The 52603-nt window shown below is 55.6% G+C and overlaps 1 protein-coding gene across 1 annotated transcript; it reads right to left on the reverse strand.

Moving 5' to 3' along the window:
- Positions 1-15736: 15736 nt before the first annotated feature.
- Positions 15737-51654, reverse strand: NOTCH3 (notch receptor 3). The gene is given in 34 exon segments (XM_053896634.1): positions 15737-17855; positions 18910-19007; positions 22488-22635; positions 22911-23215; positions 24819-24981; positions 27376-27460; positions 28495-28717; positions 28814-28968; positions 30978-31310; positions 32930-33003; positions 33005-33496; positions 33840-33958; positions 34039-34296; positions 34386-34518; positions 35088-35272; positions 35704-35857; positions 36004-36205; positions 36632-36857; positions 38277-38432; positions 38910-39023; positions 39245-39396; positions 39473-39665; positions 40414-40524; positions 40637-40870; positions 41462-41575; positions 42076-42189; positions 42863-43048; positions 43139-43294; positions 43901-44134; positions 44223-44345; positions 44439-44777; positions 44860-45002; positions 48825-48903; positions 51447-51654. Coding segments are annotated over 34 exon segments (6972 nt in total). The 5' UTR covers positions 51565-51654; the 3' UTR covers positions 15737-16802.
- Positions 51655-52603: the final 949 nt, after the last annotated feature.

Raw genomic sequence — 52603 nt, forward strand, 5'->3', positions numbered from 1 at the left:
TTTTAGAGAAACTGTAAGATAAAAGACTGTTGACTGATTGGCTTATAAAACAATGCCCCAAGGTTGTACCCTAAGGACCCCCAAACCATAGCCGCAGGGAATGAAATGAGAAAGCTCGAGAAGTGGTGATGAGGGCCAGAGGTCAGTGAGGAGCCTCACACAGGGCGGAGCCCAGGACCAGGAAAGACAAGGGACCGAGAACTGGCAAGCCGAGGAGTCTCACAAGCCCCGCCTAACAAGAATGCTAAGTTGCTAATTTCAGAGACGTCTGTGTGTCTCCCGTGCTTCTGCTGAAGCTTTGTCGTCGTCATTGTCTTCGTCATCGTTGTTCACCGCGGTTGCAACATTTATCCCACATCTAAATTGGGTTTTTCTTAAGTTCCTAGGTGGCCGGAACGCGAGAAGCCACTACAGGGCTTGAAAGACCCCTCCTATTTCAGACACTGTGCAGTGAACAGATGAGTCGTGTGGGGCTGGCTGCATCCCCGGACAGGGGTGCTGCGTGTATGAGAAGGAGGGGTGCGTGGGTATCATACTGTGCTGAATACAGTGGTACCAGTCTTTCTGGTTCTGCCTGTCTAGGGAGGTGCCTTCAGATGGTTCAGTACCAGGATATTTGCGAGGCAAACCAACCCTCCTCTCGCTGATGCTGACTGCGTAACTTTGCGCTTCGTTCGTCAGTTTCAGCCGTGGTAAAATACACATAACACAAAATTGGCCATCTTCACATGGAACCCACTTACACGTTTGCGGGTCCGGTTCAGTGGTGCGAAGTACGTTCGCGTGGTCGTGCGACCATCCCCGCCGTCCCTCAGTCCTTGTGTGGCCGGCTGGTTTCATTTAGCATCATGTCCGCGTGTCCTCAAGCTCCGTCCTTGTTGCAGCCTGTGTGAGAACGTCCTTCCCTTTCAAGGCTGAATGATGATAATATTCTATGGAGACACCACACGTTGCTTATCCACGTATCTATCGGTGGACAGTTGCTTCCAACTTTCGGCCATTGTGGAAAACGCCGCAGTGAACGTGGGTGTACACATGTGTCTCTGAAACCCTGCTTTGATATGTACCCAGAAGTAGAATCACTAGAAAATCCTACTTTCAATTTTCTGAGGAACCGCCACACTGTTTTCCACGGTGGCTGCACCATCTCACGTTTGCACCAACAGGGCATAAGGATTCCAATCTCTCCACATCCTGGCCAACGCTTGCCATTTTCGGGGGGATGCGGGGGGGGGGGGTTGTCCTAACCATCCTAATAGATGCGATCACATAACTTTTAACTCATCATTTTGTCTAGACTCATTCTTTCTTGGACTTTTGCAGTTTTTCCCTCGGCAAAGAGAGAGGATGAAAGTCCTATCCTGCCACAAACACACACATCAAATTCCATTTTCCCAAAAAGGGGGACTAAGGCAGCCCAGCAACACTAAAGGAAATCTACAATCCATGATTCCCAACACGGTGTTCATGTATTATGGCAACTTATTGGTTTCTAGAACAATCCCCGAGGGTCCCCCAAAATTCTACTAGCAGGAAGTGAGCTGAGAAGAGCTTCAGGAGTGGCCATGGGAGACACAAATCAGCAAGGAGACTCTCATAGGTAAAAACTAGATTTGGAAAGAAACTGGGCCATCTTTAGTCCCTTTAACTTTCCAAATCCTGACCCTCAGTCCTATGCCCCTTGGTAGTGGCAGTGGGTGTGGTGGGAGGTATCACAATTCTTCAAACAACTGTTTATACAAAAGACTTATCTGATACTATGGAAGTCGCCCAAGTGCCCATCAATAGATGAATGGGTAAAGAAGTGATGTATACATATACACTGGAATATTACTCAGCCATCAAAAGGAATGAAATATTGCCATTTGCAACCATGTGGAAGGAACTGGAGGGTATTATGCTAAGCGAAATGAGTCAGTCAGAGGAAGACACATATCCCGTGATCTCACTCATATGTGGAATTTAAGAAAGAAAACGAGGCAAAAGGAGAAAAATGAGAGAGAGAGACAAATCGAGAAACAGACTCTTAACCACAGAGAGCACACTGATGGTTACCACAGGGGAGGTGGGGGGTGTGGGTGAAACAGGTGATGGGATTAGGGAACGCACCTGTCACGATGAGCACTGGGCGATGTATGGAAGTGTCCAATCACTATATTGTACACCTGAAACTAATATTGCATTGTATACTAACTGGAATTTAAGTAAGAACTTTTTTAAACAACATGTTAACGTTTATTTACGTATTTTGAGAGAGACAGAGACAGCACAAGTCGGGGGGGAGGGCAGAGAGAGAGAGAGAATCCCAAGCAGTCCCCACACTGCCAGCCTAGAACCCGATGTGGGACTTGAATTCACCAACCATGATCATGACCTGAACCAAAACCAACAGGTGGATGCTGAATCGGCCGAGCCACCCCTAAAAGAAACATTTTAAGAAATCTTCTCGGATAAAGGACCGTCATCCAAAACATACAAAGAAAGCAGAAAACTCAATAAGAAAAAAAATTAATGGTTAAAATGACAAAATTTTGGTTACTTCCATTTTACCACCATAATTTTTTTTTTTTTTTTTAATTCTCCCTACTTTCCCCCCCATCATACAACACGGACAGAACAGGTCCAATGGGAAGAGAGCTAGACAATCGTGGACACAACTGCATTTCAGGCTTCGATCCTGACAGGAAAAACAACCAAGGGCAGGCAGCCTGGGGCTGGTTCAAGGCCCAGAACCAGGAGCAGAAAACCGGGGCCCCCGCGTGGGTCCCGCGATCACCGAGGACCGCAGGAGGTGGCAGATGGCCACACAGCGGTCCTAACCCAGCAGGGCGAGGAGGAAGCAGCCCTCGCCCCTAAAAGATGGAAGAAGGCTCTGAGCGAGAGAGACCAAAGGAAGCGATGCCTGAGCCCCTGCCCAACCCGCCTCGCAGCCAACACTCGCTGGGCAGGATTCGCGGCGCCACCTGCTGGTGACCTTGCTGCACTGCAGACGGCGCTGCAGGCCCGCCAAGTCCAGAACAAAAGGAAGGACCAGGCGGCCTTTCCCTGGACTCCACGGTGGGTCTCAGCCCCTGTCAACTGCCTCACTGGATAGGCGATTTCATTCAAGGTTGCGGGAGGGCCCCCGGCTTCCAGGTGGGGACACTGCGCGTCAGGAGGGGTACACGTCCATGAAAAAGCTACAGAGGGCGATGTGGATGGGCTGTCTGCTTAAAAACCCCGCGGCTGCGCGCCAGGCTCATCCGCAGAGCCACCCGCACCTCCTTGTTGCGCAGGGTGTCCACCACGGGGTTCAGCAGCGGCGTCACCACCGTGTAGAGCACAGCCACCAGGCGGTCCTGGTCGGGCTTTCCTCCGGACTCGGGCCGCGGGTAGATGATGGAGGCGCGGCCAAAATGCACAATGACCACGGTGAGGTGAGGGTGGAGAAGGCCTTGCGCCGGCCGGCTGCCGAGGGGAGGCTCACGACGGCGGCGGCGATGAAGGCGTAGGACAGCAGGATGAGGAGGAAGGAGACCAGCACCACGAGGATGCTCAGGAAGATGGCCGGTCCCCTGCCGCCGCTGTCGGAGAAGCTGAGCTTCAGGACCGGGGCGATGTCACAGAAGTGCTCCACGCGGCCGCTGCGGCAGAAGGACAAGGAGAAGATCATGCTGGTCTCAAAGCCACGGAGGACCCGGAGCAGAAAACCAGGCCTCCCGGGCAGAGGCAAACCGTGGGTCTCATGGTCACCGAGGGCCGCAGCAGTTGGCAGATGGCTACCTAGCGGTCATAACCCATCAGGGGGAGGAGGGAGCAGTGGCTGCATCCCAGGCCCAGGAAGAAGCACATCTGGGCCCAACAGCCAGGGATGGAGATGGCCTGGCTCTCCAGGAGCTGATGAGCCAGCATGTCGGGGATGGTGATGAGCGCGTAGCAGGAGACGGGGACAGCACTGCCAGGAAGCGGCACATGGGAGTGTGAAGGGCCCGATCCGCGGGGATGATGGTGATGATGGTGACGTTGCCCGGGGTCACCAGGTATGTGACAAAGAACAGCGCAAAGAGGGTAGTTCTCAGGTCGGGGAGGTGGGACAAACCCACCAGCACAAACTGGGTCACCAGCTGAAAGGGTGGGCCTACGCCGGCCGACTCCATCTTGTTCTGTGTCCTTCACCTTGACCACGCCTCCTGCTCTTGAGTAACCTCCCGCTCACCTGCCTAACAGGACTCCAACCCTTCCCCAGCCAAGCGGCTGAGGCCACAGCCATTACCTCACCAACTGCCCCTAGGCCCCAATAAAACCTTTGTGCTTTTGAAACACTCTCTCCCCGGTATCTCACCGCTGTGTCGGTGCAGGTAGGGGATTGAGCTCGAGCTAGCTCGAATAAAGGCTCTTTTGCGTTTACATCGGACTCGGCTCCCTGGCGGTCTTTGGGGATCACGAATTCTGGGCATAACACAGCCAGGTGGCATTTTCCTCCTGCTTCTCGGGAGCCTGAGAGGAGAGGACAAGAGAAAATAGAATGGGACGATTTGGTAAGGACCTGCCATGCATCCAGGGCTGTGGGGTAGGAAATTATCCCTGTTTCACACAAAAGGAAAGAGGCTCAGATATTACGAAATATCACCCAGCTAGCAAATGTCGCTTCAGTAGACAAGAAAACCACACACGTGGAGACAACCCAACTGTCAGCCAATGGATGAATGCGTAAAGATGTCGTATATGGGTGCCCGGCAGGCTCAGTGGGTAGGTCATGAGACTCTTGATCTTGGGGGCAGGTGGTGAGTTCCAGCCCCACGTTTGGTGTAGAGATTACCCTAGAAGAAGAAAAAGAAGGAGGAGGAGGAGGAGGAGAAGGAGAAGAAGAAGGAGGAGGAGGGGGAGAGAGAGAAGGAGAAGAAGAAGAAGGGAGAGGGGAGGGGGAGGAGGAGAAGGAGAAAAAGAAGGAGGAGGAGGAGGAAGGAGGGGGGAGATGGGAGGAGGAAGAAGAAAAAGAAGAAGAGAAGGCTGAGGGGGAGGGGGAGGAGGAGGGGAGAAGGGGCAGGAGGGGAGAGGAGGGGGAGGAGAAGTGGTATATACACACAATGGAGTATTAGCCATGGAAAGAAGGCAATCCTGCCATTGGGACAACATGCATGGACCTTGAGGACGTTATGCTGAGATGAGTCAGATAGAGAAAGACAAATACAGTGTGATGTCACTCATAGCGCGATTCTGTAACAGCCTAGCTCTTAAAAAAAGAGAGTAAAATGGTCACTGCTTAAGAGTCTCTACCAAGAGGCGGACGCCTGGCTGGCTCAGTCAATGCAGCATGTGACTCTTGATCTCAGGGCCACGAGTTCAAGGCCCATGTTGGGCATGGAGCCCACTTAAAATAAAAACATGGGACATCTGGGTGGCTCAGATGGTCAAGCGTCCGACTTCGGCTCAGGTCATGATCTCACGGTTTGTGAGTTCGAGCCCCGCATGGGGCTCTGTGCTGACGGCTCAGAGCCTGGAGCCTGTTTCAGATTCTGTGTCTCCCTTTCTCTCTGCCCCTCCCTGGCTCTCTCTCTCTCTCTCTCTCACTTTCTCTGTGTGTGTGTCTCTCTCTCAAATACAAGTAAACATTTTCAAAAAATTAAAAAAAAAAAAATACCATCATGCTGAGTGATAGAAGCCAGACACGAAAGCCACATATTTTCTGAGCCCGTTGACATGAAATGTCCAACATCGCTGACTCCACATAGACTGGCAGCAGGGAAGTGGCTGCCAAGGGCACGGGGAGGAGGGGACACGCAGGAACCACTCGAGGGGACAGGATCTCCTCTCTGGGTGATAAAAATGCCCTGGAAAGAGACAGCGGTGATGGCTGCACAGCTCTGTGACTATGCTAAGTGTCACTGAGTTGTACACTTTAAAATGGCTCATTTTACGTTATGTGGATTTGACCCCAACTTTGAGAGAGACAGGATTTCCTTTAAAACGTCAGATCGGCAAAGATTGGAGAGGACAGCGAACGGTGTGTGGCAGCCAGCGTCAGCAGTGCCCGGTCCCCACCCCACCTCCACCTGGCCGCTTGGAGGGACACAGCCCATCTGTAGACACCACAAGTCCTACCTGGGCTCTACAATTCCACCTATACGCTCTCCTGGTGAAGAAATGGTCCGACTCACATGTACAAACATGTTCGTGGCAGCATGATTGAAATTTAAAAAGAAAGAAAGAAAGAAAGAAAGAAAGAAGAAAGAAAGGAAACAAAGAAAGAGAAAGAAAGGAAAGAAAGAAAGAGAAGAAAGAAAGAAAGAAAGAAAGAAAGAAAGAAGAAAGAAAGAAAGAAAGAAAGAAAGAAAGAAAGAAAGAAAGAAAGAAAGGAAGGAAAGGGCTTCTGGAACACCCAGTCCCTCCAGAATGGAATATTCCCCTTCCTTTATTTTCAGATCTTGCCTCTAGGGCTGGGGATGGGCCAGGGTGGCTTCACCATGGTGGCAAAGGTCCCACATTGTCACTTGAAAGAAATTTAAATTTTTTTTTAATGTTTATTTACTTTTGAGGGAGAGAAAAGAGACTGAGCGTGAGCAGGGGAAGGGCAGAGAGGGGGAGGGCACACAGAATCTGAAACAGGTTCCAGGCTCCAAGCTGTCAGCACAGAGCCCGACGCGGGGCTCCAACCCACGAACCGCGAGATCCGAGACTATGACCTGAGCTGAAGTTGGACCCTCAACCGACTGAGCCACCCAAGTGCCACTCACTTGAAAGAATTTTAAAAATCAGCCCAGAAGATAGACGAGGGTAAACCAGGTAAAGGCAACTGCCTGTGCAAAGGCCCTGGGGCTGGACTGTGCCTGGAACAGGAAGATCCAGGAGGAACAGAGAGAGAGAGAGAGAGGGAGCAAGAGGGAAAAAGGAGGTGAGGCCACAGTGGGGACAGGGGCATGTTGCTACATGTCTGTTGGGTCACAGGGAGGACTTGAGCTTTTATGCCCATGGCTGTGGGACCGATGGAGGATTAGGTGCAGGTGGGGGGACGTGACCTGACTCAGCCACTGAGGGAGAACAGGGTGTAGGGGACACAGGTGAACGTTGGGGACCAAGGAGGAGGTAGCCGAGCCGGTCCAGGTGAGGGATGATGGGGGCCGGACCAGGGCAAAGGCCAAGGAGGTGGTGAGAGTAGCCACGTGGAGGCCACTTCTGGACACGTGGAGCCCACTGGATTTCCTGACGGGTTGGCCGCGGGTGTGAACGAAAGAGCAGACTATGGGAGCCGACAGAGCGGCATCAGAAGGGCAGGGTGACACGGGTCCAGCCAGGGGGTCTGAGGGGACTCTGTCATCTCCGGAAATGCTGGGGACACACGCGCTGAGCATGGACAACTCAGACAGGCAGAGGGCCCCTCTCCTTCTGCCCCAGCCCCCGCCCCGGAGAGAGGGAAGAAGAAAGAGGGAAACCTGGAATGTGGCCAAAACTTAACCCTGCAGCCACTGAGGAGCCCTGACTTTTTGCCTCAACGTGTCCAAATGCCACTGTCCAGCTGTGACAGGCGAGAGCGCTTAACCAAACCATGTCAGGTTACAGGACAAGAGAGTGCCCTGTCTGCACCCCGGGGACCTGTGAACATCGCAGCCACGGGGAGATCCCTGGGCCAGCTGCTTCTCGGGGACAGAGTGAGCAGGAGCCAGCGGTCTGTAGCTCCGCCCAGGGCCACGTCACGGGAAGGTTCTAGAGTCGTACCCTTTCCTCTCCCTGCTCTCTGGGAACCCTCCGGCACAGGAGCGCCTTCCCCGCCACCTCCCAGCCCCCACTGCCATATGAGTGCGTGTGCGTTTGTGCCCCTGAAACTCCAGGGCACACGTGTGTGCACGTGTGAGGGACGCGTGTAGGTGCTCAGAGTGCACCTGAGCACGTCCAGCTCCCACGGTCTGCGGGCACCCCTGCGCGGACCAGGTGCTGTGTGCAGGTGAGCGTCTGTGGGTTTGCAGGGTTCTCCTGGAGGCTCCCCCAAACGTCCCTCCCTCCCCCCCCCCCGGGGCAGATGTCTTATTCTCCTCCGCTCTACATTCTGTCATCCACAGAAAACAGAACTGGACGCCTGTCGGGCGAATGCCACCCCCATCCTTCACCGTTGGCTGTTTTCAGGTTCACAGTCGCTCTGGCATTTCTCTCCCCCCGCCCCCACCACCACCCGCCCCGCATCATTTTCAGGCTTCACCCCCAGGGCCAGGGATGGGCCACAGCGGCTTCTCCAGCTTTGCAAAGGCTCTGAACCCACACTCACCATGGCCGAAGGAGCGTCCCATGCAGGGTGCCCGCATCATCATCGCTCCCTGCTCACAGCCTAAGAAGGGAGGGGCTGAGGACCCGGGTTCTGTTTGCAGGAGGGGTCTCTGGAGCTCCTGTCCCAGGGGCTCCCCAGCCACTAACAAGCGCCCCCGCCCCCAGGGCTCAAGCTAGTGACTCCCTGCGGATTTTCTCCCTCCTGGCAACTAGAGACCCCAGGGCCTGCTTCCCCAGCCCCCCACTCCAGGCTCTGATGGCAAAAAGTGGGGGAAGAACTAGTTATGATTGATTTGTATGGGTGGAGATCACACATGCACTTGTCCCTCGAGCAGCGCTCCCCGGAGCCCATCAGCGCCCCCCGTGGGCTGGGCAAGGCTGCTGCCCTGAGGAAGCCGCACGCGCACGCGCACACACGTGCCCTGCCCCCAGGGCAAGCCGGGGGGAGTGGATACCTTGATGTTCTACAAATGTTGCCCAGGCTGAACTCAGAGTGACCCCAGCCCTCTCGACCCCTCTCCCTGCTCTCCCCAGAATTAAGAAGTTGTCAAATGTCCTCTACTCTTTCTCCTTCCCTCCCCCCCGCCCCGCCCCGCCAGGGCATCCTTCTCACCCGGCAGAAGCCTACAGCACCACCTCCCTCCCGTCCATCCTTTGTACTGAACACCAGGACAGAAGGCTCTGGCCGTGGCCCCTCTCTACTCAGAGACCTCCCTGGCTCCCCCTTGCCCCCAGAGTGAAGTTTCAAATTCCCCATGTTCACATTCAAGACCCTTGTGATCTGACGCCGCCTCTCTTGCTTTCCATGGCGTCTGCTTTTTCTCTACCTCTGTGAGCCACCCTTTCTCAGACTCTTCCTCTCCCACACAGCTCCTAAAATTAGAACACCCTGAGTTCAGTCCTAGACCCTCTTCTGTCTCCCTAGCTGAGAAATTTGTCTTTTTCATTTTCCCCCAGCTTTACTGAGATCTGACATATAACGTTGTGTATGTTTACGGTGTACAACTTGCTGATTTGATACACTTATATATCGCAAAATGATTACCACCAAAGTGTTAGCCAACACCTCCATCCCATCATGTAATTACCACTTTTTTATGTTCATTTATTTTTGAGGGAGGGAGAGGGAGCACAGGCCGGTAGCAGGGGAGGGGCAGAGAGAGGGAGACAGGGGGTCCGAAGCAGGCTCTGCACTGAGTGGAGAGCCCGATGCCGGGCTGGAACCACGAACCACAAGATCATGACCTGGGCCAAAGTCGCCGCTTACCTGACGGGGCCACCCAGGCGCCCCACCATTTCTTTTTTTTTTTTTTTTTGTGGTGAGACCATGCTGACTACTCTCGTAGTGTCTGTCCAAGTATATGATACAGTATATTGTTAGCTATAATCACCATGCTGTGCATTAGCTCCCCAGAACCTGTTAATCTTATCACTGGAAGTATGCACCCTCTGGCCAACATCTCCCCATTTCCCTCACCCTCCTACCCCTGGTGGCCCCTACTCTATTCTCTGTGTCTCTTTGGAGTCCACATATGAGTGATATCGTTCAGTATCTGTCTTTCTCTGTCTGAGTAGGTCACTTGGCATAATGGTTCATCCAAGTTGTCACAGGGGGCTTTCTTTCTTGTGGCTGAAGAGCATCCCATTGTGTGTGTGTGTATGTGGATACATATACATTATAAATAATGTATATTATATATACAATGTATATATACATACACACACATCTTTAGCCATTCATCTATTGACTGACATTTAGGCTGTTTCCATATTTTGTTGTTTTCTTAAAAAACATTTTTTAACATTTATTCACCTTTGAGACAGCGAGAGACAGAGCATGAATGGAGGAGGGGCAGACAGAGAGGGAGACACAGAATCCCAAGCAGGTTCCAGGGTCTGAGCTGTCAGTCCAGAGCCCGACGCGGGGCTCACACCCACGAACTGTGAGATCATGACCCGAGCTGAAGTTGGTCGCTTAACCAACTGAGCCACCCAGGTGTCCCTGTTTTATTAATTTTTTTAATGTCTATTTATTTTTGAGGGAGAAAGCACGCAAGCTGGGGAGGCGCAGAGAGAGAGAGAGAGAGAGGGACAGAGAGTCTCAGAAGCAGGCTCGGTGCAGACGACAAAGAGACCGACGCGGGGCTCAAACTCGTCAACCATGAAATCATGACCTGAGCCGAAGTCGGATGCTGAACCAACTGAGCCACCCAGGTGTCCCTACAGTATGTTATTTAAAAAAAAAAAAAAAAAAAAAATTTAAGTGGGAAAAGACTTGAACACACACTTCACTGAAGATGATGAATCTTGGGGCGCCTGGGTGGCTCTGTTGGTTAAGCATCTGACTTCGGCTTGGGTCATGATCTCACAGTTCATGAGTTCAAGCCCCACATCGGGCTCTGTGCTGACAGCTCGGAGCCTAGAACCTGCTTCGGATTCTGTCTCCCTCTCTCTCTGCCCCTCCCCCACTCGCTCTCTGTCGCTCTCAAAAATAAATAAACATTGGGGGTGGGAGGGAGGGGAAAGTGGGTGACGGGCATGGAGGAGGGCACCTGTTGGGATGAGCACTGGGTGTTGTATGGAAACCAACTTGACAATGCATTTCATATTTTAAAAAAAAATTGTTTTAATTAAGAAAAAAATTAAAAAAATTTTAAAAATAAAATTCAAATAAATGAATAAACATTGAACACATTTTAAAAACATGATGAATCTACAATGAGCACATGAAGAAATGCACTCATTTTCACATTACACGCCATGAAAAGCACAATGAAATACCACCGTATCACCGGAATAGCTGACACCAAAGAGGGTGACAATTCCAAGCGTTAACAAAGACGCGGACATCTGCATAGGTCAAGCTTTGCCGGTGGGAACACAACACGTACAGCCGCTTGCGAAAACAGCTTGACAGGGTCTTAAAAAGTTGACAAACACCGTGAAACCTAGCCATCTCACTCCTGAGAAAAATACCGCAGAGAAATGCACACACATCCATATAATGAACGTTCATGGCAAGTGTATTCATAACACCTAAAACCGAAAATTACCGAAATGTCCCTAAGCTGAAAAATTGTCATATATCGGTCACACGCGTCACGCATACTGTTGTCAGCAATAAAAAGGAATACACATAATGATCGACACATCTAATGATATGGATGAATCTCAAAAGCGGCATGTTGAGTTTTGAAAGCCAGATTCAAAACGCCACGCGCTGCATGACCCCATTTGTAGGAAACTCCAGAAAGGCAAAACTGTAGTGGGGCGCCTGGGTGGCGCAGTCGGTTAAGCGTCCGACTTCAGCCAGGTCACGATCTCGCGGCCCGTGAGTTCGAGCCCCGCGTCAGGCTCTGGGCTGATGGCTCGGAGCCTGGAGCCTGTTTCCGATTCTGTGTCTCCCTCTCTCTCTGCCCCTCCCCCGTTCATGCTCTGTCTCTCTCTGTCCCAAAAATAAATAAAAAACGTTGAAAAAAAAAAATTTAAAAAAAAAAAAAAAAAAAAAAAACTGTAGTGACAGCAGGTCCGTGACTGCTAGGGCCAGAGGTGTGGGAGGGGATTAGCACACAGGAGTGTGAGGAAACATGATTACAGCAGCGGTTTTATGACTGTATGCACTTGTCCAAACTCGTCACGCTTTACACTTAAAATCGATTAGCCTTATTATATGTTATGCCTCATAAAGCTGAACAAAAATGAATGAATGGACACATGATAGATAGATGATAGCTACATAGATAGATAGGGGCGCCTGGGTGGTTCAGTCAGTTAAGTATCCAACTTCGGCTCAGGTCATCTCACGGTTCATGAGATCAAGCCCCACATTGGGCTCTGTGCTGTCAGCACAGACAGCTTGGGATTCTCTCTCTGCCCCTCCCCTGCTCTCTCTCTCTCTCAAGATAGATAGATAGATAGATAGATAGATAGATGTAGATAGATAGATAGATAGATGATAGAAAATAGATGATAGGTAGATAGATGATAGATAGATAGATAAATAGATAATAGATGATAGATAGATAGATAGATAGATGATAGATAGATGATAGGTAGGTAGATAGATGATAGATAGATGATAGGTAGGTAGGTAGGTAGATAGATAGATGATAGATATAGAGACATGATATAGATGATAGATGATAGATAATGATAGATAGATGGCAGATTATTGATAGATGACAGATAGATAGATAGATAAATAGATAATAGATAGATGACAGATAGATAGATAGATGATAGATAGATGATAGATAAATGATAATAGAGTGAGCAGGATGTAGGAAAGGCATGCTGCTGTACCTTGGGCTTGCAATGGTAGAGAGACTTTACCACCCTTAGGCCAGAAGGGCCAAGGGGAAGGAGAGGGAATAATTACCCAAACTCACAGAGGGCAGCTAGATGGAGAGCACCACAGCTATCCTGCAGGTGTGGAACCAAGGAAATAAATACATTCTATTCCCTAATCTTCCACCCCATTGGCCAAATCCAAGTGGAAGCCAGAGGATAAAGGAGCCCTATGGTTCCATCTACCTGAGTCATCCTCCCAAGCACAGAACAGAATGGAGAGAAGGGTGAGGGTAGCACAGAGGGGCAAAGAGAGACACAGAGCTATTCTATCATTGTCCTTTCAGTCAAGAAGTCAACTAGGACAATGAATCCAAGTGTCTCCGAATCTTGTGGGTACCAGTAAAGTCACATGCACATGGATCTTCGAACCCCACTAGCTCATTTTCCTTAGCCACTGCTGCAGACTTCCTGTTCTCCCACCTGACACCCCTAGAGAAGACTCCCATGTACTTACAAAAAGTTGGGTCCACCAGATATGAAAGTAGCTCCCCTTTGTGAGACAAGCGTCTCCAATGCCCTGTTTACATAAAGTCAGGGTTGCATGATAAAGTAGGCAGTGGGGGTTGGGAGAATGACTTTTTCCTCCCTCGAGTAGCACTCAGAAAAAAGGATCCCCCAAATGGCTTCCACCCCAACAGACATTTTGGTTTCTCCGCTCCAAGAGTCAACTCATGTACACAGCTAAGATGGACTTCTCTTGGGCCAAGGATTCAAGTGCAAAGGATTTATTTGAAAAATTATGCCAGAAACATCCAGTCGGGACATTTCAAAAAGGAACACCCCAGAGAGTCTCAGTGAGGAAGAGTTAGTTGCTGCCATGGGCAATGGGGATCAATCCCAAAGGGCATCCTCTGAGGCTGCGCAAACACACCTCTGAATTTCTCCCACAGAATAGAAAGGAGGCGAGGGTGTTTATCCATTAGCTCCCGACCACCCCTCGTTCTTGAGGGCTATTCCTGCCCCATACAAAAGAAAGCCACAGATAGAGAGTTTTAGGGGTTCCCAGACTCTGTCAACCTCTGTCAAGATCCACAGGGACATAGTGGACACCCACTATACATCCTCTAACTAGCTCAAAATTCCAGAAGAGCAGAGAGCGGGCCATATAAGTCATCATTCGACCCCCAACAACTAGTCCAGGCTTTGGCATACAGTAAGCGCCCAGCAAGCATGCAGAGGCTAGAGGAACGTGCATAAAATAAACTTGAGACAACAATGAAAGAGATTGTTCCATCTCCAAAGATTTAGCCCAAGGAAGAGAGGTGGCGTGAACACGGTTGCTTCCACAGAATGCCTGCATCTGCAAACCTGATCGTCCCTAAACATACGCCACGTCCAGTTCCAGAGCAGAGAGTGACTGCTTTAAGGAATCTGCACATTCCATGCCCCATTGCCCTAGTGACTCGTTCATGCAGTGGTGCTCAAAGGCAATCCCCCCCCCACTCCCAGGGAACAACCGGCATGTCTGGAAGCATTTCCGGTTGTCACAATGGAGGAGAGGCTGCTGCTGGCATCTAGTGGGTGGAGGCCCGAGGTGCTGTTAAACATTTGACACTGCCCAGGGCGGCCCCCAGAGCAAAGAACGATCGGGTCCCAAATGCCAATACTGCCGATGTTGAGAAACCCTAAGTTAGAAGATGGATGCCTGACCCGGTTGAGGTCACTACAAAATCCACCTCGAAACTAGAAGCTTCTCAATTCTCTGGAAAGTGCAATATGGTCTGTGATCTTTGCACCTACTTTGCTAACACAGAAGGAGGGCGATGTTACATAGTAAGGGTACTATGTGGAGCCCGAGGGTGAAACTGATACCCAGAGAAAAAGCTGTAGAGATAAAGAGAAACTCAGAACTTGTTCGCCTACCTCATTTGAGTTGCTAGATCCAATCTTCCCGAAGCTGGTCCTTCTTAGTTATATGAGCTAATAAATTCTCTTTCTGTTTAAGCCTATTGAGTAGGTTTTTTGTGTCACTGGCAACCAAGAACACTCCAAATTGGTAGAGTAGGCAGTTAGCTAGATATGAGCAGGGAACAGATCCTTTCTGACTGATAAAAAGAGAGGAAATCAAATTCCAAACGGCGGAGAGAGTCAAGGGGAGGGACTGGGGGGGGGGGGAGGGGTTCTTCCCTATAACTGCTGCCCTCCATAGCTTCATAACTATACATTTACATCGCGGTTTTGACACCCCTGCTGCGGGAAGGCTGCCATGAGGGTTCCACAAGGACCATATAGGGCCCCCAATGCCCTCCTCCCAACCGGCAGGAGGAGTCCCTTAGATGATTGGAGGCAATTAGAGACTCCCCTAGCTATGACCTATAACCCATGCAAGTATAAAAAACAAGACACCCCTGACCCCTGGTGTAGTTGCCATCTGTAGGTCTCTTTAACTGCCATTCAACTCTCACTTACTTGAGAGTTTAGCTCTGAATTCTTTCTTGGCAAAACTCAGGAACCGAGGTCAGCGTGGAGGCAAGGGAAGGGACCTGCCGATGACAAAATGACAGGAGGAATCAGTGAACATTCTCCCATCCTCCTTTCCCGGAGGGTCCCAGTGCAAACACAACCTTGTTTGGGGGCACAACTGGTTGCAAGACAGAGAAATCCATCTACGCTGGTACGTGCAAAGGAGTACTTATTACACACGTGCAGCATTGTCTCCAGAACCCAAGGGAGCACGAGGTAGAGGTGAGATTCATGTAGAAGCAGCATCGGGCACTTAGGAGGCAATTATTAAATACCTGTTGGTGCCAACGGAATGCACGCTCAATTAACTAGAATGGACGCTCCAACTGGAACTCAGATACTGCCTCCAAGTCTCTGGAGCCACCCAAGCACTCCCCCCACCCCCCGCCAATAAAACTAGCCACCCATAGTTCTCCATCTGCCCATGGCCTTAGAAGCCCCAACTGACCTCTTTCTCAGCATCTGCATTAAGGAACTTCTGGGGAAAGGGAATCTGATTGGCTCACCTGAAGTCAGGTGACCACCTCTGAACTAATCAGCAGAATCATCTGCCAAGAGAGGAAGCAGGAGTGAGCTGGCAAGCTGCATGGGTTCAACCCATGATGGGAACTCAAGTCGCCCCCAGAGGTATAGAAGGCCCACCACTACCCCCCACCCCCCACCTTCTCGAGACACAGACCAAGGACACTGAGTGTTAACTATTCCTTTATTAGGTGGTGAGGGGACTGGGGGCTGTACAATGCAAGGGAATTTAGCTACACAGGGATAGTGACCAGAAGCCACATTACAAAAATAGCCTAAAAATACTTCTATTTTGCCCCCGGGGCTGGGCGGGGGGGGGGGGGTGGGGGTGGGGGAGTACCAGGGGAGGGGTGCCACCAGGCAGCTCATTCCCTTCCTGCAGTCCCGTATTTAGAGGGAGGCAAAATGACATGCACACATCTCCCCTGGTCCTCACGTTCTCACCAGCCACCCCCACCCAGCTCCCCAAGAGAGATGGCCCCGGCTCTAGGGTTGGGGGGACCTGGGGCGGGCTCTCTGGGCCAGAAGAGCCCTCCCCCCAGCAAAGCTATAGAACAAGTTCCATCTGGAATGCAGTGAAGTGAGGGACATGGGGGAGGAAACAGGCTCCCAAGTCTCACCCGCCCCCCGCCCCGGAGGGTGCGCCCAAGGGTGCCTACTTGGTACACACCAGGGTTGTGTACTCGGTACACAGGATCCCGGTCATGCCCGTGTACTCGGTACACAGGATCCAGCTTGGCCGAATGGGCCCACAGACTCAGCCCCACGGGGGCACTGGGGGGTTTGCAGGGGCAGGGAGCGTCTCCATATATATATTTTGTAAAAAATAATAATAATAATAAGTTTGTTTAAATGAATTTGTTTCTATACAAAATGTAAAAAAAAATAATAATAATTCACTCGTGTCAGAGTGTAAGGAGAGAGACCAGAGGAGGCAGGAGAGGGAGGAGGGACGGAAGCATGGGGATGGGGGGGTGCAGGAGGAGGCCCCAGGCTCATCTCAAGACCCAGGGGGTGGGGGGGAGTCAGCCCGCACCCCCTATAAATAAAGCAGGACTGAAAGCCGAGGCTGCGGACCTATCTCAGCCACACTTCGAGGGGGAGTCGGACCGGTGCGAGGAGGCTGGTGGAGAGAAAAGAGAAGGGAAAGGTCTACAAAGGAAGCGGGGGGAGAGAGAGAATCAGGACAGGATGTCTGTTCAGCCCCCCAAGACCCAGGAACTGGAGAGCTCTCAGGCCAACACCTGCCTCTTGGGGGTGACTTCGGGCTGGGGCCCCAGCTGGGTCTGGGCCTGAGCTAGTGGGCCTGGAACGGAAAGGGGGAGCGGCTGGGCAGGCAGCGCCCCAGCGGCTGTGGCCGCGGGCCCGGTGGCAGTGGCTGGGCTGGGCGTGGAGTCTGACCAGTCCGAGAGGGAGGGAGGCGAGGGGCTGGCCCAGTGCTCGGGGGACTCGGGGGAGGGGGTCAGGTAAGGGTGCTCGCTGGGGACCCTCAGGAAGCGGGCCTTGGGGGGGCTGCCGTGGGCGCCGGCTGCCGGGTACTCCTCGCCGTGTCCCGGGGCCGCCAGGTACGGTGGGGGCCGCTCCTGGGGCGACACGGGGGTCCCGGGGTTCAGCAGCTGGGGTCCCGGCGCCAGCGGCAGCAGGAACGAGGGGCCCGGCGGGGCAGGTGGCGGCAGCCGGGCCCAGTCGAGGGGAACGGCCACGGGGTTCAGCAGACCCAAGCTGAGCACGCAGCCCCCGGGGGGCTGGCGCCCTAGACCGGCCCGGCTCGCGCCACCGAGCTGCGCCAGGGACACAGCCGTGGCGGTGGCAGCCGCGTAGGGCCCCTCGAGGGAGAAGCCGCCAGGGGACGCGGGGGGCCCACCGAAGGGCCGCGGGGAGTCCAGCGAGTCCACGGGCGACAGCGTGACCGAGCTCTCGGCCAGGGGACCGGGGCAGGCCAGCGTCAGCTTCTTGCCCCGCCCCCGGGCGCCCTGCGGCCCCAGCCCCGCCTTCCCGGGTGGCCTCCGGCTCTTCTTGCCCCCAGACTGTGCCACCTTGAGGCCCGGGAGGAAGGCCCCCGGTGGGCAGAGGAGGGGCCCCAGGCCGTGCGGGCCGGGAGGGCTCCGGGGCCCACTGGGCTGGTCCAGCAGGCGCACGATGTCCTGGTGCAGCCGCTCCTGGGCCACGTCCCGCGGCAGCCTGTCCAGGTGGTCTGTGATCTCGCGGTTGGCGAAGTGGTCCAGCAGCAGCTTGGCAGCCTCATAGCTGCCCTCCCGGGCAGCCAGAAAGAGTGGAGTTTCCTCCTGAGCGGGAGTGAGGCACAGAACCCACGACAGATCAGCATCCCAAGAACCCGGATTAACTCCTGGCCAAGGTCTGGCGGCCTTCTAGCCTCTGGTGGAAACCAGCTAAGAAGCCACACTCTCCAGCCCAGCAGAGCTTGGATGGGATCCCGGCTCTGCTGAGGGGAAACTAGGCAAGTTCTTTCCTTTAAAGCGCATCCGTCCAGTGCCTACTAAGCGTCATGCCCCAGGGCCAGGACTAGGGTGAGGAAAGTGAGGCACTCCCCTTAGGCACAAAACTTAAGGGGGCGTCAAAAACCAATCATCGGGGGCGCCAGGGTGGCTCAGTCGGTTGAGCGTCCGACTTCAGCTCAGGTCATGATCTCGCGGTTTGTTGAGTTCAAGCACCACGTCGGGCTCTGTGCCGACAGCTCAGAGCCTGGAGCCTGCTTCGGATTCTGTGTCTCCCTCTCCCTCTGCCCCTCCCCTGCTCACGCTCTGACTCTGTCTTTCAATAATAAATGAATGTTAAAAAAAAAAATTTTTTTTTAAAGCCAATCATCAAACTAAATGATATTTTAATGCAACCCTTTCTTAAATTACGCTTGTTGGCCAAAAAATCTGTAATGGATAAAATATCCAAATGTCAGATAAGGACAGAATCCATCCCTGTGCCCCTCTGAGCCTCACTCTTCCCATTTATAAAATGAGGAGAGTAATTTCACCCTGCAAGGCTTTTAAAACAATGATCGTTAACAGTTACCTTTTATTGAGGATCTACTAAGCATTTTGCAAATGCGTTATTTCAGTGAATCCTCAGGAGACAACAACGAGGTGGGTACTGTTGCCTCCCCACTTCACAGATGAGGACACTGAGGTTCAGAGATGTTCAGCGATTTGCCCAAGGTCACACAGCAACTGCCACACGCTTCCTCCTCTAATCCACTGTTAGAGGCTGTTAGGTCCAAATCCTAACTTGGCTGCAGGCAAGATGAATGCCCCCACTAACCCACCCCACCCTGCTCTTTGCCATATTTAGGGCTGACTGCCTGGTGGGTCAAGGGCTGGGGCTCACCTTGCTATCCTGCATGTCCTTGTTGGCTCCATTTTTGAGCAGGGCCAACGTGGCCTCCACATTGTTGACGGCTGCTGCCCAGTGTAAGGCTGATTTCCCTGTAGGGGGTGGGGGGAGAAGTTAGGGTTAGGACTAAGCTCATTTGCTAGGGTCCCACGGCCGGGGGGGGCAGAAAGTGTCTAGAATATGGCCTGGCAGGCAGGTGGGTGGGGGGACCTCCCACGAGTACCTGATCATGTGTTTGGGTCCCTATATGTGCAGACCTGTGGGAGGACGCTCTCTGTCCAAGAGACACACTGTGCGTGTATGTGCACACCTACAGTGCGTGACTCTCCATACACAGGCAGGGGTACTATGTGGACCTCACTCGGTTGTAGCTAGCGCTGTGCCTGTCCATGCAGTAGCCACCAAGCACACACTGCTCTTTAGATGTACACTGATTAAAATTAAACAACACAGCTGCCAAGACCATTCAATAGGGAAAGGCTAGCCTTCTCAACAAATGGTGCTGGGACAACTGGATCTCCACGTGCAAAAGAACGGGGCTGGATCCCTACCTCACACCAAATACAAAAGTCAACTCAAATGAATCAAATATCTACATGTAAGGGCTCAAACTATAAAACATTTAGAGGAAAACAGAGGAGTAAAACTTCATGACCTTGATTTAGGCAAAGGATTCTTAGCTAGGACACCAAAAAAAAAACAAACCAAAACAAAACAAAACAGTAACAACAGAAATAGATAAATTGGATCTCATCTAAATTAAAATGTCTGTGCTTTTTTTTTTTTTTAATTTTTTTTTTTTAACGTTTATTTATTTTTGAGACAGAGAGAGATAGAGCATGAACAGGGGAGGGGCAGAGAGAGAGGGAGACACAAAATCGGAAGCAGGCTCCAGGCTCTGAGCCATCAGCCCAGAGCCCGACGCGGGGCTCGAACTCACGGACTCACAGACCGTGAGATCGTGACCTGAGCTGAAGTCGGACGCTTAACCGACTGAGCCACCCAGGCGCCCCTAAAATGTCTGTGCTTCTAAGGACACCACCAAGAAAGCAAAAAGAAAACCTACAAAATGGGACAAATCTTTATAAACCACATATCTGATAAGAGACTTATACCAAAAATATATAAAGAAGTCTTCTAACTCAATAATAAAAAAACAAAAACCCAATTTAAAAACAGGCAGGGACGCCCAGGTGGCTTAGTCATTTGGGCGTCTGACTCTTGATTTTGGCTCAGGTCAAAATCTCACCATTGTGGAATCAAGCCCTGGGGTAACCTCCATGCTGAGAATGAAGCCTGTTTGGGATTCTCTCTCTCTCCCCCTCTTTCTCTGCCCCTCCCCCACTCGTGCACATGCTCTCTCTCTCTCTCTCTTTCAAATAATAAGTTAACTTTTTAAAAAACGGGCAAAGCATCAAAATAGACATTTTTCCAAAGCAGATATACACATGGCCAATAAGCACATGGAAATATGCTCAACATCATTAGCCACCAGGGAAATAAAAACCAAGACCACAACGAGATACCAATTCACACCCACTAGAAAGGCTGTAACAAAAGACAGTTAATAACAACTATCTGCGAGCACGTGAAGAAACTGGAACCCTCATGCACGGCCGGCAGGAATGTGACACAGGGCAGGCACTGTGGAAAAGTCTGGCCGCTCCTCACAAGATTCAACATAGAGTTACCATATGACTCAGCAATTTCGCTCCTAGTTGTGTACCCAAGAGAAATGAAAACATATGTCTACACAAAAACCGGTACATGAATGTTCATAGGAGCAGCAGCCAATGAATGTTAGGAAACATTCAGAGTAGGAAAATCCATACAGAAAGTATGTGTTTAAGTGGTTGTCTACGGCTGGGAAGGTAAGAAGATTGGAGGGTGTCAGCTAATGGTGAGGGCTTCTCTTCCAGGTGGTGAAAATGTTCTAAAATTTACTATGATGAGGGGCGCCTGGGTGGCTCAGTCGGTTAAGCGTCCGACTTCGGCTCAGGTCATGATCTGACAGTTCGTGAGTTCGAGCCCCACGTCGGGCTCTGTGCCGACAGCTCAGAGCCTGGAGCCTGCTTCAGATTCTGTGTCTCCCTCTCTCTCTGCCCCTTCCCCGCTCATGCTGTGTCTCTCTCTGTCTCAAAAATAAATGAACATTAAAAATAAATAAATAAAATAAAATTTACTATGATGATAGTTGCACAACTATGTGATTATACTAAAAGCCACTGGATTTCATACTTTAAATGGCTGAATTGTATTGTATGTGAATTACATCTAAATAAAGCTTTTTAGGGGCGCCTGGGTGGCTCAGTCGGTTAAGCATCCGACTTCAGCTCAGGTCATGATCTCACAGTCCGTGAGTTCGAGCCCCGCGTCAGGCTCTGTGCTGACAGCTCGGAGCCTGGAGCCTGCTTCGGATTCTGTGTCTCCCCCTCTCTCTGCCCCTCCCCTGCTTGCACTCTGTCTCTCTCTGTCTCAAAATAAATAAAAACATTTTTAAAAATAAATAAATAAAGCTTGTTAAAGAAAGCAGGCAAAACAAAGGTTAAAAAATTAAATGAAAGAAAACATTTAGCTCTTCATTTGCCCTAGCCACATTTCAAGTGCTCAAAAGCCACCACATTGCTCATCACAGAGGTGGCCAGGGGCCACCACATTGCTCATCACAGACCAAGAATGACTTCCATCAACACAGAAAGTCCTACTGGACGGTGGTTCTCCAGAGCCATAGTTCTCAAACAGAGGTGATCCCCCCACCCAGGGGCATTTGCCAATGTCTGGAGACATTTTTGGTTGTCGCAGCTGGGGAGTGGGGTGCTGCTGGCATCTAGTGGGTCAAGGCCAGGGACGCTGTTTAATATCCTACATTGCAAGGACAGCCCCCAGCACAAAGAATCATCCAACCCCAAGTGTAAATGGTGCAGAGGTTGAGAACACCTGCTCCAGAAAGGTCGGGATCTGTGCAAGCAAGCCACCTCCACAGAGGTATTTGCCATCACATATGGATTTGGCCAATTTGCAAATGTACTATACCAGCTGTCCAGCAGAGGGCAGCACAGTAAGTTCTGCTAAAGCAAACGGAAATGAAGTGTCTTCGGGAAGGCCACCTTTTTCTAAGTCACGGAGGTGTCACATGGGCTAGCAAATGCCACACACACACACACACACACACACACACAAAACATGTGAGTGTAAGTCCACATCAAAACTCTGTTACACGTGGGACGCCTAGGTGGCTCAGTCGGTTAAGCATCCGACTTCGGCTCACGTCGTGATCTCACGGTTCGTGAGTTCCAGCCCCGCATCGGGTTCTGTGCGGACAGCTTGGAGCCCGGAGCCTGCTTCGGGTTCTGTCTCCCTCTCTCTGCCCCTCCCCCCACTCACACTCTGTCTCTCTCTCAAAAATAAACAAAAAATAAACATTAAAAAAAAAAAACCAAAAAACAAAACACTCTGTTGCACGTGCGTGAGTTTCAGTGATTAGGTCTCAGTGTGGGTGTGAGTTAACACCTACAGTCAGGGCCCAGGTGCCCCCTCTCAGCCTCCACCCACGGCTACTCCCCACAGCGTACCAAGCTCATCCACAGCATTGACATCAGCATGGCTGGCAATGAGTTCTTCCACCATGCCCTCCACTGCCAGACGGGCTGCGAGGATTAGCGCCGTTGAACCATCCGCCATGCGGGCATCCAGGTCTGTGGAGCGGTTCCGGATGAGAATCTAGAAGGGAAGGTGTGCAGAAGGGAGGGTCACGGCAGGAACAGAAGGACCAGGTACATCTCCAAGTCCCCTGAGCTCCCCAACCCCCACGTCCCCTATAGACTCCATGAAGTCCAGGAAGCAGGTATCTGCCAGGCCCCATACTCCCACAGACCCCCATTTAACAAAGGAGAAAAGCAAGCTCCGTCTCGTAGGACCGGGGCTCAAACCCAGGCCCGGCTGATGCCTCATGTCGGCTGCCAGCTCCGAAGTCCAAAGGGGCAGGTCCACCTCACCTGGAAGACGCCTTGGGCATCAGCGGTGACAGCAGTGTGCAAAGGAGTGCGGCCTGAATGGTCCTGGGCATTGGTGTCTGCCCCGGCATCCAGCAGCCGCTTGGCCGCATCGGCCCGGGCATAGCGGGCAGCGAGGTGCAGGGCTGTCTCGCCCGTGCGGTCAGTCCGTGCCCCAAGCTGGGCTCCCTGGCAGATCAGGTCTGAGATGATGCTCGCTGACGCGTCTTCTGCCTCATCCTCCTCGGTGGGCATTGGCTCCAGAGCCCCGCCACAGAAAGAGGCCAGCATCAGTGGGGTGAAGCCGTCTGCAAAGGCCGGGAATGTGTCACGGGGAGGTGGGCACAGGGGGCCTTGCCAGCGAATGCGACTGAGGGCATTGCATTAGCAGGAAGCGGGACACAAGGGTCACAAGAGGGAGCGACGAGTCCTCCCATCTGCACCCCCGTGTGCACGTGTGTACACATGCACATGCGTGTGCATGCACGCACACACAGACACGCATGGCATCTGTGCCAGGTACCCGAGAAGCCAGGGCAGGATAAGGATGCACGGGCAGGTGACTTGTCACAGAAGGGCTCCCAAGGCAGATACAGGACAAGGGAGGGAGGAAGAAGCAAGCGTTCAACGTCAGGCAAATTCCCAGGGGGTTATTTCAGCCCGATCCTGAAGGGGGACTCAGGTACCGCAGAGGTGTAATCCCGCTTGAGGCAAAGGAGCTGTGTCTTTCACGCTCCCCCACCCGCTAGTGAAGAACCACCCCAGGGGGCGCCTGGTGGGTCAGTTGGTTAAGCGCCCAACTCTTGATTTCGGCTCAGGTCATGATCTCACGGTTCATGAGTTCGAGCCCCGCATCAGGCTCTGCGCTGACAGAGCGCGGAGCCTGCTTGGGATTCTCTGTCTCTCTCTTTCTCTGTCTCTCAAAAATAAATAAATAAACTTAAAAAAAAAAAAAAAGAACCACCCCAGAGACATAAAATCCCAGGCACTTCAGGCCCTGGTGGCCTGAGGAATTTCAGAAAAGAGCCATCAGTGCAGGTCATTTGGGATGAAAGCAAAACGAGCTGGGGGAGGAATACCCTGAAATGCAGGAAAGACAGATCCGAGAGAATCCAAATAATGTGATCTGCTACACTCTGCATGAGCATTTGCTCGTCTCCCTTAGGGAGCCATAAGCACCCCATTTTCCATCCTCAAGCCCCGAGTAGAGCTAAACCCAATCCTTGGCTCAAGGAGAGGCATTAGGCCCAGACCTGCAGTCAATCTGCATATTCCAGCCCCCCGGTCACACTGATTAGTTGAGGGATGGGCAGGTGACTCTAGTCCATCCAATCAGAACTCATCCTGGGACTTTTGCTAGGGTAACTGGTAATGAAGGTTTTATTTTTTTCTTTTTAATGTTTATTTATTTATTTTGAGAGAGACTGAGCGTGGGTGAGTGGTCAGAAAAGGCAGAAAGAGAGGAGAGAGGAAAGAGAGGGAGATTCCCAAGCAGGCTCCATGCTGTCACCACAGAGTCTGGTGTGGGCCTTGAACCCACGAACTGTGAGATCAGGACCTGAGCTGAAACCAAGAGTCAGATGCTTAATTGACTGAGCTACCCAGGCGCCCTGGTAATAAAGGTTTTACAAGGTTGGTCAGGCCTGTGGCTATCGTGCCCCCCGGAGAAAGCCTCCTCGGGCTGGAGTCCTGGACCCAAATATCCATGATGCTTTCGGTTACAAGAGCCAGTAAATCTTTCGTTTTACTTAAACTAGTTTGAGTTGGGCTATTATGACTTACAACCAAGAGTCCTGATTAACACACACCCCCAGACAGACCCAACTCTCCCCAGGACACAGACCCAGATGCAACTTTTCCCAGGTAGGACTGGTAAGGGGATCCTTGGAGGGGGAAGGCATCACCACTGACCTGGGCCACGCACGTTGACATCCACGCCATCAGCATCCACATCGCCCTGTGGGGGCGTCAAGGCCATGGCTGGTGCCACACGGATGTCAGCTGCAACCAGGTGGTGTTGAGTCCACTGGCGACAATCCACAGCATCCTCGGCCCCCACGCCAGGGTCCTCTACCTGGAGGCACAAGGACCCAGGCTCTCACAAAGAGTCGAGAGATAGTTAGAGGGACAGTCTGGGCATCCTCACAGCTTTCTCTCGTGGAGATGCACACATGGCCCCAAGAAACCACGAATATCCTGCTTCTTTTCTACATATGGAAACAGGAAATTGACATACCGCAGCTCAGAGAACCCATAAAAGGAAGACGTGGGATTTTAATCTGGGTAGGAAGTGGGGAGGGCTGGGAATCCAAGGTGGGTGATCAAGGAAAAGACACGGAGCACAGCCCCTGTCAGTAGACACCTGTCTATACCCTAGACGCGAACACGCTGAAAACGAAATTGAGAGAACAATCCCACGACAACAGCATCAGGAAGAGTAAAGCATTTAGAATTAAATTTAACAGAAGAAATGCAAAATTTGCATTCTGGAAACTACAAATCACTAGTAAAAGAAATGCGGGGGTGGGGGGCTGGTCCTTCAAGGATCAATTTTAGTCTGAAAAAAGGCTGAATGGGTGGGAGAGAAAGAGAGAAGCAAAGAGCGGCCCTGGATACCACGTGGGACTCCTACCCAGTACTGTGAACATGAACATGAGGTATCAGGACAAAATAGACACAAATGTATCAGTTTACCTTCACAAGCATAGCACCTGGGCCCCTAGCAGGAGCTTGATAAATTTCAGACTCAGGGTCCAAGAGGCATAGTGATGTTATGGAAATAGGACAGAATGTTCTTTTTTTTTTTTTTTTGGTATTTTTTAATTTTTTTTTCTTCTTCAGTATATTTATTTTGAAAGAGAGAGAGAGGGAGAGAGCATAAGTGGGGGAGGGAGAATCCAAGCAGTTTCCACACTCTGGACTGAGCCCAATGTGGGGCTCGATCTCAGGACCTCAAGATCATGACCTGGATGAAATCAAGACTGGACCCTTAACCGGCTGAGCCACCCAGGTGCCCTTCAGGACAGAATATTCTTAACTAGCCTGCCAGGACATTTAGGAGCCCTCAGGCACCAAACACAGCCTGATCAAGCCAGACCTGAGCTTAAGGACCCAGGTGGAGAGTTGAATTTCACGAAAGGGGAGAGCCAGGTGATGGACAGCTGTCCCAGCCTCCCTGATCCTTTCTGATTAGCTGTTCATCACCTGACAGATCACGTTAGAGCTCTGAGCTTCTCATTAGCAAAATCAGGATAATGCTGTCATTCTGCAATGCCAAAATGCCATCAAAACTTATTGCATGGGACACTTGGGTGGCTCAGTCGGTTAAGCATCCGACTTTGGCTCAGGTCATGATCTCATGGCTTGTGAGCTCGAGTTCTGCATCGGGCTCTGTGCTGACAGCTCAGAGACTGGAGCCTGCTTTAGATTCTGTGTCTCCCTCTGCCTCTCCCCACACTTGCACTGTGTCTCTCTCTCTCAAAAATAAATAAATAAATAAATAAACCCTATTCTGCTATCTACTTAATACGCACTTTGGGATAAGAAAGAAAAAGAAAAGCCTGAGGTGAACAGATTTCTTCCAGCTGTCAATTGTAACAGATGTCTCCATTTCACAAACATTAAAATCTAGCCAGGGAGAGGCGGCTGAGAATTGAGATGTATATCAACAGCTGCTTTACAGGGTCCTTCGAAAGACAAAATAGGATGCTTGCGTGTGTTCAAGACATCTAGCAAGTATAAGGGAATGTTGGCAGGAACGTGTTACAGACTGAACTGTTGTCCCCCCAAAATCATATGTTTAAGCCCTCACCTCCAACAAACAAGAGTATTTGGACATAAGACCTTTAAGGAGATAATCAAGGCTAAATAAGGTCATAAGGGTGGGGCCCTAAACCAACAGGACTGAGATCCTTGTAAGAAGAGGAAGAAACCCCAGAGCTCTCTCCCTCCATGCACACAGAAGAGCACCACGTGAGGACACACAGAGAAGGCGGCTGTCTACAAGCCCGGAAGAAAGCCCTCACCACGACCCAACCCTGCCAGCACCTTGTTCCCTGACTTCCAGCTTGCAGAACTGTGAGAAAAGAAGTATCTGTCATTTAAGACCCCCAGTCTGTGGTATTTTGTAACGGCTGTGTAAGCTGACCAAGACAGAGCCCACGAGTGTGGCCCCAGTACAGGAAAGGGTGTTTAAAACCAGCTCGGAGCACTTTCAGGCTGGGCACCCTGGACAAAGTGGGACCCCACAGTGAGAAAGCAGAGTTGCTGTCTAGGTCAGGGGCTCCGCTCCAGAAGACCCCACACGGACCTGGGAGCAGGGCCCTGGTTAGAGAGGGGCAGGATGGGGCGGCCACCATGACTGTTCCCCAGAGCCAGGGAAAACGGAGACTTCCCACGACTCTCCCACTGACCATCAGGGGCCCTCCACCCAGAACTCCGAGGGCAGGGGTCAGAGAAAGGACACCACCTTCAGTCGCTTCGCTTCTGGGCACTCGGTGTCCATCCAGTCTGTGGCCACCTGCCCCATCAGACTCTCACTCTTGGCCATGTTCCTGTGGGCACAATGGGAAGAAGGGGAGGGGAGAAGAGACAATTGAGACATGCAACCTGGAAGGAGGATTTGGGGTGGGGTCAGAGACAAGCCCCCAGAGGCCAGCAGGGGTTGGGTTCTGGGGTCCAAGATACAGAGTCCAAAGAGAGGCTGCAGGACGAAGTTAAGGTCACTGGGGCGGGGGGGGGGGGGGGGATAGTCAGGGGTTATGATTGGTAGCAGCCAGGGTCTTAAGGTGGAATCGGGGAAGGGCCAAGAACGGGGTCAGGGGTCAGAACAGTGGGCTGTGGGATAGGTGAGGGTCACAGGCATATAGCAGAGAATACACAGGATGACATCAGGAGTCATGAGGATGTAGTTATCCTCCCCACAAGTAAGGATGCAGCCAGGATTAAGTAGGTTGTACTGAAGAGTCAGGAAGTCATGGGGCCGCAGGAGAGGGGTACATTCTGGGGTTAGGGCAGGGCAGGGTTGGGGGGTCTTGAGGGACAGATAAGGGAGTTGGAGGCGAGGCCCAGGGCCAAGGCCAGGATTGAGGATCATGGAGAATGAACACTGAGTTGGGGGTGGAAAGAGGGTCAGAGGTGGGGTCAAAGGTCAGGGTGGGTTAGAGCCAGAGGTGGTATTTGGGGGGGGGGGGGGCGGTCATAGATGATAGGGTCAGGGCTCCGTGAGGGGTCGGGGTGCAGATAAGGATCATGAGGCCAGCAGTCACGTGGGAACAAATCTTGAATATCTTGGTGAAATTGGAAAGGCCAGGATCAAGGCAGGGTCAGGGGGCGGTCAGAGCAGGATTCGAGTCAGGGGAGCGGAGATACAGGACATGGGGGTCAGGGGGGGTCACAAGTCAGGGGTGGGGTGCCCCCCCCCCGGAATCATGGAGTCGGTCAGTGGTCAAGGGGACGCGTACTGGGGTCTGGGCTGGAGTCTGAAGCTAGGGTCTGGTGGGGACGAGAGGTCAGTCGGGTCAAAGTGGGCTCAAGGGCTCCCAAGCCCCGCCCCCAGTCAGCCACCGGGAGTGGGCGGGGTCCTTACTTCATGCCCAGCGCGTCTTGGCCCACGGGCTCCCGGCGGCCCTTGTGGCCGGCAGCCACGTCCTTGTGGAGCGCGAAGCCCTCGGGGAACCAGAGGGTGCTGTGCTCACGCTTGCGCCGGGCCACCATGACGCCCAGCACGAGGATGGCCAGCAGGAAGACGGCGCTGGCGGCCAGCAGCGGAAGCAGCGGCATGCTCGGCTCCGGCAGCTCCAGCGGCTCCCCTGCGGGGTGGGAAGCAGAGGGCTTCAGCCCCGGGCCGGCCGCCCCACCCCCACCCCCACCCCCACCCCCCACCCTGCCACCAGGCCAGGCCTCACCTCGCACGGCCCGCAGCGGGTACGGGAAGTCAAGGCGTTCCACCGCCGACAAGGCTCCCAGGTAGTCGGCCGCACTCTGGGCGTCGGGGAAGCAGTGGTCGTTCTCCGGTGACTGCAGGCACAGCCGGTTGTCAATCTCCAGCATCACCACAGAGCTTCGGGGACCCAAGGGAAGGACGGGGGAGGGGAGCTCAACCTGCTGCCGGCCAGGCACGGAGCCCCATGCCCTGGACTCAGAAGAGCGGTCTCCACGCACCACGTTGGCAAGGCCCCCCTCACCACGCCCCCACCCCAAACCAGTCTTGCTGTGGCCACCAGTGTCCCCCCAGCCACGAATCCAGTGGGCACTGGGCACTGTTTTCACATCAAGATCTCCAGTGGGTGCCAGTCTCCTTTGCCAGGCCGGTGCGTCCGTCCCCCAACCACTGTGAGCGCTGACTTCTAACAGATGACCCTCAGCAAAGTGGGGACCTCTTCACGTGGGAGGGGACACCCCTTAGGGCAGCCCTCAGCCCGGTGACTGGCTGATTTGGGGGGTACAAAGGTGCCCTCCTGTCACAAGGACTCTGAAGTGCCGGTCATGCTCTAGAGCTCCCTGAGGCCAGACTGAGACTCCTTCTGCCTCGTTTGCTCCCTGCCACATCCTGCTTCTCTCTTTCCCTCTCTCCTGAGAGTGCCCCTTCCGAATGGCACATATATCTGAATCCCTGCCTCAGGCTCTGCTTCCAGGAACCCAGCCCTCCAAACTCCATCTTGCCGTGAGATCCTTAGTGCCACATGGCCTGGTTCTCCTCCTATCTCCCTGGCTGCTCCTTCTCCTTTGTTTTTTTAAACATTTTCCATGTATTTTCTCTAATGTTTTTTGTTTTTTGTTTTTTGTTTTTTTTTGAGAGAGAGAGAGAGAGAGAGAGAAAGCGCAAGTGGGAGAGGGGCAGAGAAAGGGGGAGACACAGAATCTGAAGCAGGATCCAGGCTCTGAGCTGTCAGCACAGGGACTCGGGGCTCGAACTCAGAGCTGTGAGATCGTGACCCGAGCCAAAGTCGGAAGCTCAACTGACTGAGCCACCCAGGTGCCCCAACTCCCCTTCTTCCTGAGCTGATTTCCCTCAACCAATCTTTATCTCACTGTTCCCAGATCATTCTTCTGTCCCCACTCCTCTGAGTCCCTCCCAGGGCTTCAACACCCTTTTGTCTTTCTTGTCCATGTCTTCAGCCTCTGGCTGTCTCCTGGGGGGCCTCCACGACACCCCCCGACTCCTCAGATTCTGCAAGCCTGAAAGTGACCCCTGTTTATCACCCTGTGTCCTTTTTCTTGATGAGACCCCTCCAGTAACCCCATCAATGCACCCAGGGACTAGCACATCATGTCCCTATTCCAGCCCTACCCGGTCAGAGCCCCTGCCCTCCATCTCTAGAATCCAGCCCTCCTCTGTCAGGGCCCCATCCCAGCTCAGGGGCCACACCTCCCTTCTGACCGCTCTACCAGGCCACCATCAGGAAAGTTCTCTGATTTCCATTTGTAAAAAACTAAAAGCACGCACGCCCTTAACCACTCTGCTCCCCAAGGACCCTTGCCAGTAGCCGGAGGTGTTTTGGGTTGTCGCATCTTGTGGCAGGAGGGGATGCTACCTGCATGTAGTGGGTGGAGACCAAGCATGCTGTTGCTAAGCATCCTACAGTGCACCAGACCACCCCCCACAGCAAAGCATGACACAGCCCCGGAGCCCGTGGGTGGCTCAGTTGGTTAAGCATCCGACTTCGGCTCAGGTCAAGACCTCAGGGTTCGGGGTTCAAGCCCTGCGTTGGGCTCTGTGCTGACAGCTCAGAGCCTGGAACCTGCTTCAGCTTTCGTCTCCCACTCTCTCTCTGCCCCTTCCCCACTCGAGCTCTGTCTCTCAAAAATAAATAAACGTTAAAAAAAAAAAAAAAAAAAAAAAAAAAAGGAAGGAAGGAAGGAAGGACAGAAGGGATGATCCAGCCCCAAATGTCAACAGGCTGAAGTTGAGACGCGCTGGACGCTCTCCCAAGACGACTCTCGAACACGTTAAGGGAAGTGAAACACGCACGTTAAGGGAAGTGAAACACACGAGACCTGATCAACACTGCTCCTTCGCCCCTAGGTCTGCACCTGCGGCGGGCTCCCTCAAGCGTGGGGGCCACTCACCCGATCACCTCCGGGGCCAGCTCCCGCCGGTTCCGGGATTCGGCGCCAGGGCCGGGCCGGTGGTACGGGAAGACCATGGCCTGACCGTGTTCGTCCAGGCGGAAGCGCAGCGACGTGCGCAGGATGCCGCTCAGCCGCTGCAGGAAGTCGGCGCTGGAGCGCAGCAGCTCCTCGGGCGGGAGCAGCACGGTGAGCACCAGCACGCCGCGGGCCAGCAGGGCGGGCACCTCGCCCGCGCAGTCCAGCCCGTCCCAGCCGCACTCCTCCGTGTTGCAGCCCTGGTCGCAGCGGCCGTCCGCAAAGTGGTCCGCACAGTACTTCTCGTACACGGGGCTGGGGGAGGGGAGGAGGGGGTCAGGGGTCATCCAACCACACACCCGAGGGAGCCCGGACTCCGGACACACGGGGTGGGGCGGGAGTGGGGGTCGGACAGCGAGAGGAGGCCGAGAGAGAGGGAGAACTAGAATGTATCCGGCACGTGCCAGGCTTTCTGCAAATCCAGCCATTCCTTCACGAACTATTGATAAATAAATATTGACAGAGGCCTGCGGGGTGCTGGATATGGCTGTAGGCACCCAGGATGTGGCTCGGACACAAATCCTTGCCCCTGGAGAGCAGGCATTCCAGCGGGCAGAGACAGACATTAAATGAGATGGAAAGAGCAGAAAACACAGTCTTCCAACTGTACACGAGTGAAAGCTAAATGTAAACACACACACACACACACACACACACACACACACACACACACACGGCCCTTTTTGGAACTAAACGCTAAGGAGAAAAATGAAGCAGGGGATGTGTCGGGGTGGCCAGGGAGGAGCTCCCTGAGAAAGGGCGACTGGTTGAGCAAAAGCTTCAAGGAGATGAGGGAGGAGCCATGTGGCTTCCTCAGGGAAGAGTATTCCCGGCGGAGAGAACAGCCGGTCAGTGCAAAGACCCTGAGGTAGGACCAAGCCTGGGGTACCTGAGAAATGGCAGAGGCCAGGGTGAGTGAGGAGGGGAGTGGGGGACAATGAGGACAGGGAGATAAAAGTGAGAGAAGGGTTCTAGGCAAACAGAGGGACAAAAGAAGTAGAGTTGGGGGCACCTGGGTGGCTCAGCCGGTTAAGGGTCTGACTCTTGATTGCAGCTCAGGTTATGATCCGGTTCCTGAGTTCAAGCCCCACATCGGGCTCTGCACCGACAGTGCAGAGCCTGCTTGCGATTTTCTCTCTCTCTCTCTCTCTCTCTCTCTCTCTCTCTCTCTCTCTCTCCCTCTCTCCCTCTCTGCCCCTCCCCCACTCACGACTGCTCTCTCTCTCTCTCTCTCTCAAAATAAATAAACTTACAAAAAAGAGGCAGAGCACAGGGATGGACAGATGAAATGAGACAGAAAGATAGAGTTCATGAATAGACAGAGAGGGGCAGAGGATGGGCTGGGACAGACAGTAGGGGCATGGACAGATGAGGCACACAGACTGGCATAAGAATAGACAGATGGGTGGACAGGTGCGGTCCACGGATGGACCAGAAGAGACGTAGACAGACACTTGGGTGTACGGAGGGATGAAAGGAATTCGTGGACGGACAGAACGAAGTCCAAAGATGGACAACAAGGACGCAGGGAGAGACAGATGGAGTGCAAAGGCAGAAAGAAAGGGCGCACAGACACACGGATGGACAAACAGGTCATGGCACGTGTGGACGGAGGGACAGACCACAGTGGCACGTGGCTGGGTAGATGAGATGCACAGACAGACAAACAGCACTCGGCTGGGCAGACAGAATACACCAAGAAACAGAGGGGGCAAACGTATGAACAGTCCCTCAGTCTAAACACGGACTGACAGTGGGGAAATGAATGGACAGTCAGAGAAGCGGGACCCGTGGATGGGCAGGTGTGGCTCAGGGACAGAGAAGACTCGGACTGAGGCGAACGATCGAACGGGTGGCAGACGGGAGGGGCTCACTTGCAGGCGCGCTCGCGGCCGCCCGCGCGGCAGTCGAAGTTGTCATAGAGGCAGGCGGGCGAGCTGCAGGCGGGGGTCGCAGCGGCTGTTGTTGAAGAGGCGCCAGCACTGCAGCGCCGCGCACTGCCGCCAGGGGTCGCCCACGCTCAGCGAGCAGTCGCCGCCGTCCCAGCCGCAGCCCGGGCTGTTGCACTCGCGGTCGCAGCGCTTGTCCCCGCTCTTGGCCTCGCAGGCGGCGCTCGGGCACAGCGGCTCCTCGGGGGCCTCGGGCGCCGCCGCGGGCACCTCGCAGCGCGGTCCGTCCCAGCCTGGCGCGCACGCGCAGCGGAAGAAAGGTGCGAGGGGCGCGGGGCTGCAGGAGCCGCCGTGGAGGCAGGGGGAGGCCAGGCAGCTGGCGTTGGCGGCCCCCGGCGGCGACCCCCGCGAGCCCCGGCAGGCGGGCCCCGACAGTCCCGGGGGGCAGGCGCAGCGCGGCCCACGGACCGTCTGCTGGCACGGGACGCCCGCCGGGCACTGCAGCTCCCGGCAGGAGCGCGCCACCCGCTCGCAACGCGGGCCCCAGAAGGGCTGGGGTAGGGGAAAGGGAGGGGATGGAGGGATTTGGAAGGGTGGAGAAGAGAGAGAGAGGAGGATGGGGGGTCAGGGCTTGAGAAGGTTGAGGCTCCAATCTCCCCAGGTCCCTCCACACCTCTCCCCTCCCCCGCCCATCGGAGGCCCCACCTTGCAGAGATAAGCCCCGCCTTCCCCAGGAGGCCTGGGGCGCCATCCCCCAAAACACGCACACACAGTCTCCAGGTATTTTCAGTATTTCTCAGGAACCCCCTTCCCTTCCACTTCTTCTCCCCTAAAGCCACGTCCTGCAACGTGGCCACGCTCCCACTCCTCTCCCAGGGGCACTGATGGGACCTACCGGAACGCAGCGGCAGGTAAATGTCAGCATACCCCCAGGTCCTGGGCTGGGACGGCACTGGCCTCCGTGCTGGCATGGCTGGGACTCACAGGGAGACAGGACAGTCTGACAGCGGGGACCTGGACAAGCGGGAGCTGGTGGGTCAGCCAGTGTAGGAAGAGGGGCCGGATCCCAGGGCAGCCACCTCTCCCACGCTTACCTGTGAAGCCCGCACGACAAAGGCAGCGGAAGCCCCCACCTGGGTCCTGCAGACAATCCCGGGTGTGTGCATCGTGGCAGGCACCCGGGTGACACTCATTGATGTCCGCCTCGCAGCGCAGGCCAGTGTACCCGGGGGGGCAGGTGCAGCGAAAGCCACCCACGAGGTCCACACAGGTACCATTGTGCAGGCACCGGGGGCCCTGGTCCAGGGGTGGGCCTGGGCCACAGTCGTCCTCATTAATCTCACAGAGCACACCTTGGGGGGGAGGGAAAGATGAGGGAGCCGTCGGGAAGGGATGGAGAGCCAGCCTCCCATCCTGTCCCCCAACCCCGGCCCCGGCGTACCCAGCGTTCCCGGGGGGCAGGAGCAGAGATAGCGGGCCACGAGGTCAATGCAGAAGCCCCCGTTCTGGCAGGGCTGGGAGGCGCACTCGTCCACATCACCCTCACAGTTGTCCCCGGTGTAGCCAGCTGGACACTGCAGCGATGTGAGACGGGGACCAGCACTGAGCCCAGGGGGACACAGATAATCCCCAGGAAGACACGGAGATTGCAGTGCAAAAGGACATACAATCCAACACACAGAGGCATGTCTGGTGTGCAGAAAACAGAAAACAGGCACACAGTACAAGGGAACACATTCAGACACAGAGGACACCCACACACGGAGGGCTACAGGCACACCCAATGAGAGGGACACACCCACACAAATGCACAGGACAGACACCCAGGAGAAACACCCACATACACCCAGACACATAGGCCCAGAGACACCAGCACGTGCATTCACACCCAAAAAGACAGGGCACACAGAGGGATACGGGGCACATCCAGGACACAATCGAAGACAAAGACAGCCCGTGGGCAGAAAGTCCCTCAGATCAACGGAGAAATAGCCCCACGAGATGACACCCAGAGACAGAAAAGCAAAAAGCCAGACCTGCCTAGAGAGAGCCACACCCACACCAGGTCACAGACACACACAAGTGTGTGCAGACACACCCAGCACGACTAGCTCCCCTCTCCTCGACTCTGGGGGCCCCTTACCTCGCACACATAACCCCCCATGTAGCCGCGGCAGGTGCCCCCATGCTGGCAGGGCTGGGCCAAGCAGGGGTCCACCTCCTGCTCACAGTGGCTGCCCGTGCGGCCTTCTGGACACACGCAATAGTGGGAATTGTCCTTGTCCACGCACTGCCCACCAGTCTGACACAGCTCTTCCAGCCGCACCCCTGCACAGAGGAGAGGTGTCAGGCACACGCGTGCCCCTCCCCGCCTGCATCACTCACGGCATCACCAAACGCCCCTGCTGACCTCGGTCACCGGGGTCTCACACACATTTCATCGGGTCGTCACACATCTGCCCAGACCGCCACCGTCTCAGTCACGGACACACAAACACACACCCACACCCCAACTGCCCACACCGGCTCAGTCACACACAGCATCTCGGACGTCATCCCAGCTACCTCGTGGTGACAGAGGCATCTACACCATCCCGGCTCTGGCCAGCTGGCACACGGTCGCGCATCCACAAACGCTCAGCCACACACCCCATACCGCCCACACGCCCTGTCATACCCGTGTTCGGCTCCCATTAGCAAGAAGTATGTGCACACACACCCTCCCGAGCCCCACACCCCGCCTCTGTGCTCCCCCTCACCGATCTGGGCTGCGGCCTCCCTGCAGGGCACACTCCGGATGTCACAGACGCGGCCGCTCCAACCCGGAGGGCAAAGGCAGTAGAAGGAGGCCCCGCTCCGGGCACAGCGACCCCCGTTCTGACAGGGCGCGTGGCTGCACCAGTCTACCAGCGTCTGGAGGGGAAGCTCTCAGAGTCTCAGCCTCTCAGCCACGACCCCCCTGGAAGCCGCAACCCCAGCTTCTCCAGGGTCCCGGCAGACCCCTACCCCAGAACAGCCCCTCCAGATTCCTCCCCCGGGTCCCCGGTGGCCACGCCCACCTGGCACTGAGCGCCAGTGAAGCCCTCCGGACAGGTGCAGCGGAAGCCAGGGTGGGCGGCCGTGCAGACGCCCCCGTGCAGGCAGGGCCGAGAGACGCAGGGGTCGGCCTCGTGTTGGCAGTGTGCGCCGGTGTAGCCAGGGCGGCACTGGCAGCTGAACGAGTTCACACCGTCCACGCAGGTCCCGCCGTGGAAGCAGGAGCTGGAGGGGGAGGGAAGCGCAGGCTGGGTCAGGCTCCACCCCCACGCAGGCCCCGCCTTCTCGGCCCCTCCTGGGTCGGGGCACACTCCCTGAGCCCCTAGGCCCACCCCCAGCAGAAGCTGCAGCCCCAGCAGAGGTCCTGCCCCCATCCTGTCCCTTAGCCCCAACTCACCAAGTCCTTGAGAGCTAAGGTGGGAGCCACATGGAGGCCCCGCCCCGCCGTGGCCTGGCCCTGTCGGGGACCCGCGTCCCCTAAGGTGACCTCCAAACAGACGCCCTGACCCTTCCCGAACACTGCTCCATCACGGACCAGAGTTGTGAAGTGGCTGCCAAGCCGAGAACCCCCTTCTTGTCCCCATTCCCTCTCGCGTTGCACACCCCATCCGATGCCGGTGTCCCTGAGCCCCCAGCAGAGGCCCCACACACCTGGGGCTGCAGTCGGGTAGGTCCTGCTCACAGCGGAAGCCTCCATATCCAGGTGGGCACGTGCAGGTAAAGGAGGCCACGTGGTCGGTACAGGTGCCCGGGCCACAGGGGCTGCTCAGACACTCATCTACGTCGCGGGCACAGCGGGGACCAGCAAAGCCAGGGAGGCAGGAGCATGAAAAGGAGCCCACGCCATCCTGGCAGGAGCCACCATTCAGGCAGGGGTCTAAGGTCCGAAGGGAGAAGGCCTGGTCATACACCTGACCCCCCCCATCAGCCCAAGCTGACCCAGCCATGCCTTTCACAGAGGGGAACCAGGAGGAAACCAGGCTTAACAGGGAGCGGCACATTTGGTCAGAGGGATCAAATTCTGTCCCCTCTGTGGTTTCATCCTCTCCCTCATCTGAAAACCTCACCTATGTGCACAGAGGAAGGGGATGGGGGAACCAAAAGGTCCCTTTGAGCCGCCAAGCACACGCTGCTAGTTAGGTCTATTTAATTCCTGGGCACAGCACAGAAGGCCTCCTCCAGACCAGTGCTGGCCAGTATAGTGGCCATTGGCCACATGTGGCTATTTAGCTCTTAACATGCACCTAGTCCAAACTGGGATGTGCCATAAAACACACACTGGATTTCTGATTTTGAAGACTTAATATTAAAAAAAAAGGATGAATGTAAACATATCTCAGTAATTTTATATTGATTACATGTCGAAATAAATAACATTTTTATATATTAATTTAATTAAAATGTATTATTAAACTTAATTTTTTTGTTGTTGCTTTTTTTTTTTTTTTAATTTTTTTTTTTAAGTTTATTCATTTTTCAGAGAGAGAGAGACAGAGTATGAGCAGGGGAGGGGTAGAGAGAGAGGGAGACACAGAATCCGAAGTAGGCTCCAGGCTCCGAGCCGTCAGCACGGAGCCTGACGCGGGGCTTGAACTCACAAACTGTGAGATCATGACCTGAGCTGAAGTCGGACGCTCAACCGACTGTGCCACCCAGGCGCCCCGTGTTGTTGCTTTTTTAACGTGGCTGCTAGAAAAATTCTAAGTATAGATCTGACTTGCACTGTGGGTCTGTCAGACAATGCTCCTGGAGGACTCCCTGGGGGCCTATTATGTCCTGCTTAACGCATAATGTTAACTTGTTCACAGCCAGAGGCAGTCTACGGGCTTCAGACAGACCTGTGCTCCAATCCCAGCTCATGCCTCTACTTGCTTCGTGACCTTGGGCAAATCACTTGACCTCTCTGGGGCCTCAGTTTCCATAAAGTGGGGAAAGAGTACAGTGAAGAGAAAATGGAAGCACAGGGGCGCCTGGGTGGCTCAGTCGGTTGAGAGTCCGACTCCAGCTCAGGTCACGATCTCACAGTTCGTGGGTTTGAGCCCCGCATCAGGCTCTGTGCTGACCACTTGTTCAGAGCCTGGAGCCTGCTTCTGTGTCTCCTTCTCTCTCTGCCCCTCCCCCGCTCACGCTTTGTCTCACTCTGCTTCTCAAAAATAAATACATGTAAATTTAAAAAAATATTTTTTTAATATAAAAAAGAGAAAGAAAATGGAAGCACAGTGCTGGGCACACCGTGTGGGCTTAAAGAACATGTTCTCTAGAGCAGCACCCACCCCGGGAACTCCCCTGAACTCACTGGGGTCACAGTCATCGATGTCCTGATCACAGGAAGGGCCACTGTACCCCTCGTGGCAGGTACAGCTGAAACTCCCTGCCAGGTTGGTGCAGGTACCGTGGGAGCCACAGGGTGAGGGGCCAGCACATTCATCCACATCCTGCTGGCATCGTGGGCCTGGGGACGGGGAATAAGGTAGTATCTAGGGTTAGAGGGTACAGGGTAGGGTCTGCGAGTACCTGGCCTTCGGGAGGAACCTGAAGGCTGAGATGGGTGAAGGCAGGAACACGCCATGCTCCCTTAGCCTTTGTGTGTTTTGTACGTGCTATTCCCAAACTGCCTTCCCCCTTCCCTTTATTTCAGTGGGTAGTGAATGAATGCATTCTGACTGAGGTCAGCCCTTCCAGGGAGCTGCACCCAAACCCTCCACCTGAGTCCTAGCTTCCCCATCCCCAGATCCCTTCCTTTCCTCCAAAACTGATCACATGGGCTGCAACTGTCTGTGTTCTGCTCGGTCCCTTCCGAGACAGAGTCTTTTCTGTCTTCTGTTTTTTCTGTAAGTTTCCCTCTGGGTCCCCAGCACCACTCAGTATGCAGCAGGGTGCAGAGGAGGTGAAAGAGAGGAGGAGGAGGAGGAGGAAGCAGGTGGTGTACCTTGCCAGCCAGGAGGGCAGGAGCAGACAGGCAGCTGGCCAGGGGCAGACTCACAGTGACCCCCATGCTCACAGGGGTTTGGAGTACAGGGCGATGGCAGCTCACACTGACGGCCTGTGGAGGGCAGCCAGAGTGAGATACTCGTGAGAGATTCCTTGTCCCCATCTCCCCCCAGGGTCCCCACCTTGATACCCACCTCCAAAGGTCCTGGGGGTGGGGGGAGAGGAAAAGAAGAAAAAAAGGCAAACGTAAAGGAGGGGGAGTGCAGCAGGAAGGAAATGAGAAGGAAGAAGGGGGGAGGGAGAGCCTGGGGTGGGAACACGGGGGACACACACCCTGGACACCAGGGGGACAGGTACAGTGGAAGCCGATTCCATCAGTGGTGCAGGTGCCACCAGACCGGCAGGGCTGGGATTCACAGGCATCTCGAGCAAGGCTCTGGCTGCATCGGGGGCCACTCCAGCCAGGCTCACACATGCAGCGGAACCTGGAAGGAAAGGCAGTCAGGGAATGCCTGCGGGCAGGGAGGCGGCAGGGGACCAGGGGATGGGGAGAGGCCTCACCCTCCGGGTGCATCGTGGCAGACACCGTGACTGCAGGGTTCTTGGGCACAGGGATGGCTCGTGGGAAGGCAGAGCGGGGGCAGGGAGCCAGGTGGGCAGAGGCAGCGGAAGCCATTTTCCCCATCCACACAGGAGCCTCCGTCACCGCACGGGCTGGACGCACACTCATTGATCTCCACGTTGCAAAGGGGCCCTGGAGAGCACGAAGGCAACTTCATCCCAGGACAAGGACGATGGTGCCAACAGGGAAGACAACCTTGCCCCATTTAGCATGGCCACATCCTTGAGCAAAGACAATCTCATTTTCACAGTGCACGAGCTCTTGTACAAACTAGGGCAACCACCTCCTCAACCTAGAGCTGCCTTGCCCCAGATCATACTCATCCCCAAACTTAAATGAAGTCACCTTCATTTTCACCAAGGATTACTTTGGCCCCATGAAGAAACATGCCCATCCCTGAGTCCGGACACCCTCGTCTAAGTTCCAGGATAACCTTGAGCTGATACGGGGACACCCTCAGGCCAATGAGAGAGCACAACCTCAGGACTAAGTGTGGACAATCTCATTGGACAAGCATATGCAAAGAGAGGGGCAAACTCAGCAAAAAATAGGGTGATTTCACCTTTGCCCCCAAAAGACCCCCTTTCTGGGTGGCTCAGTCGGTTAAGTGTCCGACTTCAGCTCAGGTCATGATCTCTAGGTTGGTGGGTTCAAGCCCCACATAGGGTTCTGGGCTGACAGCTCAGAGCCTGGAGAGCCTGCTTCGGATTCCGTGTCTCCCTCTCTCTCTGCCCCTCCCCCACTCATGTTCTGCCTCTCTCTCTCTCTCTCTCTCTCTCTCTCTCTCTCTCTCTCTCCCTCTCTCTCAAAAATAAGTAAAACAGTTTTAAAAATTGTATATTAAAAAAAGACCCCCTTCCCATGGCAGCCACTTGCCCACCTGTGAAGCCAGGCTGGCAGACACAGTCATAGCGGTTGATGCCATCCCGGCAGACTCCAAAGGTGCAGGGGTTGCTGGCACAATCATCAATGTTCACCTCGCAGTTCACTCCTGGGGAAGGGGAACATGGCAGGGTTGGCCACCACTGAGCCCCACCAGGGGCACCGTTCCCTGTGCCCCTCCAGATATACGGTTTCTGCCCCAGCCCCGCCTCCAGCCCCACCTGTGGTGCCGGGAGGGCAGCGGCAGAGATACTTGTCCACCAAGTCTAGACATTTGCCTCCGTGGCGGCAGGGCTGGCTGCGGCACTCGTCCACCTGGCTTTCACAGCGTGTGCCTGTGTATCCCGGGGCACAGGCGCAGGAGAAGCTGGCGATGCCATCCACACAGCGCCCGTGGTGGCACGGGTCCGGGGAACAGTCATCCACGTTGCGTTCACACAGAGTGCCTTCGAAACCTGGGCGGGAGGGGTGGGGGGGTGGGGGGGGGGAGCCAGAGGATCAGGCTCCACCCACTTGCCAAGGTCCTGCCGGCAGCCGTGGCTCCGCCCCAATCCTGGCCCACCTCTACCTCACGCCCTGCCCAGCTAACCAGCAGGAGGTGGGCTCAATTCAGGCTCCGCCCCTAACTCCCTCCAGCGACAGGCTCCAGGACACGCCCCTGGCCAAGACACTTCCACAGATAAATCGCATCCCTCGCTGTACCCTGCCTCCAGTCCTTACACTACCAGCCCTGTTCCGCCTCACTCTCTGCTCTGGACTGGAAATGGGGACACATGGGAAGTGCCTGGGGATAGAGGAGTTTGGGAGCGACACGCCCCCCTACCTTCTAGCACCAAGTATCTGCCAGACCCATTGGCCCCAACCCTAGCCTTACCGCTGCTAAGGTCCATCATTGGCTCCACTCCCTGGCTCTGTCATTGGCTCTACTGAGGTCCTGCCTTGCTGCAGCCCCGCCCCCAAGTTTTCCCCAAAGCTGTTATTTGCTTTCTGTCTCTCCCTTGCCCCGCCCCCAGACTCTTGCTGGCCTATCAACGGCCCTCTCTCACCCTCTGCGCAGCGACATTCGTAGCCATCGGGCTGGTCCACACATTTGGCTCCATTCCGGCAAGGTGTGCTGGCGCACTCATCCACATCCAGCTGACACATGGCCCCGCTGAAGCCTTAGGGTAGGGAATGGGACGGGCAGAGGCCCAGACCGGGTCAGAGAAGTCACCCGTTGCCAACCCTGCCTTGTTTGGGTGGGATGACTGTTCACTTCGTTTTAAATTAATTTCAGGGGCGCCTGGGTGACTCAGTCGGTTAAGTGTTGAACTTCAGCTCACGTCCTGATCTCATGGTTCGTGAGTTCCAGCCCCGCGTTGGGCTCTGCTCTGGCAGCTCAGAGCCTGGAGCCTGCTTTGGATTCTGTATCTCCCTCTCTCTCTCTCTCTCTCTGCCCCTCCCCTACTCACACTTTCTCTCTTTCAAAAATAAATAAACATTTTCTAAAAGGTATAAAACTTTTGTAAAAATAAAACAATAAATTGACTTCAGTGGTGTTCATTGCATGTGGTTTCTGTTACGATAGCTGCCCACTAACATGGTCTTACAGGCTCCCAACCTGCAGCCTTTGCCTCTGCAGGGACCTGTCTTTTTCAGGCTCCCTGGCCAGGGTCCTCACCCGAGGGGCAGGTGCAGCTGAAGCCGTTGACTCTGTCCTTGCAGACCCCGCCATTAACACACGGGCTGCTCTGACACTCATCCACGTCCACCTCACAATAGGTGCCTGTAAAGCCTAGGGAGTGAAGGAGGGGGATTAGGGCGGTGGGGGTTAGCCTCTGGCCTAAAGGGAGAGCAAGTGGGAAGGTATTCCCTCTCCCACTCTAGACAGTTCCCCTGAGCCTTGCTTGGCCTTGACCCCCAGCCCAACCCTAGATTCAGCTTTTGGCCTTATGGTGGACCCTCACCCAGCTGAGGCTCCAACCGATCCAAGGATGATGAGACCCCACATGGGCGTTGCCTTCAGACCGCCCTCTTCCCTTTGCAGTCCTTAGACTATGAGGGGTCCTCAGCCACCAGCCCAGGGCCCACCATAGCCTTGGGCCCGGCCTCAATCCCACCAAGACTGTCTGCAGGCTCCACCTGGACCCACACCAGCCCCTGGTCCCGCCCTCATCTCACCCCCTGGTCCCGCCCTCATTTCATCCCCACCCTCCAGTGAATCCTATGGCACAGACTCCACTCCCAGCCCATCTGAGGTTCTAAGGACTCCATGTGACCACACCCCTAGCCTTGCACAAAGATTCTGCTCTGGCCCAGCCTCCGCCTCCTTCCAGGCTTCAGTCTCTCAGGGTCCCATTGCAGACCCAGTGTCACTGTGTGTGTGGGGGGGTGCTCCTTGCTGTCTGCAGGCTTCCCTCGCTCACCCCCAGCCTCAGGCTCCGCCCCCACCACACCCCCCCACGCACCTGCCATGCAGATGCAGGTGAACTGGCCTATGCGGTCGAGGCACGTGGCCTGGTTGCGGCAGGGCCCCGATAGGCACTCGTTGACGTCGGTCTCGCAGCGCGGGCCTGTGTACCCACGGCCACACTGGCACAGGAATGAGCCCTGTGTGTTCACACACCGGCCCAGGTGCTCACACGGGTTGGCGCCTGCAAGAGCAGGCACCGCCAGTGTGAGTGGGGGTGGCTAAGGACCTGCCTCTCCCCTCCCTCCCAACTCTCAGACCGCGCCCCCCTCACCAATGGAGCACTCATCCACATCCTGGTCACATGCCCCGCCGGTGAAGCCTGGTGGACAGGTGCAGATGGCCCGTCCGTTCACCGGGTTCGTGTCACAGATAGCATCCTCGTGACAGGGGTTGCTGACACAGGCGTCATCCAGATGACACAGAAGCCCTGGAAAGGAACAGGCAGAGTTCAAGGGCGGACCCTCCAGCTCTGCCCAAAGGTCCCACATCCCCCACATATTGGTTTGTGCTTTTGTTTCTATTAACCTGCAGGGTATCCAGTAGGCTATTTTTCCCGATCATTTATAACGCAAACTTCCCAATGTACTGAAGAGCTAATTCATACACCCACCACCTAGCTTCAACTACCGTAAGCTCTATGTATCTTTTTCCTGAACCGTTTGCAAATGAGTTGGAAACACCCACATATTGTTTTAAAATTTGTTGACTCCTTTTCTGATTCTATACCCTCAAGCCTTGGCTTCTGCAGTAGCCTCTCCCTGACATGCCCTGCCCTCCACACCCAAGTCCCCCTCCCAAGCACCTTCCCTGACCCTTTGCCACTTGCAAAGGTCCCCTCTCCTCGGTCACGGGATAGCTCTCCATTCCCATGGCTACTGCCCCGGACTGTGGGCCGGCCTCTTCCAGGCTCATCCTGCACCCCATAGCTGGCCTCCAACCTAATCATCCTAACGCTCAAGTCAGACTCCATCCTTTCCCCCACCGTGGAACCATCACTGGCTCCCTGCTGCCTGCAAGGAAAACAGCCACTCACCAGTCTTGCCCATGGGACAGGCACAGTAGAACGAGGCCACGCGGTCATGGCAGGTGGCCCCATGGAAGCACACGGCCGTGGCACAGTCATCGATATTCTGACTGCAGCTCTCGCCTGTCCAGCCGTTGACACACACACAGCTGTGGCCACCCAGTGTGTTGAAACAGGTGCCCCCGTTGTGGCAAGCATTGGGCTGCAGCTGGCATTCATCCACGTCCTCCGTGCAGAATTGGCCTGTGGCACACAGACACGCCAGTCCAGCCACCGGGCTGCAGGCACACCCAAGGTCTGCCACCTGGCTATTCTCGGCCCTGGGGCTCACCTGTCCACTCAGGAGGGCACTGGCAGTTGTAGGTGTTGACGCCATCCACACACGTGCCCCCATTTAGACAGCGGTGCCCTGGACAGTCATCCACATTCACTTCACAGTTCTGGCCCTCGAACCCTAGCAGAGGAAGAGAAGGCAAAGATGGTCAGTGCCAGGCTGGCCTGCTGTCTGTCCACTCCTGCTGCCCTCCCCAGGGAGCGGCTCCCTCACCAGGAAGGCAGGCACAGTCGTAGGTGAGGTCGCCACTCTGTCTACACGTGCCCCCGTTTCGGCACGGCGAGGGGGCGCAGGGCACTGCAGCGTTCTCACACAGTGGCCCCGTGTAGCCAGCTGGGCACTGGCAGCGGAAGGAACCAGGCGTGTTGAGGCAGGTGCCACCGTGGCGGCATGGCCCTCCCACCCGGCACTCATCCACATCGCTTCGGCAGCTGCGGCCCTGGTAGCCAGGCGGGCAGGAGCAGAGGTAGCGGCCATCGGGCCCCACGGAGCAGCGGGCACCATGGGCACAGGGGCTGCTGAGGCAGGGGTCCGGCAGAGAGCAGTCGGGACCTAGAGGGACCAGGAGAGGGTGAGCTTGGGCCATGCCCATCCTCGCCTGCCTTGGGCTCCCCTCCCCCAGACCGTCCCTTACCCCGGAAGCCACGGGGGCAGCGGCAGGAGAACCGGGCAGCGCCTGCCACCACCGAGCTCTGGCAGACACCACGGCCAGCACAGGGGCCCGAATGGCAGGGGTCCTCCAGCTGGCACCGCTCGCCCACCCATCCTGGAGGGCACCTGTGGGCAGAGATAGCTTAGTACCGGGCAGTACTAGGGTGGTATGGGGCAGGAGAAGCCCAGACACAGATACACACAGGACTGGCAGAAACACCAAGCAGGGGCGCCTGGACCGCTCAGCCAGTTAAGCATCGACTGTGGATTTCGGCTCAGGTCATGATCTCACGCTTAGTGAGATAGAGCCCTGCATCCAGCTGTGCTGACCACAGAGCCTACTTGGGATTCTCTCTCTTCCCCTCTCTGCCCCTCCCCTGCTCGTGCGCTCACGTGAGCGCGCACGCGCTCTCTCTCCCTCTCAAAAATAAATAAACGTTAAAAAACACACACACACGCAAGCACACAGCCCAACGAACAGGCACCCTCATCCATCCATGCAACAAATATTCACTGAGTACCTACTATGTTCTTAGCAAAAGGAATGCAGTCGCAAACACAAGAAAAGTCGCCCCCCCACCCCTTATCCTCACAGCCAAGTTGGGCAAAGAGAAGACACACAAATAATGAATTATATAACATGCCGGCATGGGGTGGGGAGGGCCACCAAGAGTTTAGTGGGCTTTAAGCGAGGCCCCAGAAAAGAAATGCCCATGTCCCACAACATGTGACTCTGACCTTATTTGGAAAAAAGAGTCTTTGCGGATGTAACTAAGTGACAGACATCAAGATGAGATCATCCCGGATTTTCTAAATGGGCCTTAAATCCATTGGCAGAGGGAGATCGGGGAGGAAGCGTTAAAGGCCATTTGAAGACAGAAGCAGATATGAGTGTTGCACCCACTAGCCAAGGAGCACCTGAAAGCACTAGAAGGTGGAGGAGGCCAGCAAGGACTCTCCTGCAAAGCCACTGGGGACACACTGGCTGCCAACACCTCTATTTCAGACTTCTGGCCTCCAAAACTGTGAGAATAAATTCCTGTTGTTTCAAACCACCCAGCTTTTTGGTGGTTTGTTATGGCAGCCAGGAAACTAAGACACAGGATAAGGGAGATGAGTGAAGAGGGAAGGCAAGAAGGATATTTTCAGACTGCAGAAGGTACTGTGTGAGGAAGAGCCTTCCAGGCGGAGAGAAACACAAGGTCTCAGACTCCAGAAGACAACCTCTCAGGCACACACACACACACACACACACGCAGAAACATACACAGTTGGACATACTGGCCTAGCGAACATTCAGACCCTAAGCCACAACGCAGTTCACAGCCACAGCTCTGTGTGGACAGACCCTAACTCTCCCACATCCTCCTGGCCTTTCCTGGAGGCACATTCGACCCTTCCTGCCATTGGGAGGGGGAGGTAGACACCAGTTCTGGCGCCCTCTTACTGGGATAGAGTCCTTCAGCCTGCAGCCCCTTCCCCAAACCGACCAAGGCAACCTTGAGTAGGAGGGAAATAAAACAGTTGGTCTTGAGACCGGAAACCTCCAGAGAGACACCGGCGGGGGAGGGGGGAGGGGAGAAGCGGGGATAGGAGGGGCAGGGGGACGGGATGGGGGGGTGGGGAGGGGAAGGTTGGAATGGTGAGAAGGCCCAGACCCCGCCCCCGACGCTGCCCACCCCTCGCGCAGTCCCTCCCTCTGGCTTGTCCCAGTCGCTTGGGGCTAGCCTCAGGCAGCTGACTCAGTCCCTAGCGTCACCCACAAGATTCCCCCCACCCTGGCCCCCAGTGAAACAGGCCAGGGCAGGGCAGGGGTGCCGATGGTGTCAAGACGGGAGGGCCCGGCTCCCAGACCCCTCCCCAAAGACCCTCAGGGCAAGAACGTCGGTCACGACTGCACGCCGAGAGGGGGCGCGCCGCGCCGGGCTCCCGGGATTGCGGGTCCCACCGCCAAGCAGGGCGCGGCCGCGCGGGCCCCCTCCCGACGCCCCGGGCGGGTTCCCACGCTCTGCGCCCCGCTCCCCTGCCGACCGGTCGGGCCGGTTCCAGCCTCCGCCCGCGCCCCGCCCCACTGACTGGGCTTTGGGGGAAACCAAGGCGGGGGGGGGGGGGGGGGAGGAGACTTGGTTGGGGGTCGGCGGGAGGGGAAGGGAAGGGGGTGCGGCGAGGGCTAGGAAACAGACACCAGGGCTTGAGAGGCTACTTCGAGGAAGAGGTTTGGGGGATCCGTGGAGGGGTGACAGATGGGGGCGTCCCTGAAAAGATACGAGTATTTAGAATCTTGAAAGAGACTGGGGGGCCGTGGGGAGTGGTTCCCACGGTCCACCTCCGGGGAGAGCCCGCTCCATCCCGGGTAGTCCGGGCTCCGGGCGGCCGCGCGAGCCGGTGATTCACCTGTTGAGGGGCAGGGCAGCTGCGGCAGCATTCACCTGTCGGCAGTATTCCAGGTGCGGAGCTCCACGGCGCAGGCGCTCAGCTCCGCGGCTCCGCCTCCCAGGTGTGTGGCTCCAGATAAGGTCACTTTTTCCCTCACGTCCCACCATGGCAGACTCCCAACCCGAGGAGCCCGCTCAGCCAGGCTGAGCCCCCACCTGGGTGAGCCCAAGTGGGGCTCCAGTCAAAGTACGTGTGTAACTTCAAAGGGGCTCTCCTGGATCTAAAGTCACCCCAGAACCACCCAGCTTGGGCCTGGCACACATGGTCTTGAATAAATGAATCCGTTAATGAATCAATAATGGCTACTAGGTGACGAGCTATTACTAATGATGATATTATAAAAGGGATCAAGCATTTCCCCCATAACCTTGAGACGTTGCCCTCTATGGCACCTATTTCCTGAGCCCCTACCATCATTATTATTATTTATGGAGCATTTACTGTAGGCTGAGCACTATGCTGAGTTCATCACATCAAAATCAACCTCATAAAGAAGGAAGTACTGCCCCATTTTCCAGATGCAAAAGCTGAGGTTCAGAGAGCTCAAAGCACCTGCTCAGGGTACCCCCGGGTCCATAATTCAATTTTTTGATGTTTATTTATTTTTGAGAGAGAACGAAAGAGAGAAAGCGAGTGGGGGAGGAGCAGAGAGAGAGAGAGAGAGAGAGAGAGAGGGAGGCGGGAAGACACAGAATGCCAAGCAGGCAGGCTCCAGACTCTGAGCTGTCAGCACCAAGCCCGATGAGGGCTTGAACTCATGAACCTGGAGGTCCTGACCTAAGCCAAAGTCAGAGGCTTAACAGACTGAGCCACCCAGGTGCCCCTCCCGGAGCCCAGAATTCAAACTGAGCTCTGTCTCCCTCTGCTCAGTTCTTTCCCAGCCCCTGCTCTGCTCCTCCCAGCCCTCTGCCTTGCCTTGTATGATCCAACAACCGAATTCTTGAAATCCTTCATGGTCACAAGCCATGAAGAAGCACCCCTATTTCACAGATGCAGTGAGATTCAGAGAGAGGTGACTAACCCAAGGTCATGGTGCCCCCGTGACCCCCACCACTGTGCCCCCACCACTAAATGTTGATATATGGGAGGATCCAGTTGGGGTACCCTGTACTGCCAAGCCACTGGGATTGGTCCCTGAAGATCTGTTAATTGAATAATAACTACCTCCATCAGAGGCTTTACGTGTGACCTCAGGCGGCCAACAACTCTGTGAAGCAGGTGTTAGTGTGCCTGTTTTTCAGACAAGGACGCTGAAGTTTAAAGGGTTTGAGTCCCAGGCAGTGAGCAACACGATGTGGGATTTGAACCCAGGCCAGGCGGCCTGCAGAGCCCTTGCTCTTAACCTTACTCAGTTCTTAACCCTGCTCGATTCCAGTGGGGAAACAAGAGGTTACCCAAGCCATACACAAGTAGGAAATGGTAGAGACACCCATGGTGGACACAGAGGCCAGAGGAGAAGACAGACTACCTCCCCACACAGGACCCACTGATGGCTCGGAGCCAGGCACTCACAGGCAGGCAGCCTCCCGGGAGGGCAGCTGGGTGCAGCGACCTCCATTCATACACGGGCTTCCGTCCAGGCAAGGGGGGGCTGTGGTGGGGGGAGGGAGGCGAAGGAAAGTGGGGGGTCAGCCAGGCACCCAAGAAACCCCAGCTCAGAGTGACACAGCCCATCTTTCCCTCCCCCAGGCAACAGCTGCCACGGGCTGGGGGTGTCTCTGTGGGGCATGGAGCCCCCCCACCCACAGTTCCCACGGCCCCCCGCCCCAGCCCCAGCTGTTGGGGCTGCAGCTGTCCCTGCCCGCTCAAGCCCTGGGAACCACAAGGCAGGGGCGGGCAGGAGGAGGTGCTGACTCGTGCCAGATGTGGGGACTCAGGAAGCTGCCAGAATGGGGGGTGCAAAGGCAGGAAGTGAGGGTGCTGAGTGTTAAAGGGAGGTCTGGGGCTGTGTGCCCAGATCCCAGGGTAATGGAGAGGGCAGGGTAAGGAGACCTGGGCCCATGGTTCTTACTTTCCCCGATGTTGGACATCTACTCCAGCTGGGCAGACCTGAACAGGGCTCTGGTGAGAGGGGCCAAGGCAGGTACCCCTTGCACAGCCAACACTGGGTGTTACAGGGACAGGGTGTGGTTTGAAGGGAGGGGCGGCTGGCACTAGACATGTGCTGCCCTGTCCAGCGTCCCCATCCCTGAGGGCTATGTCCCTCTGAGGTGTGGCAGTCTAACTGTCCCGCCAGACTGGTCTGGGGTGTGGCTGGGTGTCAGCTAGTGGAGAGTTGTGTGTGACGGCAGGTGTGGGGCCTCTGTGTGTGTGTGTGTGTGTGTGTGTGTGTGTGTGCGCGCGCGTGCACATGAACGAGTCACAGATAGATGGAAAGAGAGGAGAGATGGAGGGAGACAGAGAAAGACAGACACAAAAAAGGAAACTAGAAGCAGGCTGCCTCAGAGAGGAGACAGAGATGACAAAGACAGAGGGAGAGACAGAACAAGGTGAGCTGGAGAATAGGACAACATGGCCTGTGTCCCCTTCCTCAGGGGACAAGCAGAGACAGGACACTATCACCCAGACAGGGGCCGGTGGGTGTTTGTGAACTCACCCAAGGGGCCACATGAGGAGCCACATGTGTGTGTGCTTCAAGTCCATGGGTGTCCAGATGCCTGTGCATGTATGTGCAGGCTGGATGTGTTGTGGGTCCCTGCATGTGAACCAGTTATCTGCGTATACAGCTGTGCGCCTGTGTGTGACCTGTGGATCCTCAGGTGGGTCTGTGTATGGGTTGGATGTGACTGTCTGTCTGCATGTATAAACTGGGTGTGGGCATATCTTGGATCGTGTCTACATGTGCTCAATGTGTGCAGTCGACGTGTGCAAGGCCCGGGGCTGGTGATCCACGGTACCTACGAACACGGGTGATGGCAGGAGTTCGTATGTCAGTGTGTGAGCTGCGTATCCACGTCTGCGGATGTCGTGTGTGTGCGCACGTCTACATCTCTGTATGTGTGACCCAGGGCTGTGTGTGTGCCTGCGAGTGTGTGACAGGCCATGTGTGTGCGCGCTGGCCCCGCGGGGGCGGCAGCTCCTGCCCGATCCTGCCCGGTTGGGCACCCGGCTGGGCGGTGGAGGCCCTTCCCTCCCGGCGCTGAACCCCGCCGCGGCTCCCCGGGACCCCGGACCCCGGCCGCTCGGCCCGCGTCCCTCTTCCGCCGGCCAGGCCTCCCTTGGGGGTGTGCGCCCCCGCAGCCCCCGCCCAGGCCCCGCCGCCCGTCCCGCTTTGTCTGGCAAAGAAAGCGCGAGGCCGGCCGGGGGGGAGGGGGTGTCTAGACGGCGCGGCCATTGTCCCGAGCGGGGGAAGGGAGAGCGGGGAGGGGGAGGGGCAGGGGGCCCGGGCCGGCTGGGGAGGGGCTCGGGCTGCGGGGACTGGGCCGCTGGAGCGGAGCACGTGGGCTCGCGCCCCCCGCCCTCCTTTTCCCTCCCCTCGCGGGGGCGGGGTCCCGGGGCCGCCAGGTCCCGGCGGCCGGGGGAGGGAGCGGGGCCGCGGGCGGGGAAAGGGGCGCGGGCGCCGCTGTGGCTCCAGCTCCGACTCCAGCTCCGGGTCTTGCCGCGCTCCGGCCTGAGAAGTTTTCCCCGAGTTCAGAGCTCCGAGAACTTCGCGCCCCCCTCCCCGTCGCCCGCCCCGCCTGGCCGACCCTGGGTGTGTAGGGGGGCTTTTGTGCGAGGGGTCCCCAGCCTGGGGGTCCTGAGGCTCCAGTTCGTGACCTTCCCAGGACTCCGGACGGGCGTGCATTGGGAGCGTGCTCCAGACCCTTGATCCCCCCGATCTCGCGTCCCTGATCCCTGCACCTCAAGTTCCCAGCCCCTGATTCCTGGGTCCCTTCACCCCCCCCCCCCCCCACATTCTGATCGCTCCCGGATCCGTATTCTGCGGACCTCTGGGGCCCTGCCCCCTCCCCCCATTGAGTCCCTGCACCCCCGGGATTGGCACGTAGCCCCCGGACTCCTGTGCTCACAGCCCCTGCTCTGGTCCTTGGCTCCGAGGCCAGCCCTCCAGCCCCAGACTCCGGGGTCCTTAAACTCCGCTCTTACCCTCCCCCAACCCACCCACCCAGTCCCGACCACCAGGTCCCAGCCCCTCACCTGCAGCCCCGGGCCCCGCGAGCAGTAGCAACAGGGGCAGCGCCCGCACGGGCGGCAGCGGTGGCGGCGCCGACATCGGGCGGCGGCGGCGGCGGCGGCCCCGGGTCCCCGGCCCCATGGCGGCCGGCCGCGACCCTCCCTCCTCCCTCCTCCCTTCTTCCCTGGGCTCCGGGCGCGTCCCGGGCCAGCCTCCGCGCCGCCAACTTCGCCAAAGTGAGGCTGCCGGGCCGCCCCGCCCCCAGCCCTGGGCGGCTCGCCCCGCCCCGGGGCCGGCCCTGCGCTCCCCCGCCCCCCCACCCCCACCCCAGCCCGGCCTCCCGGGGTCCCTGCCCACCCTCCACCCACACAGCCAGGGACCCGCAGATCCTTGGAAATTCAGGCCAGCCATGCGGTGAGGCGTGGGCTGAACCCACACTGACAGACACACCAGCTTCGTGAACACCCACGCTCCCAACACACACTCAGAGCCCAGGGACGCACACAGAGCCAGGGCACAAACACAGATCCACAGATCCTCCAAAACTGAGGCCAGGCACGTCCTAAGAATCTCACGCGCACACAACCACCCTGCTCCATTGCAGACGTATGCACAGAGCTTCACGGGGACTTAAGATATAAAACACAAACCCAAAGCTCAGGCCCAGCCAGGCCTTGAGCCTGGGACAGCATTTGCAGCCTCAGACCTCAGACACACATTAGGAAGGAGACCCATGCATGTGTGCGCACGCGCTCACACACACACACACACACACACACACACACACACACACACACACATCTTCTTACTCTCAGCTCTCCTGGAAAGCACCCCTCTTCCTCCTTACTACCCTGTGTGAACCCCAAAGGTCCACCCCAGCCCCCAGCCCCACCCATTCCCTTCACAGCTTCTCTGCTGCTCAGCCTTGCTCAATTTGATCAACTGGCTTTTCCCAAATCAGTCATGCTGCAAAGCCTCCCTGCAGCCCACTCTGTCCATGCGGGGATAATGGGGACCCCGAAAGGCGCCAAGCCCAGCCCTGGAGGAGCCCTCATTCCGTGGAAGAAAAAGCCCGACACAGAAACCAGCAGCTCTGGGGGTTCAGAGCTGGGCCAGAGGGAGGGACAGAGTGTGGGAGGGGCACGCAGAGGGGTTGGTGAGGGCCCTGCTTGAGGGTAGT

The sequence above is a fragment of the Panthera pardus genome, unplaced genomic scaffold, assembly GCF_024362965.1.
Source record: "Panthera pardus isolate Hobbes unplaced genomic scaffold, ASM2436296v1 HiC_scaffold_8, whole genome shotgun sequence".
NCBI classification, from domain to species: Eukaryota; Metazoa; Chordata; class Mammalia; order Carnivora; family Felidae; genus Panthera; species Panthera pardus.